At 46.7% G+C, this 72,089-nt stretch overlaps 1 long non-coding RNA gene across 1 annotated transcript; it reads right to left on the bottom strand.

Moving 5' to 3' along the window:
• Positions 1-17,567: 17,567 nt before the first annotated feature.
• Positions 17,568-17,880, bottom strand: LOC149975657 (uncharacterized). The gene is made up of 2 exons (XR_016488212.1): positions 17,833-17,880; positions 17,568-17,730 (listed from the first exon to the last, which is right to left on the bottom strand). It is a non-coding gene; the product is annotated as an uncharacterized LOC149975657 (long non-coding RNA).
• Between the last annotated feature and the right edge of the window lie 54,209 nt (positions 17,881-72,089).

The raw sequence follows: 72,089 nt of genomic DNA, 5'->3' as shown, positions 1-72,089 counted from the left end.
TAATCTGGCTCAATGGAACGACTCAGCGTCAGTATAATCTGGCTCAATGGAACTACTCAGCGTCAATTTAATCTGACTCATTGAACAGCTCACCGTCAGTATAATCTGGCTCAATGGAACAGCTCAGCGTCAGTATAATCTGGCTCAATGGAACAGCTCAGCGTCAGTATAATCTGGCTCAATGGAACAACTCACCGTCAGTTTAATCAGGCTCAATGGAACAGCTCAGCGTCAGTATAATCTGGCTCAATGGAACAGCTCAGCGTCAGTATAATCTGGCTCAATGGAACAGCTCAGCGTCAGTTTAATCTGGCTCAATGGAACAGCTCACCGTCAGTATAATCTGGCTCAATGTAACAGCTCAGCGTCAGTATAATCTGGCTCAATGGAACAGCTCAGCGTCAGTATAATCTGGCTCAATGGAACAGCTCAGCGTCAGTATAATCTGGCTCAATGAAACAACTCAGCAACAGTATTATCTGGCTCAATGGAACAACTCAGCGTCAGTTTAATCAGGCTCAATGGAACAGCTCAGCGTCAGTATAATCTGGCTCAATGGAACAGCTCAGCGTCAGTATAATCTGGCTCAATGGAACAGCTCAGCGTCAGTTTAATCTGGCTCAATGGAACAGCTCACCGTCAGTATAATCTGGCTCAATGTAACAGCTCAGCGTCAGTATAATCTGGCTCAATGGAACAGCTCAGCGTCAGTATAATCTGGCTCAATGGAACAGCTCACCGTCAGTATAATCTGGCTCAATGGAACAGCTCAGCGTCAGTATAATCTGGCTCAATGGAACAGCTCAGCGTCAGTATAATCTGGCTCAATGGAACAACTCACCGTCAGTTTAATCAGGCTCAATGGAACAGCTCAGCGTCAGTATAATCTGGCTCAATGGAACAGCTCAGCGTCAGTATAATCTGGCTCAATGGAACAGCTCAGCGTCAGTTTAATCTGGCTCAATGGAACAGCTCACCGTCAGTATAATCTGGCTCAATGTAACAGCTCAGCGTCAGTATAATCTGGCTCAATGGAACAGCTCAGCGTCAGTATAATCTGGCTCAATGGAACAGCTCAGCGTCAGTATAATCTGGCTCAATGGAACAGGTCAGCGTCAGTATAATCTGGCTCAATGGAACAGCTCAGCGTCAGTATAATCTGGCTCAATGGAACAGCTCAGCGTCAGTATAATCTGGCTCAATGGAACAACTCAGCGTCAGTATAATCTGGCTCAATGGAACAACTCAGCATCAGTATAATCTGGCTCAATGGAACAGCTCAGCGTCAGTATAATCTGGCACAAACCGATATGGAACAACTGTACCATTCGGAAAATAAAGCTGTCCTCCAATTTCCTTTTCGTTCTCGATCTGACAGTCTTTACTCTGATTAAATTTAATGAGGGCAGCAAAATGCTGTGAAGTACTGAAAACAGAAAATGGTTGATTACATCCTTCAACGACTCCCACCTCCAGTCCCGTCCTACTATAGGTCCTTACCCGCGGCACGTTGATCTATTTCCTGGATTTCAATACGAAAATAAGAATATACATTGGTTAAAAACTAGCCTACTGAAATAAATTAGCTGAAAATCTGTACTGAGAATGAAAGTCATTACAAGGACTATTGTGGTCATGGGAGGCCAGAGTGTTTGTGAGGTATTCATGATGGACTTTGCATGGAGTTTCTATGGGGAAGGTGGGTGTAGAATCAGTTTACTACTAAATACTCAAGCAATGGACGTAAAAACTGTCTGGGGTACTGACAAACGACCAGGCAGGTGTTATAAAGCCTTACAACCGTAAGGCTCTCCAGAGGGTAGTGAGGTCTGCACAACGCATCACCGGGGGCAAACTACCTGCCCTCCAGGACACCTACACCACCCGATGTCACAGGAAGGCCATAAAGATCATCAAGGACATCAACCACCCGAGCCACTGCCTGTTCACCCCGCTATCATCCAGAAGGCGAGGTCAGTACAGGTGCATCAAAGCTGGGACCGAGAGACTGAAAAACAGCTTCTATCTCAAGGCCATCAGACTGTTAAACAGCCACCACTAACACTGAGTGGCTGCTGCCAACACACTGACACTGACTCAACTCCAGCCACTTTAATAATGGGAATTGATGGGAAATTATGTAAATATATCACTAGCCACTTTAAACAATGCTACCTTATATAAATGTTACTTACCCTACATTATTCATCTCATATGCATACGTATATACTGTACTCTATATCATCGACGGTATCCTTATGTAATACATGTATCACTAGCCACTTTATACTATACTATGCCACTTTGTTTACATACTCATCTCATTTGTACATACTGTACCCGATACCATCTACTGTATCTTGCCTATGCTGCTCGGTACCATCACTCATTCATATATCCTTATGTACATATTCTTTATCCCCTTACACTGTGTACAAGACAGTAGTTTTGGAATTGTTAGTTAGATTACTTGTTATTACTGCATTGTCGGAACTAGAAGCACAAGCATTTCGCTACACTCGCATTAACATCTGCTAACCATGTGTATGTGACAAATAAAATTTGATTTGATTTGATTTGATTTGAAGGGCCCAGAAGTGTTTTTTTTGTTGGGGAACTTCCCCTTTAAGCAGGTTGCTGTAGCCCTCATGTGATTGCAGATTTTTTTTAAACAAATGGCCACTGTATTGATGCAAATAAATCCTTATCATTCTGCCAGGCTGGCGTTAGCTAGGTTGTATTTAACATTTAATTGAGGAGTTTTGGGGCCTTTGCATCTCTACCAGAAGAAGGTTACTATTAGCATCATCGCTAACGGCTACACCAAGTGTAGACATACACACAGACGGGGATGTTCCTGTGGTTTCAGAAAGTTGCATGAAAATGAGAATCACTGATGTGTTTTGTTCACGTCTTATTATTCACATGGGCAAATTAATGACTTCTCTAAGGAATTCAATACATGTAGTTGATTCAAATGTTTAAAAAAAAGTATATGTCTGAATACCCCTGTCTGGTTTCTGTGATTCAGTCTGTTCTACGCAACGCAGGTTTTGGAGGGTCCTAGACTCACTGTTGAACTAGGCCGTGTGTGTGTGTATGTAACCTCATCCTAGGGCTGGTGGTACGTGGTGGATTGTTTGCCTTGTGTGTAAATGTTTTCAGGAGAAAGTAGCTGCTGTCTTTCTGGAAAGACTGTTAGTCTGGTGTTCTTAAAGAAGGGCAGATGGTGTTATTACTAAAACACCAATTAGCAGTGAGCGGGATGCAGCCAGCTAGTGCTCTGTGTTCGCAGGCAGCCCTCTGCTCTGTGCCTGCCGCTGTGTGTGTGTGTGTGTGTGTGTGTGTGTGTGTGCTCGCCTGCCGCAGTGATATGTTATGTTAAGGAGGTGAGCTCCCAGCTTCCCACTGAACAGATTGGGACTGACATATGTCACAGGCAGGGGACTTAGCGGGGCCCGATGGAGAGGCTTCGTACTGCTGTGTGTTGTGTGCATAATCTCTGTTGCCTCTGGGTGTGACCCGACGTGTTTAGAGTTGACACCCCTCCTCCTCCATCGCTCCACCCTTCCTTCTCCTGCTCTCCATTCCGCCTCCTCCACCCCTCATCCTCTCCATCCCATCTCCTCCACCCCCTCCCCCTCCACCCTCCCCCCTCCTCCACACTCCCCCTCCCCCACCCTCCTCCACCTCAGGGAGAGAGAGGGTTTGACCTGGTCCAGCAGCCCTCAGAGAGAGAGATGGGGTTGGACCTGGTCAGCAACCCTCAGGGAGAAAGAGAGGGTTGGACCTGGTCAGCAGCCCTCAGGGAGAAAGAGAGTGTTGGCCCTGGTCAGCAGCCCTCAGGGAGAGAGAGGGTTGGACCTGGTCCAGAAGCCCTCAAGAAGAGATGGGGTTGGACCCGGTCCAGCAGCCCTCAGGAAGAGATGGGGTTGGACCCGGTCCAGAAGCCCTCAGGAAGAGATGGGGTTGGACCCGGTCCAGCAGCCCTCAGGGAGAGATGGGGTTGGACCTGGTCAGCAGCCCTCAGGGAGATATGTGGTTGGACCTGGTCAGCAGCCCTCAGGGAGAGATGGGGTTGGACCCGGTCCAGAAGCCCTCAGGGAGAGATGGGGTTGGACCCGGTCCAGAAGCCCTCAGGGAGAGATGGGGTTGGACCCGGTCCAGAAGCCCACAGGGAGAGATGGGGTTGGACCCAGTCCAGAAGCCCTCAGGGAGAGATGGGGTTGGACCCGGTCCAGAAGCCCTCAGGGAGAGATGGGGTTGGACCCGGTCCAGAAGCCCACAGGGAGAGATGGGGTTGGACCCAGTCCAGAAGCCCTCAGGGAGAGATGGGGTTGGACCCGGTCCAGAAGCCCTCAGGAAGAGATGGGGTTGGACCCGGTCCAGAAGCCCTCAGGGAGAGATGGGGTTGGACCCGGTCCAGAAGCCCTCAGGGAGAGATGGGGTTGGACCCGGTCCAGAAGCCCTCAGGGAGAGATGGGGTTGGACCCGGTCCAGAAGCCCACAGGGAGAGATGGGGTTGGACCCAGTCCAGAAGCCCTCAGGGAGAGATGGGGTTGGACCCGGTCCAGAAGCCCTCAGGGAGAGATGGGGTTGGACCCGGTCCAGAAGCCCACAGGGAGAGATGGGGTTGGACCCGGTCCAGAAGCCCTCAGGGAGAGATGGGGTTGGACCCGGTCCAGAAGCCCTCAGGGAGAGATGGGGTTGGACCCGGTCCAGAAGCCCTCAGGGAGAGATGGGGTTGGACCCGGTCCAGAAGCCCTCAGGGAGAGATGGGGTTGGACCTGGTCAGCAGCCCTCAGGGAGAGATGGGGTTGGACCCGGTCCAGAAGCCCTCAGGGAGAGATGGGGTTGGACCCGGTCCAGAAGCCCTCAGGGAGAGATGGGGTTGGACCCAGTCCAGAAGCCCTCAGGGAGAGATGGGGTTGAACAGTATCTAATTGAAGATGACTTCAGACTAATGAAACACGGACAGGCGGGAGAGTCCTTTGAACTAGGCTGTGTGTGTGTGTGCGTGTGTGTGCGTGTGTGTGTGCGCGTGTGTGTGTGTGTGTGTGCGAATGAGCTATGATAGGTCATATTTTGAAGGTGCTTCATCACAGCTTTGAAAGTAGCCCCTGTCCTATGTCAACAATATGTACATTTGACAATGGCTGAAATAGCCCACTGTGCAGTCGTGGTTCCCTGAAGTGCCTTCATTACAGACTGTTAGCATCATTGATTCCCGGAAAGAAAATAATACTTGTCAGTCACACAGGATGCATCCCAAATTAAACTCTATTCCCATTTATAGTCAACCACAGGGCCCTAGTCAAACTCTATTCCCATTTATAGTCAACCCTAGCTAACCCTAGAGCCCTAGCTAACCCTAGAGCCCTAGTCCACCCTAGAGCCCTAGTCCACCCTAGAGCCCTAGTCCACCATAGAGCCCTAGTCCACCATAGAGCCCTAGTCCACCATAGAACCCTAATCCACCCTAGAGCCCTAGCTAACCATAGAGCCCTTGTCCACCATAGAGCCCTAGCTAACCATAGAGCCCTAGTCCACCATAGAGCCCTAGTCCACCATAGAGCCCTAGTCCACCATAGAGCCCTAGTCCACCATAGAGCCCTAGCTAACCATAGAGCCCTAGTCCACCATAGAGCCCTAATCCACCATAGAGCCCTAGCTAACCATAGATCCCTAGTCCAACATAGACCCTAGTCCACCATTGAGCCCTAGTCCACCATAGAACCCTAGCCAACCATAGTCCTAGCTAATCATAGAGCCCTAGCTAATCATAGAGCTCTAGTCCACCATAGAGCCCTGGTCCACCATGGAGCCCTGGTCCACCATAGAGCTCTAGTCCACCATAGAGCCCTAGTCCACCATAGAGCCCTGGTCCACCATAGAGCCCTAGTCCACCATAGAGCCCTGGTCCACCATAGAGCCCTAGTCCACCATAGAGCCCTGGTCCACCATGGAGCCCTGGTCCACCACAGAGCCCTAGTCCACCATAGAGCCCTAGCTAACCATAGAGCCCTAGTCCACCATAGAGCCCTAGCCAACCATAGTCCTAGCTAACCATAGAGCCCTAGCCTACCATAGAGCCCTAGCCAACCATAGTCCTAGCTAACCATAGAGCTCTAGTCCACCATAGAGCCTTAGTCCACCATGGAGCCCTAGTCCACCATAGAACCCTAGTCCACCATAGAGCCTTAGTCCACCATGGAGCCCTAGTCCACCATGGAGCCCTAGTCCACCATTGAGCTCAGGTCCACCATAGAGCCCTAGTCCACCACAGAGCCCTAGTCCACCATAGAGCCCTAGTCCACCATAGAGCTCTGGTCCACCATGGAGCCCTAGTCCACCATAGAACCCTAGTCCACCATAGAACCCTAGTCCACCATAGAGCCCTAGTCCACCATAGAGCTCTGGTCCACCATGGAGCCCTAGTCCACCATAGAGCCCTAGTCCACCATAGATCCCTAGTCCACCATAGTTCTATCTGACCATGGAGCCCTAGCTAACCATAGAGCCCTAGCCTACCATAGAGCCCTAGCTAACCTTAGAACCCTAGCCTACCACGGAGCCCTCGTCCATCATGGAGCCTTAGTCAACCATAGAGCCCTAGCTCACCATGGAGCCTTAGCCAACCATAGAGCCCTAGCCAACCATAGAGCCCTAGCCAACCATAGAGCCCAAGCTAACCATAGAGCACTACTCCACCATAGAACCCTAGCTAACCATAATGCCCTAGTCCACCATAGAGCCCTAGCTAACCATAATGCCTTTGTCCACCATAGAGCCCTAGCTAACCATAGAGCCCTAGCGAACCGTAGAGCCCTACTCCACCATAGAGCACTACATTGGGAATAGGTTCCCATTTTGGAAGCAGCCATATTCTCCTGCCCTGTAGTGCTCTGGGGAGTCTATCATAAATCATTAAACCAATGTAGTAGCCAGTAGCCTTGAACGTAGCAGTCCCCTGAGATGCTGTAGTGTTCTACGGTGTGCAACAATAATACTGTCACGGATGTTGAAATCATCGATGACCCCCACCTACCGCTCATCTATTCAAATCAAATAAAATGTTATTTGTCACATGCGCCGAATACAACAGGCGTAGACCTTAAAGTGAACTGCTTACTTACAAGCCCTTTTAACCAACAATGATTTAAGTTTTCAGAAAAATAAGTGTTAAGTAAAAAATTGAAAATAACAAATAATTAAACAGCAGCAGTAAAATAACAATAGCGAGGTGATATACAGGGGGTACCAGTACAGAGTCAATGTGGAGACTATATACAGGGGTACCAGCACAGAGTCAATGTGGAGACTATATACAGGGGGTACCAGTACAGAGTCAATGTGGAGGCTCTATACAGGGGGTACCGGTACAGAGTCAATGTGGAGGCTATATACAGGGGGTACCGGTACAGAGTCAATGTGGAGGCTCTATACAGGTGGTACCAGTACAGAGTCAATGTGGAGACTATATACAGGGGGTACCGGTACAGAGTCAATGTGGAGGCTCTATACAGGGGGTACCGGTACAGAGTCAATGTGGAGGCTATATACAGGGGGTACCGGTACAGAGTCAATGTGGAGGCTCTATACAGGGGGTACCAGTACAGAGTCAATGTGGAGACTATATACAGGGGGTACCGGTACAGAGTCAATGTGGAGGCGCTATACAGGGGGTACCGGTACAGAGTCAATGTGGAGACTATTTACAGGGGGTACCGATACAGAGTCAATATGGAGACTATTTACAGGGGGTACCGGTACAGAGTCAATGTGGAGGCTATATACAGGGGGTACTGGTGAATGTGGTGGACAGCCTGTGAATGTTGACCTGTTTAAAGTTCTTACTCACATCGGCTACGGAGAGCGTGATCCCACAGTCGTCTGGAAGCTGCAGCTCTCATGCATGTTTCAGTGTTACTTGCCTCGAAGCGAGCATAAAAGTTATATAGCTTGTCTGTTAGGCTCGTGTCACTGGGCAGCTCTCGGCTGTGTTTCCCTTTGTAGTCTGTAATAGTTTGCAATTCCTGCCACATCCGACAAGTGTCAGAGCCGGTGTTGTAGAATACAATCTTAGTCCTGTATTGAAGTTTTGCCTGTTTGAAGGTTCGTCGGAGGGAATAGGGATTTCTTATAAGTTTCCGGGTTAAAGTCCTGCTCCTTGAAAGTGGCAGCTCTACCCTTTAGCTCAGTGTGGATGTTGCCTATAATCCATGGCTTCTGGTTGGGGTATGTACGTACAATCACTGTGGGGAGGACGTCATCGATGCACTTATTGATGAAGCCAGTGACTGATGTAGTGTACTCCTCAATGCCATCGGAAGAATCCTGGAACATATTCCAGTCTGTGATAGCAACACAGTCCTGTAGCTTAGCATCTGCTGCATCTGACCAATTTGTTATTTTTCCGAGTCACTGGTACTTCCTGCTTTAGTTTTTGATTGTAAGCAGGAATCAGCAGGATATCATTAGTCAGATTTGCCAAATGGAGGGGGAGGGAGAGCTTTGTACGCATCTCTGGGTGTGCAGTAAAGGTGGTCCAGAGTTTCCCCCTCTAGTTGCACATTTAACCTGCTGATAGAAATTATTTAAAATGGATTAGAGTTTCCCTGCATTAAAGTCCCCGGCCAGAAGGCACGCCGCCTTTGGGTGAGCGTTTTCCTGTTTGCTTATGGCAGAATACAGCTCACTCAATGCAGTCTTAGTGCCAGCCTCGGTTTGTGGTGGTAAATAGACAGCTATGAATAATATCGATGAAAACTCTCTAGGTAGATAGTGTGGTCTACAGTTTATCATGAGATACTCTATCTATACCTTGAGACTTACTTAGATTTTGTGCACCACTTGTTTACAAATATACGTAGACCGCCACCCCTTGTCCTACCAGAAATGAATTAACAGTAAAACTTACACTCACAAAAGTTAGAAAATAATTTGGAAATGTCAGATGTTATATTATTGCATATTTACAGTGTTGTAACAATGTGTAAATAGTTATAGTACAAAAGGGAAAATTGGATTTACAAATAAATCAACATAAATATGTGTTGTATTTACAATGGTGTTTGTTCTTCACTGGTTGCCCCTTTCTTGTGGCAACAGGTCACACATCTTGCTGTTGTGATGGCACACTGGTATTTAACCTAATAGATATAGATATAACAGATAGATATAATTGGATTAATTTCGTGTCAGACACATGGATTCTGCCACTGTGTTTAGGACCAAATAGCATTCTAGTTTGCTCAGTTTTTTTTTTGTTAATTCTTTCCAATGTGTCAAGTAATGACTATTTTCTCATGATTTGGTTTGGTCTAATTGTGTTAATGCCCTGGGGCTCTGTGGGTTCTGTTTGTGTTTGTGAACAGAGTCCCCGTACCAGCTGGCTGGTTTGAGAATCACTTAATGTTAGGTGGTTGTCAAATTGAATTGCTCTTTTCTGGATTGTCCTAATTCTGCTCTGCACATATTATTTGGTGCTTTATGTTGTACACAGATTACGTTTTATGTTGTACACAGATTACGTTTTATGTTGTACACAGATTACGTTTTATGTTGTACACAGATTACGTTTTTGCAGAGTCTCAATTTTTTGTGAATTCTTGATTGGTGAGCGGACCTCAGACCATCACAACCATAAATGCCAATGAGTTCTAGAACTGATTCAAGTATGTGGCTGCTTTGCGTGATCTATTGTTGTCTCTACCTTCTTGCCCTTTGTGCTGCTACCATGGTGTGTTGCTACCATGTTGTGTTGCTACCATGTTGTGTTGCTACCATGTTGTGCTGCTACCATGTTGTGTTGCTACCATGTTGTGTTGCTACCATGTTGTGCTGCTACCATGTTGTGTTGCTACCATGTTGCGTTGCTACCATGTTGTTGTCATGTTGTGTTGTTACCATGCTGTGTTGTCATGTGTTGCTGCAGTGCTATGTTGTTGTCTTAGGTCTCTCTTTATGCAGTGGCGTGGTGTCTCTCTTGTTGTGATGTGTGTATTGTCCTATATTTTTATTTGATTTTTAATTTTTAATACCAGCCCCCGTCCCCGCAGAAGGCCTTTTACCTTTTGGTAGGCCGCAATTGTAAATAAGAATTTGTTCTTTAACTGACTTGCCTAATTAAATAAAGGTTAAATAAAATAGAATATATATAATTTTTACCAGATTCTGATTGGTATGTCAAATGTTATATTCCTTTTGATAGCATAGAAGGCGTCTTAGGCGTCTTCTTGTCTTATCTCTCAGCTCATTCACAGCTTTGTGGACGTTACCTATGGCGCTGATGTTTAGACAGAGTTAGGTATAGTTTTTTGTGTGCTCTAGGGCAACAGTGTCTATATGGAATTTGTTTTTATGGGAAATTGACTTTTTTAGAACATCATTATTTTTGTCTAACTGAGATGTACTGTCAGGGTCCAGGTCTGTCGGGGCCCAGGTCTGTCAGGGTCCAGGTCTGTCGGGGTCCAGGTCTGTCGGGGCCCAGGTCTGTCGGGGCCCAGGTCTGTCGGGGCCCAGGTCTGTCGGCGCCCAGGTCTGTCGGGGCCCAGGTCTGTCGGGGCCCAGGTCTGTCGGGGCCCAGGTCTGTCGGGGCCCAGGTCTGTCGGGGCCCAGGTCTGTCGGGGCCCAGGTCTGTCGGGACCCAGGTCTGACAGAATCTGTGCAGAAGATCTAGGTGCTGCTGTCGGCCCTCCTTGGTTGGGGACAGAAGCACCAGGTCATCAGCAAATAGTAGACATTTGATTTAAAATTAAAGTAGGGTGAGGCTGCTGTGCTGTGCTGTAGACTGTTCTAGTGCCCTTGCCCAATTTGTTAACATAAGTTGAAAATGGTGGGGTTTAAGCTGCATCCCTGTCTCACCCCACGGCCCTGTGGAAAGAAATGTGTGTTTTTTGTCAATTTTAACCCCACACTTGTTGTTGATGTACATAGATTTTATAATGTTGTATGTTTTCCCCCAGCACCACTTTCCATCAATTTGTATAGCATACCCACCCTCATGCCAAATTGAGTCAAAAGCTTTTTTGAAATCAACAAAGCATGAGAAGGTTTTGCCTTTGTTTTGGTTTATTTCTTTGTCGATTAGGGTGTGCAGGGTGAATGTGTGGTCTGTTGTACGGTAATTTGGTAAAAAGGCCAATTTGACATTGATCAGTACATTGTTTTCACTGAGGAAATGCACAAGTCTGCTGTAAATGATAATGCAGAGGATTTTCCCATGGTTGCTGTTGACGCATATCCCACGGTAGTTATTGGGTTAAAATTTGTCTCCACTTTAGTGGATTGGGGTGATCAGTCCTTGGTTCCAAATAATTGGGAAGATGCCAGAGCTAAGTATGATGTTAAAGAGTTTAAGTATAGCCAATTGGAGTTTGTGGTCTGTATATTTTATCATTTTATTTAGGATACCATCAACACCTGTCAAGTGTGCGCCCTCTCCGTCCTCTAGGTCACCAGGCTGCTCGTTATGGCTCACACCTGTCACCATAATTACTTGCACCTGCGCATCATCAGACTCATCATCTCCCTGGACTCCATCATCTCCCTGATTCCCATCCCTATATTTGTCACTCCCTTTGGTTCCTTCCCCAGGCGTTATTGGTTCTGTTCCTGTGTTATTGGGTTTATCCATACATCTCCGTGTTGGATAGATAATTCTTCGTGTTGTTTATGTTTTCCAATTTTCCAAGAAGTGGTTAGTCTATGGATTCTTCAATGACATTGAGCTCATTTCTGACGTGTTGTTCCTTCTTTTTCTGTAGTGTATTTCTGTATTGTTTTAGTGATTTGGCATAGGCTCAGATTTCCCGGGACTCTATATTTTTGGTTGGATAGGTTTCTCAATTTCTGTCTTAGGTTTTTGCATTCTTCATCAAACCATTTGTTGTTGTTGATAGTTTTCTGCTTGAAATGTTTGGATTTGATAGGGAAGCTGAGAGATCAAATATACTGTTTAGGTTTTCTACTGCCAAGTTTACACCTTTAAGCCTTAACCCTTACCTTAACCCAAACCTTAACCCAAACCTTAACCCAAACCTTAACCTTAACCCAAACCTTAACCTAAACCTTAACCCAAACCTTAACCCTTACCTTAACCCAAACCTTAACCCAAACCTTAACCTTAACCCAAACCTTAACCTAAACCTTAACCCGAACCTTAACCCTTACCTTAACCCAAACCTTAACCTTAACCCAAACCTTAACCTAAACCTTAACCCAAACCTTAACCCTTACCTTAACCCAAACCTAAACCTTAACCCTTACCTTAACCCTTACCTTACCTTAACCCAAACCTTAACCTAAACCTTAACCCAAACTTTAACCCTTACCTTAACCTAAACCTTAACCCAAACCTTAACCCTTACCTTAACCCTTACCTTAACCCTTACCTTAACCCAAACCTTAACCCAAACCTTAACCCAAACCTTAACCCTAACCCTTACCTTAACCCTTACCTTAACCCAAACCTTAACCCAAACCTAAACCTTAACCCTTACCTTAACCCTTACCTTACCTTAACCCAAACCTTAACCTAAACCTTAACCCAAACCTTAACCCAAACCTTAACCCTTACCTTAACCCAAACCTTAACCCTTACCTTAACCTAAACCTTAACCCAAACCTTAACCCAAACCTTAACCGAAACCTTAACCCAAACCTTAACCCTTACCTTAACCCAACCCTTAACCCAACCCTTAACCCAAACCGTAACCCAAACCTTAACCCTTACCTTAACCCAAACCTTAACCCAAACCTTAACCCAAACCTTAACCCAAACCTTAACCCAAACCTTAACAAACTTTATTTGACTCTATGTAAGCTGGAAACCACATATCCTGAGGCTGCATTCATTGTAGCTGGGGATTTTAACAAGGCTAATCTAAAAACAAGACTCCCTAAATTCTATCAGCATATCGATTGCGCAACCAGGGCTGGTAAAACCCTGGATCAATGTTATTCTAACTTCTGCGGCGCATATAAGGCCCTCCCCCTCCCCCTTCGGAAAAGCTGATCACGACTCCATTTTGTTGCTTCCAGCCAACAGACAGAGACTAAAACAAGAAGCTCCCATGCTCAGGTCTGTTCAACGCTGGTCCGACCGATCTGACTCCACGCTTCAAGACTGCTTCGATCACGTGGATTGAGATATGTTCCGCATTGCGTCCAACAACAACATTGACGAATATACTGATTCGGTGAGCGAATTCATTAGAAAGTGCATTGACGATGTTATACCCACAGCAACGATTAAAACATTCCCAAACCAGAAACCGTGGATTGAGGGCAGCATTCGTGCGAAACTGAAAGCGCGAAACACTGCTTTTAACCAGGGCAAGGTGACCAGAAACATGACCGAATACCAACAGTGTAGCTATTCCCTCCGCAAGGCAATCAAACAAGCTAAGCGTCAGTAGAGAGACAAAGTAGAGTCGCAATTCAACGGCTCAGACACAAGGTATGTGGCAGGGTCTACAGTCAATCATGGATTACAAAAAGAAAACCAGCCCCGTCGCGGACCAGGATGTCTTGCTCCCAGACAGACTAACTAACTTTTTTGTCCGCTTTGAGGACAATACAGTGCCACTGACACGGCCCGCTACCAAAACATGCGGACTCTCCTTCACTGCAGCCGACGTGAGTAAAACATTTAAATGTGTTAACCCTCGCAAGGCTGCAGGCCCAGACGGCATCCCCAGCCGCGCCCTCAGAGCATGCGAAGACCAGCTGGCTGGTGTGTTTACGGACATATTCAATCAATCCTTATCCCAGTCTGCTGTTCCCACATGCTTCAAGAGGGCCACCATTGTTCCTGTTCCCAAGAAAGCTAAGGTAACTGAGCTAAACGACTACCGGCCTGTAGCACTCACTTCCGTCATCATGAAGTGCATTGAGAGACTAGTCAAGGACCATATCACCTCCACCCTACCTGACACCCTAGACCCACTCCAATTTGCTTACCGCCCAATTAGGTCCAAAGACGATGCAATTTCAACCACACTGCACACTGCCCTAACCCATCTGGACAAGAGGAATACCTATGTGAGAATGCTGTTCATCGAATACAGCTCAGCATTTAACACCATAGTACCCTCCAAACTCGTCATCAAACTCGAGACCCTGGGTCTCGACCCTGCCCTGTGCAACTGGGTACTGGACTTCCTGACGGGCCGCCCCCAGGTGGTGAGGGTAGGTAACAACATCTCCACGCCGCTGATCCTCAACACTGGGGCCCCACAAGGGTGCGTTCTGAGCCCTCTCCTGTACTCCCTGTTCACCCACGACTGCGTGGCCACGCACGCCTCCAACTCAATCATAAAGTTTGCGGACGACACATCAGTGGTAGGCTTGATTACCAACAATGACGAGATGGCCTACAGGGAGGAGGTGAGGGCCCTCGGAGTGTGGTGTCAGGAAAATAACCTCACACACCTCAACAAAACAAAGGAGATGATTGTGAACTTCAGGAAACAGCACAGGGAGCACCCCCCTATCCACATCGACGGTACAGTAGTGGAGAGGGTAGTAAGTTTTAAGTTCCTCGGCGAAACATCATGGACAAACTGAATTGGTCCAACCACACAGACAGCATTGTGTAGAAGGCGCAGCAGTGCCTCTTCAACCTCAGGAGGCTGAAGAAATTTGGCTAGTCACCAAAAGCACTCACAAACTTCTACAGATGCACAATCGAGAGCATCCTGTCGGGCTGTATCACCGCCTGGTACGCTAACTGCTCAACCATAAGGCTCTCCAGAGGGTAGTGAGGTCTGCACAACGCATCACCGGGGGCAAACTACCTGCCCTCCAGGACACCTACACTACCCGATGTCACAGGAAGGCCATAAAGATCATCAAGGACAACAACCACCCGAGCCACTGCCTGTTCACCCCGCTATCATCCAGAAGGCGACGTCAGTACAGTTGCATCATAGCAGGGACAGAGAGACTGAAAACCAGCTTCTATCTCAAGGCCATCAGACTGTTAAACAGCCACCACTAACATTGAGTGGCTGCTGCCAACTCCAGCCACTTTAATAATGGAAATTGATGGGAATTAATGTAAAAATGTATCACTAGCCACTTTAAACAATGCCACTTAATATAATGTTTATTAAACCCTACATTACTCATCTCATATATATATGTATATACTGTACTCTATATCATCTACTGCATCTCTATGTAATACATGTATCACTAGCCACTTTAAACTATGCCACTATGTTTACATACCCTACATTACTCATCTCATATGTATATACTGTACTCTATATCATCTACTGCATCTTTATGTAATACATGTATCACTAGCCACTTTAAACTATGCCACTTTGTTTACATAGTCATCTCGTATGTATATACTGTACTCGAAACCATCTACTGCATCTTGCCTATGCCGCTCTGTACCATCACTTATTCATATATCTTTATGTACATATTCTTTATCCCTTTACGCTTGTGTGTATAAGGTAGTTGTTGTGAAAGTGTTAGGTTAGATTACTTGTTGGTTATTACTGCATTGTCGGAACTAGAAGCACATGCATTTCACTACACTCGCATTAACATCTGCTTACCATGTGTACGTGTGACAAATAACATTTGATTTTATTTTGATTTGGTAGTAGAATTAAGCAGTAAAATATACAGGCCAAATGTTGATTTATTTTGTTCCACCATCTTGAGTGAATGTGCGGTTAGACACTGTCTGTAGAGGTGCTGTCTTTATTAGCATCATAACATCCAAACTGAAGTGTTATCAGAAACGTGTCGTTTTCATTTTGCTACTTCGTTACAACTGATGTCATGTGGACATGATGCACGGGAGACATTTTCTTTTTGCTCCATGAATTAATCAGACTTTTACTGATATCAATTAGATGGCATGAATGCTTCAAATGACTTATGACATTCTGGTGAACAAGGGTTGATTTAGTCTTCTATGGCAACATATAATGACAAGAAGCGGCATGTACCTGGAGCCAGTGGGTCTGGCAACGAATATGTATAAAATTATAAAATTGAAAGCAGGAACATATCTCAATCAGTCAAAAATCCTGCACCCCTGTCAAAAAATTGGTACGCGGCCTGTAGCTTACAGTGCATTTGATATTAGAGGGTTAGGGTTGGGTGCAGGCCACAGATTTTCAATAGCACATAACCAGGCGGTTGGTTATTACCCACACACCACTAGTATACATCACCCTGTCCATGTGTTAAGTGCTCCTTGAGATGCAACCACTAGGTGAGTGTTCTTCTGGTTTGGTTAGACAGGTTACACCTTCCCTATTCATCAGACCCACAGTAGGGAAGAGGGGAAGATATCGGAGTTAAACATGGAAACGGGGCCTAGTGTGGTAGTCAACGGGGTGAATTTGGTGGGTAGCCCTGACAGGGGCTTGAAGTCAAAACAGTACCCTTAGGCATTATGCAAAGAGAGCCTGTCGAAAAGCCGGGACACATTGTCTTTTAAAAACAACTATAGTTACATTTTTTATATTTTTTATATTGATGTAATATTTAATCGGGTTCAATCAGAGCTAAATGTTTCCTGGAGTTCCAACCTACACGTGTGATATGCACCTACCACAAGATGGTACTAGCACTCCCCATTTAACACCCCAGAAACCCTCTTCCATCTCCAACTGATATACAGAGAGCCTCAGCCATATCATTCAACATCTCTCACTCCTGCAGCCAATTAAGTCATTAGGCCTATTTTAGACAAATGGACATTTATTTCTTAAAACCGATGCAATGGAATTCCGTCAGCCTTTTTCAAAACACAGTTCACAGTTCAGCTGGGAACAACTATTAGAGTACTTCTGTATACTGCAGACTGTAGTAATGCGAGTCCAAAATGGAGTCGAGGAATTCCTTATGGGTCAACGGTGCACTAGATAGGGTGCCATTTCAGACACAACCTATTCCCTATCTATAATAGAATCCTGAGGGTCATAAACCAGGAAGAGGAATCATGCTACTGTATCTGCTCAGCTGGAATGAAGCCTCTCTCTCTTCACTGCAAAATGAAAGGCTGTTAATAAAAAGCAGTACTAAATCAGGAGGTGATACATGTAATGGGATTGGATGGATGGCTGTTAATACTCTGGGCCTGAATGATCATGTTCATTTAATTCCCCTACTCAAATGAACCAGAAGGCCCAATAAAGGTCAATTAACCAACACGCCTCCAATCTCCATTTTGTGTTTATTTTTATTTTTACGGCTTCATCTAAATCACAGTTTCATATACTGTAGGAAGTGTAATGGCCTCAGGGCCGGCCCGTCGGGGAAAACCCTCATTTCACAGATGCGCAATTGAGAGCATTCTGTCGGGGTGTATTGCCTGGCAGCCTGGTATGGCAACTGCCCCGCCCGCAACTGCAGGCCTCTCCAGAGGCTGGTGCGGTTTACCCAACGCATCACCGGGGGCAAACTACCTGCCCTCCAGGACACCTACAGCACCCGATGTCACAGGAAGGCCAAAAAGATCATCAAGGACAACAACCACCCTGTCACGATTCTTCAAAGTCGAACCCAGAAGCAGACCAGGACAAGGAGAGTAGGAAAAAGGTGAGTATTTATTTACAAGTGAATGGGTAGATATATCCAGGTGGTGTAGCGGGTAGCGGTGATGAGTTGATGGGAGTAAATAGGTGGATCCAATGGGGAAGCGGAATCTTCTGACGACCAGGCGGGAATGGGGTAAATGATCCGGGTGAGTAACTGAAGACAGAACAAACAGAGGTAAGTTCAAGGCAAGCAATACGTAACAAACAACAAAACAACTTCTATCCAACTTGAGGCTGATACTCTGGCACAACATACTGTTCATGGCTAACGATCCGGCAGGGAATGGATGTCAGGTCCGGGCTTATAAAGAGGAGAGATGATCAGGACCAGGTGTGCAGATAGCTGATGGGATACAGGTGCGGGTAATCAGAAACCCCAACTGGCTACATTGCCCGGCAACCAGACAGGGTGCGTTCCAGGACGCCGGAAAAACTCTCCAGGACAGAACATAGGCAAAAAACAGACTCAGGAAACGGGATTCGTGACAGTACCCCCCCTCCGACGAACGCCACCGGGCGGACTACCCGGAGCGCCAGGGTGGAGGCGGTAAAAGTCACGAAGCAGGTCATCGTCAAGGATCTGACGCCGAGGAATCCAACTCCTCTCCTCAGGACCATATCCTTCCCAATCCACTAAATACTGGAATCCTCGACCCCGCCGTCTGGAGTCCATGATGCGGCGCACCGTGTAGACAGGACCACCTCCGATCATCCGAGGAGGAGGAGGAGGGGGCAACAGAGGACTGAGGTGAACCGGCTTGAGGCAGGAGACATGAAAGGTGGGGTGTACTCGAAGCGTTGCCGGCAATTTTAGTCGGACCACAGCAGGGTTAATGATTCTCTCCACCACGAACGGACCAATGAACTTTGGTGACAGTTTCCTCGACTCAGTCCGTAGAGGAAGATCCCGTGTAGCCAACCACACCTTATCTCCGATGGTATAAGCGGGAGCAGGAATACGGCGACGATTCGCCTGGATCTGATACCGGTCAGAAACTCTAAGGAGAACCTTCCTGGTCCGATGCCAGGTCCGGTGGCAACGACGAATGTGGGCCTGGACAGAAGGGACCGAAAGATCCCTCTCCTGAGAAGGAAACAAGGGAGGTTGGTATCCGTACAGGCATTGGAAGGGGGACATCCCAGTGGCAGATGAAGGAAGGGTATTATGGGCATACTCGACCCAGGGTAATTGAGATGACCAAGAGGTGGGATCAGAGGAGACAAGACAACGCAGCATGGACTCCATCTTCTGGTTGGCTCTCTCCGCCTGACCATTAGATTGGGGGTGAAATCCAGATGTGAGACTGACTGTAGCGCCAATGGCCAAACAGAAGGATTTCCAGACAGCAGAGGTAAACTGAGGACCACGGTCAGAAACAATGTCACAGGGCAACCCGTGGACCCTGAACACCTCCCTAACCAGTATCTCGGACGTCTCAGTGGCAGAAGGCAGCTTGGAGAGGGGAACAAAGTGGGCAAACTTGCTGAATCTATCCACAATGGTCAGAACAACCGTGTTACCAACAGAAGAGGGCAACCCCGTGACAAAATCCAGGGCCAGATGCGACCAAGGTCGTCGGGGAATAGGTAGGGGGTGAAGAAGCCCAGAGCTGGCCCGATTGGTACTCTTATTCTGCGCACAAACAGGACAAGCGGCAACAAACCTCCGGGTATCTTCTCCCATGGCAGGCCACCAAAATCGTCTGCGCAGTAGCGCCATAGTCCGAGCAACACCAGGGTGACAAGCTATCTTGCTGGCGTGGGACCACTGAAGGACAGCAGAACGAACCGACTCAGGCACGAACAACCGACCGGGTGGACCGTTACCGGGCCCGGGCTGTGTCCGAAGAGCCGCCATCACCTCCTCCTCAATCCTCCATGTAACGGCTCCCACGACAACGTTCTGGGGAAGAATCGTCTCAGTCTTGGCCTCACTCTCCTCCATCTTGGAGAACATCCGGGACAGGGCGTCCGCCTTCCCGTTCTTCGACCCAGGTCGGAACGTCAGGGAAAAATTGAAGCGTCCAAAAAACAAAGCCCACCGGGCCTGACGAGAGTTGAGACGTTTAGCCGATTGCACGTAAGCCAGATTCTTGTGGTCAGTCCAGACCACAAACGGTTGCTCGGCTCCCTCCAACCAGTGACGCCACTCCTCCAAGGCAAGCTTCACAGCGAGAAGCTCCCGGTTACCCGCATCGTAGTTTCTTTCAGCTGGAGAAAGACGACAAGAGTAGAAGGCGCAGGGATGGAGTTTACCGTCAGTGGAGCTACGCTGGGACAGGATGGCGCCCACCCCCACATCAGACGCATCCACCTCCACAACGAACTGACGGGAAGTGTCAGGTTGAGAGAGAATCGGGGCGTTGGTGAATCGGCTCTTCAAATCTAGAAATGCTCGGTCTGCCTCAGGAGACCAACAGAATTTTCTGGTGCAAGACGTCAGTACAGTTAAAGGGGCGGCCACCCGGCTGTAATCACGGATAAACCTCCGATAAAAATTTGCAAACCCCAGGAATCTCTGGAGCTGCAATCTCGAACCGGGCTGGACCCAATCCCGAACCGCCCGAACCTTCTCTTGGTCCATCTTGAGCTCTCCCCTGGAGATGATGTAACCGAGGAAGGACGTCGTGTGGGCGTGAAAATCACACTTCTCAGCCTTCACGAACAGACGGTTCTCCAATAACCGCTGCAGGACCTGCTTGACATGCTGAACGTGGCTAGAAAGCTCCTTCGAGAAGATGAGGATATCATCCAGGTAAACAAACACAAAAATACCAATCATATCTCTCAGAACGTCATTCACCATACTTTGGAACACAGCAGGAGCGTTGGTCAGTCCAAACGGCATCACCTGGTACTCGAAATGTCCCATCGGAGTATTGAACCCAGTCAACCACTCGTCTCCCTCCTTGATCCGAACCAAATGATAAGCATTACGTAAATCAAGCTTCGTAAAAACCGTAGCACCCTGTAAAGAATCGAAAGCCGAGCTCATCAAGGGCAGGGGATACTTGTTCTTGACCGTAATATCATTCAAACCCCGATAATCAATACACGGTCAAAGAGAGCCATCCTTCTTGCTCACAAAAAAAAATCCTGCTCCCAGAGGTGATGACGAGGGCCGAATGAGACCTGCAGCTAGAGACTCCTTGATGTAGGTCTCCAAGGCCTCACGTTCAGGTCGAGAGATACTGTATAACCGTCCCTTGGGTAAGGAAGCTCCAGGAAACAGATTAATCGCACAGTCATAAGGTCGGTGGGGAGGAAGGGACTGAGCCTTCTGTTTACTGAATACTTCACCCAACTCGTGATATGTTTCTGGAACCAGGGACAAATCAGGAGGAACAGAGTCACTGATCTGACTGGAAATGGCAGGAGAACAGGCAGTCCTAAGACAGTTAGCATGACAATCAATGCTCCAACTAGTTACCTTACCCGTCACCCAATCAAACGAGGGATTGTGTTCCTTCAGCCAGGGGTAACCAATAACCAGAGGAACATGGGGTGAGGACAGAATGAAGAAGGAGATAAACTCTGAATGATTCCCCGACAACAACATCTTAACCGGTTCAGTCCTCATAGTGATCCGTGCCAGACTACTGCCGTTCAGAGTGGTTGCTTCAATGGCTTCCGGCAATTGCTCCTTAGAAAGCCCCAGCTGTTCCGCCAAGTCGGCATCAATAAAGCTGCCATCGGCACCTGAATCGATAAAAGCGTTAATCTCTAAGCTCTGATCCTTATTCATAAGGGTCGCAGGAAAACGGGGTCTGACAGGATTCTGGAGAGGTTGAATCTGGCTCGCTAAAATTCCTCCCAAAACTAGCGAGCCGGGCAGTTTAACGAGCGCTGTGGACAAGTGGAGATGTAATGTCCTGAGCTACCACAGTAGAAACAGCTGTTGGTCTCACGTCTACGTTGGCGCTCCTCCTTAGTTAGCCCGTGTCGCCCCACTTGCATTGGTTCAGGATCTGGTGGCAAGACCCCTCCACTAATCCCGTGTGGGGAATAACGATCAATACGTTCTGGTTGACTTCCTGAACCGAATGGTAACCGAGTTGCTGATTGATTGGATGGGCCCCACTGCTTCTCCCTCCTTCTCTCTCGGACTCTATTATCTACCCGAATAGATAAAGTGACCAAGCTGTCTAGATCACTAGGCTCTGGATAGGATATCAGCTCGTCCTTGAGTTGCTCCGACAACCCCTGGTAAAAAGCCGCTTGTAGTGACTCCTCATTCCAACCACTCTCCACAGACAATGTCCTGAACTCGATCATAAAGTCTGCCACACTGCGAGCTCCTTGGCGAAGAGTGAACAAACGTTTAGCTGCGTCCTTACCTCGGACTGGATGATCAAAAAGCCTTCTCAGCTCTCCCGTGAATTCCTGGTATGAAGACATGCAGGTCCCCTGTCGTTCCCAAACGGCTGAAGCCCATTCCAGAGCTCTTCCACGCAGCAGTTCAATAACAAAGGCTATCCTAGCCTTGTCAGTGGCGTAAGAATGGGGCTGCAGATCAAACACTAGCCCACACTGCATAAGAAACGAACGGCATCTTCCCAAATCCTCTTCATATTTATCAGGCGTCGGTACCTTGGGTTCACGGAAGGAAAACGCATCAGGCACGGCAGGTAAGATGGGTGAAATAGGTGGTGAATGAATCGCCAGCAAACTGAGCTGATCCTGGATCTGTGTCAAGCTAGCAGATAATTTCTGGATTGCAACCGCTATCTCCTGTAGCTCCGTCTTGTGTTGTCCCAATGTCCTCCCCTGCTGGGTAATGGCATGGCAAACGGAATCCAGGTCCGCTGGGTTCATTCTTGGCCGGATCGTTCTGTCACGATTCTTCAAAGTCGAACCCAGAAGCAGACCAGGACAAGGAGAGTAGGAAAAAGGTGAGTATTTATTTACAAGTGAATGGGTAGATATATCCAGGTGGTGTAGCGGGTAGCGGTGATGAGTTGATGGGAGTAAATAGGTGGATCCAATGGGGAAGCGGAATCTTCTGACGACCAGGCGGTAATGGGGTAAATGATCCGGGTGAGTAACTGAAGACAGAACAAACAGAGGTAAGTTCAAGGCAAGCAATACGTAACAAACAACAAAACAACTTCTATCCAACTTGAGGCTGATACTCTGGCACAACATACTGTTCATGGCTAACGATCCGGCAGGGAATGGATGTCAGGTCCGGGCTTATAAAGAGGAGAGATGATGATCAGGACCAGGTGTGCAGATAGCTGATGGGATACAGGTGCGGGTAATCAGAAACCCCAACTGGCTACATTGCCCGGCAACCAGACAGGGTGCGTTCCAGGACGCCGGAAAAACTCTCCAGGACAGAACATAGGCAAAAAACAGACTCAGGAAACGGGATTCGTGACACACCCGAGCCACTTCCTGTTCACCCTGCTATCATCCAGAAGGATCTTCAAGGACAACAACCACCTGAGCCACTGCCTGTTCACCCTGCTATCATCCAGAAGGATCATCAAGGACAACAACCACCTGAGCCACTGCCTGTTCACCCTGCTATTATCCAGAAGGATCATCAAGGACAACAACCACCCGAGCCACTGCCTGTTCACCCTGCTATCATCCAGAAGGATCATCAAGGACATCAACCACCTGAGCCACTGCCTGTTCACCCCGCTATCATCCAGAAGGATCATCAAGGACAACAACCACCCGAGCCACTGCCTGTTCACCCTGCTACCACCCAGAAAGTTTCAACATGTAAACCAACAGGCATATTACAACACAAAGTAGAACTCTCCAAAATGACAATGAAATGAATCAACGTTCACAAACATACTAAACCACCACTTTAGGTAAGTAAATAAAGAGTTAGATACCAAGAATGCTTCAGAAGGTATAATATGCTGGCAGATTGAAGAGGATTACATTGAGTAATAGCAGACAGAGAGTGAGAGGAGCTCTGCACACCACGACGTTCTGATTAGCCACTTCAGGTCTCTTGGCCTTGCCACCCCTATGGGAGGGCAGCTCCCGCTCAGCCCAGTCCAAGCTCTTCTATGTCCTCCCACCCCTACGGGAGGGCAGCTCCCGCTCAGCCCAGTCCAAGCTCTTCTCTTGGCCCTCCCACCCCTACGGGAGGGCAGCTCCCGCTCAGCCTAATCCAAGCTCTTCTCTTGGCCCTCCCACCCCTACGGGAGGGCAGCTCCCGCTCAGCCCAGTCCAAGCTCTTCTCTTGGCCCTCCCACCCCTACGGGAGGGCAGCTCCCGCTCAGCCCAGTCCAAGCTCTTCTCTTGGCCCTCCCACCCCTAAGGGAGGGCAGCTCCCGCTCAGCCCAGTCCAAGCTCTTCTCTTGGCCTTGACACCCCTACGGGAGGGCAGCTCCCGCTCAGCCCAGTCCAAGCTCTTCTCTGTCCTCCCACCCCTACGGGAGGGCAACTCCCGCTCAGCCCAGTCCAAGCTCTTCTCTGTCCTCCCACCCCTACGGGAGGGCAGCTCCCGCTCAGCCCAATCCAAGCTCTTCTCTGTCCTCCCACCCCTACGGGAGGGCAGCTCCCGCTCAGCCCAATCCAAGCTCTTCTCTGTCCTCCCACCCCTACGGGAGGGCAGCTCCCGCTCAGCCCAGTCCAAGCTCTTCTATGTCCTGGCACCCCAATGGTGGAAACAGCTTCCCCCTGAAGCGAGGACAGCAGAGTACCTGCCCATCTTCTGAAAATATGTGAAACCCTACCTCTTCAAACAGTATCTTAAATAAAATCCTCCTCCTCCTCTCGACCCCCCCCCCCCCTTCAATTTTTTTTACCAGCACTTGCACATGACCCCCCCCTCTAGCTCTGACTCTACTGTGAGCTATGTTATTGTGGGAAAATGTACTTTATATGCCTGTGATATGTGGTTGTTCCAACTACATATCGTAAGGAGGCGGCACTAACAGTCATTTTGGATAACGGTGTCTGCTAAATGACTAAAATGTCAATGGGAACATGAACTGAGCATAATGCAAACGGCAGGGGGAGACACGCATCTGAAAGGTTGAGAATCGATATCCTTGGAACAGAACTCTACTTGAGCTTGTTTTACCCTGCTTATGTAGAATTTTTAAACCTCTTGAATTAACAGAGTAAGGCCATCTCTCCCTATTCATCTTTTTAAGTCTGTTATCTTGGAGTTACTCTGTTTACAGTTACCTGTTTACATTGATCACCTCATCACCAGTAAAATTTCTATTTTAAACGGCCCTATTAAATACCCAGTTCAAATACATGACCCTTCAATATCGAACTGTACTAATGTTGATTAGTGTTAGGAAGAGATGCTTGGTAAGTCACATACAGTATTGATGTTGACTAGTGTTAGGAGGAGATGTTAGGTAAGTCACATACAGTATTGATGTTTACTAGCGTTAGGAGGAGATGCTTGGCGTGTCATTTACAGTATTGTTGACTAGAGTTAGGAGGAGATGTTAGGTATGTCATTTACAGTATTGTTGACTAGAGATAGGAGGAGATGTTAGGTATGCCATTTACAGTATTGATGTTGATTAGTATTAGGAGGAGATGTTAGGTATGTCATTTACAGTATTGATGTTTACTAGCGTTAGGAGGAGATGCTTGGTATGTCATATACAGTATTGATGTTGATCAGTGTTAGGAGGAGATGTTAGGTATGTCATTTACAGTATTGATGTTGACTAGAGTTAGGAGGAGATGTTAGGTATGTCATTTACAGTATTGATGTTGACTAGCGTTAGGAGGAGATGTTTGGTATGTCATTTACAGTATTGATGTTGACTAGCGTTAGGAGGAGATGTTAGGTATGTCATTTACAGTATTGTTGACTAGAGTTAGGAGGAGATGCTTGGTATGTCATTTACAGTATTGTTGACTAGAGTTAGGAGGAGATGTTAGGTATGTCACATACAGTATTGATGTTGACTAGCGTTAGGAGGAGATGTTAGGTATGTCATTTACAGTATTGTTGACTAGAGTTAGGAGGAGATGTTAGGTATGTCATTTACAGTATTGATGTTGACTAGAGTTAGGAGATGTTAGGTATGTCACATACAGTATTGATGTTGACTAGAGTTAGGAGATGTTAGGTATGTCATTTACAGTCATTTAATATTTTTTTGATCTGGTATCAGTTACCAGAATATCTATTGATCAGGTCTCAGTTACCAGAATATATATTGATCTGGTATCTGTAAACATAATATCTATTAATCTCATATCAGTTACCAGATGTAAAACAAATCTAGTATCAGTTAGCTGAATATGTATTGATCTGGTATCAGTTAGCAGAATATCTATTGATCTGTTATTGGCCCCTTCACTTTACAGAATTATGCAAATCTATACTCCTATACATGAATCATACTGCACTAGATAAGCCAAGTGGTCAGACAACTAAATGTGTGGTGCCACCCTTAGTCTAGAAGTAAATAAAACAATTAAGGATATTTCACATCACTCATGAGAAATCCTCACAACCTCTGTATCCTCCCTGCTTATCCATGAACCCTACAAATTGTATTTGTCACATGCGCCGAATACAACCGGTGTAGACCGTACAGTGAAATGCTTACTTAACCAACAAATCAGTTTGAAGAAAATACAAAAAAAGTCAAGAGATAAGAATAACAAATAAGTAAAGAGCAGCAGTAAATAACAAGGGGCTGTAAACAGGGGGTACCGGTACAGAGTCAACATGTCAATGTGCGGCAGCACCGGTGTCGAGGTATTTGAGATAACTATGACCATGTAGGTAGAGTTCTTAAAGTGGTTATGCATAGATAATAACAGAGAATAGCAGCAGCGTAGGGAGGGGGGGGGGGGGGGGGGCTGCAAAAGTCTTGGCCCCGATGATGTACTGGGCCGTACGCACTACCCTCTGTAGTGCCTTGCATTCGGATGCCGAGCAGTTGCCATACCAGGCAGTGATGCTACCCATCAGGATGCTCTCGATGGTGCAGCTGTAAAACCTTATGAGGATCTGAGGACCCATGCCAAATCTTTTCTGTCTCCTGAGGTGGAATTGGTTTTGTTGTGCCCTCTTCACAACTGTCTTGATGTTTGGACCATGGTCGTTTGTTGGTGATGTGGACTCCAAGGAACTTGAAGCTCTCAACCTGCTCCACTACAGCCTCATTGATGAGAATGGGTACGTGCTCGGTCCTCCTTTTCCTGAAGTCCACAATCGTATCCTTTGTCTTTATCACGTTGAGGGAGAGGTTGTTGTCCTGGCACCACATGGTCAGGTCTCTGACATCCTCCATATAGGCTGTCTCGTCCTTGTCGGTGATTAGGCCTAGTATTGTTGTATCATTGGCAAACTTAATGATGGTGATGGTGTCATGCCTGGCCATGCAGTCTTGAGTGAACAGGGAGTACAGGAGGGGACTGAGCAAGCACCCCTGAGGGGCCCCCGTGTTGAGGATCAGCGTGGTGGATGTGTTGTTACCTACCCTTACTACCTGGGAGTGGCCAGTTCGGGATCCAGTTGCAGAGGAAGGTGTTTAGTCCCAGGGTCTTTAACTTAGTGATGAGCTTTGAGGGCACTATGGTGTTGAACACTGAGCTGTAGTCAATGAACAGCATTCCCACATAGGTGTTCCTTTAGTCCACGTGTGAAAGGGCAGTGTGGAGTACAATAGAGATTGCATCATCTGTGGATCTGTTGGTGCGGTATGCAAATTGAACTGGTCTAGGGTTTCTGGGATAATGGTGTTGATGTGAGCCATGACCAGCCTTTCAAAGTATTTCATGGCTACATACATGAGTGCTACGGGTCGGTAGTCATTTAGGCATGTTACCTTAGTGTTCTTGGGCACAGGCACTGTGGTGGTCTGCTTGAAACATGCAGGATTGGTCAGTGAAGACATTTGGCTGTTGGTCAGCGCAGAACACCTCCTGGTAATCCGTTTGGCCTAGCGGCCTTGTGAATGTTGACCTGTTGAAAGGACTTACTCACATCGCCTCCGGAGAGCGTGACCACACAGTCGTCCGCAACAGCTGGTGCTCTCGTGCATGTTTCAGTGATACTTGCCTCTAAGCGAGCATAGAAGTTATTTCATCTGCTAGGCTCGTGTCACTGGGCAGCTCTCGGCTGTGCTTCCCTTTGTAGTCTGTAATAGTTAGCAAGACCTGACACATCCAACAATTATCGGAGCTGGTTTAGTACGATTCGATCTTAGTCCTGTATTGATGCTTTGCCTGTTTGATGGTTCGTCGCAGAGCATTGTGGGATTTCTTATATGCTTCCGGGTTAAAGTGGCAGCTCTACCCTTTATCCCAGTACGAATGTTGCCTGTAATCCATGGCTTCTGGTTCGGGTATGAACGTACAGTCACTGTGGGGATGACGTTCTCAATGCAGTTATCGATAAAGCCAGTGACTGATGTGGTGTACTCCTCAATGCCATCGGAAGAATCCCGGAACATGTTGCAGTCTGTGCTAGCAAAACAGTCCTGTAGTTTAGCATCTGCTTCATCTGATCACCTTTTGATAGACCGAGTCGCTGGTGCTTCCAGCTTTAGTTTTTGCTTATAAGAAGGAATCATGGAGGATAGAGTTATGGTTTGCCAAATGAAGGGCGAGGGAGAGCTTTGTACGCATCTCTGTGTTTGGAGTAAAGGTGGTCTATAATTATATATAACTATTTACCCCCATGTTGTGTAGTTTACTTGGTTTTTACCCCCCTGTTGGGTAGTTTACTTGGTTTTTACCCCCCTGTTGGGTAGTTTACTTGGTTTTTACCTCCCTGTTGGGTAGTTTACTTGGTTTTTACCCCCCTGTTGTGTAGTTTACTTGGTTTTTACCCCCCTGTTGGGTAGTTTACTTGGTTTTTACCCCCCTGTTGGGGAGTTTACTTGGTTTTTACCCCCCTGTTGGGTAGTTTACTTGGTTTTTACCCCCCTGTTGGGTAGTTTACTTGGTTTTTACCCCCCTGTTGGGTAGTTTACTTGGTTTTTACCCCCCTGTTGGGTAGTTTACTTGGTTTTTACCCCCCTGTTGGGTAGTTTACTTGGTTTTTACCCCCCTGTTGTGTAGTTTGCTTGGTTTTTACCCCCCTATTGGGTAGTTTACTTGGTTTTTACCTCCCTGTTGGGTAGTTTTCTTGGTTTTTACCTCCCTGTTGGGTAGTTTTCTTGGTTTTTACCCCCATGTTGGGTAGTTTACTTGGTTTTTACCCCCCTATTGGGTAGTTTGCTTGGTCTTTACATCCCTGATAATACATTTTTATGCCAAACTACTATGATGCTCTCTTTACGTTTTGAGTGCCTCCTTTCACAACCCCGTTAGCAATAGCATGACACTATAGAGCTACTCAAATCACACTTGGTCAAACCCAGGTCATCCGATTGGACTGTAGACGCTTATCCTATTGGCTACAGGACTGTCCATCTTTCGTTTTACCCTCCTCCCCAGTCTCATGCTATAACCACAGGTCCAAAGATAAACATGAAAAAAAAAGTTTTTGTGGGCAAAGATGTAGTCAGTAGGGGGACATTTTACGTTCTAATTCTGCCGTATATTATTTGGGCTTGGGCTACTTGTGTTTGGTAACAACCTAATGATTCATATTGCTCAAACACATACCACATGGAAGCTTATATTGTTTTAGAAAAAACAAATTCTAAAATGAACTTGTTGACTCTCTGGGCTCATAGTGGTAGGTCACAGGCTGACAAATAACAAATCAAATTGTGTTGGTGACATACACATATGTAGCATATCCTTATCATCTGTGGAGTCTTTTAACCACATATCAACATTGTTTAACCAAATATCAACGTTGTTTAACCACATATCAACGTTGTTTAACCACATATCAATGTTGTTTAACCACATATCGACGTTGTTTAACCACATATCGACGTTGTTTAACCACATATCAACGTTGTTTAACCACATATCAACATTGTTTAATCACATATCGACGTTGTTTAACCACATATCGACGTTGTTTAACCACATATCAACGTTGTTTAACCAAATATCAACGTTGTTTAACCAAATATCAACGTTGTTTAACCACATATCAACGTTGTTTAACCACATATCAACATTGTTTAACCACATATCAACATTGTTTAACCACATATCGACGTTGTTTAACCACATATCGACGTTGTTTAACCACATATCAACGTTGTTTAACCACATATCAACGTTGTTTAACCACATATCAACGTTGTTTAACCACATATCAACATTGTTTAACCACATATCGACGTTGTTTAACCACATATCAACATTGTTTAACCACATATCAACATTGTTTAACCACATATCAACATTGTTTAACCACATATCAACGTTGTTTAACCACATATCGACGTTGTTTAACCACATATCAACGTTGTTTAACCACATATCAACATTGTTTAACCACATATCAACGTTGTTTAACCACATATCGACGTTGTTTAACCACATATCGACGTTGTTTAACCACATATCAACGTTGTTTAACCAAATATCAACGTTGTTTAACCACATATCAACGTTGTTTAACCACATATCAACATTGTTTAACCACATATCGACGTTGTTTAACCACATATCGACGTTGTTTAACCACATATCGACGTTGTTTAACCACATATCGACGTTGTTTAACCACATATCAACGTTGTTTAACCACATATCAACGTTGTTTAACCACATATCAACATTGTTTAACCACATATCAACGTTGTTTAACCACATATCAACGTTGTTTAACCACATATCAATGTTGTTTAACCACATCTACACATCCACATCCACATCCAGCCATCTTGAAATGGTCTTGTGGGTATGGCCTGCCCTTATATGACCGCATGCCCATATATGGTACTAAGTCGCAACAAAGATTGTATGATACGGCTGGAAAGCCAAGATCTCCAGCTTTCAGGAGACACCTTGTACTCACGGTTAGGTTCTACAGTTCTCTTTTTAGACAACATTGAATAAAACATGTACTAAATGTCCCCTATTTCAGGGACTCTATATGTAAGTGGTTAAGCGATGTTGCATATACTTTTATTGATTAAGGAGGGCCGGGGAGAGGAGAGGGAAGGGAAGGGAGGGAAGAGGAGAGGAGAGAGAAGGGAAGAGGAGAGGGAAGGGGAGGGGGAGGGAAGGAGAGGAGAGGGGAGGGAAGGAGGAGAGGAGAGGTTTCTATGCAGCAGCAGCAGTATGGTCATCAAGTCTTCCTTTCCAGCGTAACTATGTATCTATGATCATCAAAGACAACACCAGGAGCAGAGACCTAGACAGACAGCCTTTGTTATTCCTCAACAGAACTACCAGGCTGAGTCCCAAATGGCATCCTATGGGTCCTGGTCAACAGCAGTACTCTATGGGTCCTGGTCAACAGTGGTACCCTATGGGTCCTGGTCAACAGTGGTACTCTATGGGTCCTGGTCAACAGTGGTACACTATGTGTCCTGGTTATGACTGGTTCAGTTAGCCAATCATACAGAGGTTTTAAATGATGACTTATTCAGTTAGCCAATCATACAGAAGCTTTTATTTTGTTCTTGGAGATGATGGAGTAACACAATATCATTCAGATAGAAACAGGTAAGACATTCTGCATAAACACCAGGTTGGTCCCTTTGTCCTTGTTTCTCTGTGTTTCTGATTGAGCAGAAGTGTTACCTCTGGCCAGGACAGTTTAAACTGACCTTGATATAGCTGCGTTGTACCTAGAGAGGGAGGGTGAGAGAGACAGAGTGAAAAGACTGATAGAGAGAGGGGGGAAAGAAGACACAGAGAGAGAGGGCAGAGAGAGAGAGAGAGAGAGGAAGAGTGAGGGTGCATGGAGAGGGAAAGAGAGGACTGAGAGGGGAAGTGGGGGAGAGGCACTGAGAGGGAGTAGGGGTGGTTTGGGGGGCGAGAAAGAGAATATAACGGGGGAGGGAGGGAGGACAGAGGGAGGGAGGGAGAGAGATCTGAGACAGGAGTGGGGGGGAGAGAGAGAGAGAGAGAGGAAGAGTGAGGGTGCATGGAGAGGGAGAGAGAGGATTGAGAGGGGAAGTGGGGGAGAGGCACTGAGAGGGAGTAGGGGTGGTTTGGGGGGCGAGAAAGAGAATATAACTGGGGGAGGGAGGGAGGACAGAGGGAGGGAAGGAGAGAGATCTGAGACAGGAGTGGGGGGGAGAGAGAGAGAGAGGCAGTACACAGAGTGTGGGAGATAGGGGGAGACAGAAATGGAAGAGACCCATCTGTTTGTGTGATGACGGTGCTATTTGGAGGCAGGAGATGTTTGTCTGGAGCAGCTGCTATCTTTCTCCCTGACCTTTTAGCATTCCTCCTCTTGCCATCTGACAGATGTGACAACTCCATTATAAAGGCCTTGAATAAATAACCGGCCGTGGGCACGGATAACCCAAAGCATCAACAAAATGGAGGCTTCATACACTCAAATACTCATGCGGCTGGCGTAGCCCCCAGCTGACGGAGAGAAGATGGAGTCTGGTTCAGAGCTAAATGACTGACTGAGTAATTGGAGGACTGTGAGAAGGCCACAGCAATCAGACCTGCTCTGATACTGGTTGATTTCTCCTCTATAGATCAGACCTGCTCTGATACTGGTTGATGTCTCCTCTATAGATCAGACCTGCTCTGATACTAGTTGATGTCTCCTCTATAGATCAGACCTGCTCTGATACTGGTTGATGTCTCCTCTATAGACCAGACCTGCTCTGATACTGGTTGATGTCTCCTCTATAGGTCATTCCTGCTCTGAAGCAAGTTGATGTCTCCTCTATAGATCAGACCTGCTCTGATACTGGTTGATGTCTCCTCTATAGATCAGACCTGCTCTGAAGCAGGTTGATGTCTCCTCTATAGATCAGACCTGCTCTGATACTGGTTGATGTCTCCTCTATAGATCAGACCTGCTCTAATACTGGTTGATGTCTCCTCTATAGATCAGACCTGCTCTGAAGCAGGTTGATGCCTCCTCTATAGATCAGACCTGCTAGCTAAAATCCACAACACTGATGAAGGGGTTAGTTACCAGTATCGTTCTGCTTGAGATATCTTGATGGCTTTAAGGCATGACATATTTAAATCAAGATTATAAGACTATACCATTAGTGTATGTGACATAAAGCCTTAAGTAATAGAGCCCCACATACCCATAAAACCTAGCGGTCAAACACGGAAGTGGTTCCAATTGTCACGTTGCCATGAATGATTCGGGAGCCAGGCACAGGAATGATTCGGGAGCCAGGCACAGGAATGATTCGGGAGCCAGGCACAGGAATGATTCGGGAGCCAGGCACAGGAATGATTCGGGAGCCAGGCACAGGAATGATTCGGGAGCCAGGCTCAGGAATGATTCGGGAGCCAGGCACAGGAATGATTCGGGAGCCAGGCACATGAATGATTCGGGAGCCAGGCACATGAATGATTCGGGAGCCAGGCACAGGAATGATTCGGGAGCCAGGCACAGGAATGATTCGGGAGCCAGGCACAGGAATGATTCGGGAGCCAGGCACAGGAATGATTCGGGAGCCAGGCACAGGAATGATTCGGGAGCCAGGCACAGGAATGATTCGGGAGCCAGGCACAGGAATGATTCGGGAGCCAGGCACAGGAATGATTCGGGAGCCAGGCACAGGAATGATTCGGGAGTCAGGCACATGAATGATTCGGGAGCCAGGCACAGGAATGATTCGGGAGCCAGGCACAGGAATGATTCGGGAGCCAGGCACAGGAATGATTCGGGAGTCAGGCACAGGAATGATTCGGGAGCCAGGCAAAGGAATGATTCGGGAGCCAGGCACAGGAATGATTCGGGAGCCAGGCACAGGAATGATTCGGGAGCCAGGCACATGAATGATTCGGGAGTCAGGCACATGAATGATTCGGGAGTCAGGCACATGAATGATTCGGGAGTCAGGCACAGGAATGATTCGGGAGTCAGGCACAGGAATGATTCGGGAGTCAGGCACAGGAATGATTCGGGAGTCAGGCACAGGAATGATTCGGGAGTCAGGCACAGGAATGATTCGGGAGTCAGGCACAGGAATGATTCGGGAGTCAGGCACAGGAATGATTTGGGAGTCAGGCACAGGAATGGGTTTTATGACGTTTTGAGACCCGTATAATTCTCTCTCAGACAACATGAGTCTTAACAATATATTCACCTCAATTTACTCTAAAACCATTTTGAAACGCTAATTAGCAAATCCTAACGGGCTCTGGTTTAAAGCAAAACAAATCCTAACGGGCTCTGGTGAAAAGCAAAACAAATCCTACAGGCTCTGGTGAAAAGCAAAACAAATCCTACAGGCTCTGGTGAAAAGTAGTACTCTCTGCTAGGGTTGGGTCATAACATCATACCATTTCTGTACCATCCCGGGGTATGCAGTATTAACGAATGTGAACACAAGGGGCATTTCTTTTTTTACGCACTTAATAATTTAGGCAACAGGGATCTTGATCCAGGACGGGATGTAATGTCTCCGCTGTAACCAATAAGCTTTCTCTTGACATCTAGTCTCTTAGCTAGCAAGTTAGCAAACCAAATGCACAGCTGGAGTCCTGAGCTGCATATCATTTATTTGACACATCTTAGATTTCTTATAGTTATAACTAGTGCTGTTGTTCATTTAGATTTGTTTATGGTGTTGAAAATCATAACATCTGTTTTTCGAAAACCCATGGTATAATGTATGAACGGTATATCACCCAAGCCAACTCTATACAGCGAATAGGGCAAAGTCTACTATTTTTTATTTTATAAAAAAATAAAAATCACCTTTATTTAACCAGGTAGGCCAGCTGAGAACAAGTTCTCATTTACAACTGCGATCTGGCCAAGATAAAGCAAAGCAGTGCGACACAAACAACACAGAGTTACACATGGAATTAACAAACGTACAATCAATAACACAATAGAAAAGTCTATATACAGCGTGTGCAAATTAAGTAAGATTAGGGAGGCAAGGCAATAAATAGGCCATAGTGACAAAATAATTAACTCCTGGCAATTAAACACTGGAGTGATAGATGTGCAGAAGATGAATGTGCATGTGAACTGGGGTGAAAAAGAGCAAAAAAACAAGTAACAATATGGGGATGAGGTAGTTGGGTGGGCTATTTACAGACGGGCTGTGAACAGGTGCTCAGTAAACTGCTCTGACAGTTGATGCTTAACTTCTTAGGGCTGCAATCCCGTTAACGGGATCGATATGACAACAGCCAGTTGAAGTGCAGGGTGCCAAATTCAAAACAACAGAAATCTTAAAAATCATCAAACATACAAGTTAAAGTTCATCAAACATACAAGTATTTTATACCATTTTAAATGTAATCGTGTTGTTAATCCCACCACAGTGTCTGATGTCAAATAGGCCTTACAGCGAAAGCACCACAAACGATTATGTTAGGTCAGAGCCGTATCACAAAAACACACACAGACATTTTTCCAGCCAAAGAGTGGAGTCACAAAAATCCAAAATAGAGATAGATTTAATCACTAACCTTTGATGATCTTCATCAGAATGCACTCCCAGGATTCCCAGTTACACAATACATGTTTGATTTGTTCGATAATGTCCATCATTTATGTCCAAATACCTCCTTTTGTTAGCGTGTTTGGTAAACAAATCAAAACTCACTAGTTGCGTTCACTAGGAGCAGACAAAATGTCAAAAAGTTCCGTTACAGTCTGTAGAACACACTGGGGCCCCACAAGGGTGCGTACTGAGCCCTCTCCTGTACTCCCTGTTCACCAATGACTGCGTGGTCATGCACATTTCCAACTCAATCATCAAGTTTGTGGACGACACTACAGTGGTAGGCTTGATTACCAACAACGACGAGACGGCCTACAAGGAGGAGGTGAGGGCCCTCGGAGGGTGGTGTCAGGAAAATAACCTCACACTCAACGTCAACAAAACAAAGGAGATGATTGTGGACTTCAGGAAACAGCAGAGGGAGCACCCCCCTATCCACATTGACGGGACAGTAGTGGAGAGGGTAGTAAGTTTCAAGTTCCTCGGCGTACACATCACGGACAAACTGAATTGGTCCACCCACACAAACAGCATTGTGAAGAAGGCGCAGCAGCGCCTCTTCAACCTCAGGAGGCTGAAGAAATTCGGCTTGTCACCTAAAGCACTCACAAACTTTTACAGATGCACAATCGAGAGCATCCTGTCGGGCTGTATCCCCGCCTGGTACGGCAACTGCTCCGCCCACAACCGTAAGGCTCTCCAGAGGGTAGTGAGGTCTGCACAACGCATCACCGGGGGCAAACTACCTGCCCTCCAGGACACCTACACCACCCGATGTCACAGGAAGGCCATAAAGATCATCAAGGACAACAACCACTCGAGCCACTGTCTGTTCACCACGCTATCATTCAGAAGGCGAGGTCAGTACAGGTGCATCAAAGCAGGAACCGAGAGACTGAAAAACAGCTTCTATCTCAAGGCCATCAGACTGCAAAACAGCCACCACTAACATTGAGTGGCTGCTGCCAACATATGGACTCAACTGTATTTTATTTATTTTTTTATTTTACCTTTATTTAACCAGGTAGGCAAGTTGAGAACAAGTTCTCATTTACAATTGCGACCTGGCCAAGATAAAGCAAAGCAGTTCGACAGATACAACAACACAGAGTTACACATGGAGTAAAACAAACATACAGTCAATAATAAAGTATAAACAAGTCTATATACAATGTGAGCAAATGAGGTGAGAAGGGAGGTAAAGGCAAAAAAAGGCCTTGGTGGCAAGGTAAATACAATATAGCAAGTAAAACACTGGAATGGTAGTTTTGCAATGGAAGAATGTGCAAAGTAGAAATAAAAATAATGGGGTGCAAAGGAGCAAAATAAATAAATAAATTAAATACAGTTGGGAAAGAGGTAGTTGATAGGGCTAAATTATATGTGGGCTATGTACAGGTGCAGTAATCTGTGAGCTGCTCTGACAGTTGGTGCTTAAAGCTAGTGAGGGAGATAAGAGTTTCCAGTTTCAGAGATTTTTGTAGTTCGTTCCAGTCATTGGCAGCAGAGAACTGGAAAGAGAGGCGGCCAAAGAAAGAATTGGTTTTGGGGGTGACTAGAGAGATATACCTGCTGGAGCGTGTGCTACAGGTGGGAGATGCTATGGTGACCAGCGAGCTGAGATAAGGGGGGACTTTACCTAGCAGGGTCTTGTAGATGACATGGAGCCAGTGGGTTTGGCGACGAGTATGAAGCGAGGGCCAGCCAACGAGAGCGTACAGGTCGCAATGGTGGGTAGTGTATGGGCCTTTGGTGACAAAACGGATTGCACTGTGATAGACTGCATCCAGTTTGTTGAGTAGGGTATTGGAGGCTATTTTGTAAATTACATCGCCAAAGTCGAGGATTGGTAGGATGGTCAGTTTTACAAGGGTATGTTTGGCAGCATGAGTGAAGGATGCTTTGTTGCGAAATAGGAAGCCAATTCTAGATTTAACTTTGGATTGGAGATGTTTGATATGGGTCTGGAAGGAGAGTTTACAGTCTAACCAGACACCTAAGTATTTGTAGTTGTCCACGTATTCTAAGTCAGAGCCGTCCAGAGTAGTGACGTTGGACAGGCGGGTAGGTGCAGGTAGTGATCGGTTGAAGAGCATGCATTTAGTTTTACTTGTATTTAAGAGCAGTTGGAGGCCACGGAAGGAGAGTTGTATGGCATTGAAGCTTGCCTGGAGGGTTGTTAACACAGTGTCCAAAGAAGGGCCGGAAGTATACAGAATGGTGTCGTCTGCGTAGAGGTGGATCAGAGACTCACCAGCAGCAAGAGCGACCTCATTGATGTATACAGAGAAGAGAGTCGGTCCAAGAATTGAACCCTGTGGCACCCCCATAGAGACTGCCAGAGGTCCGGACAACAGACCCTCAGATTTGACACACTGAACTCTATCAGAGAAGTAGTTGGTGAACCAGGCGAGGCAATCATTTGAGAAACCAAGGCTGTTGAGTCTGCCGATGAGGATGTGGTGATTGACAGAGTCGAAAGCCTTGGCCAGATCAATGAATACGGCTGCACAGTAATGTTTCTTATCGATGGCGGTTAAGATATCGTTTAGGACCTTGAGCGTGGCTGAGGTGCACCCATGACCAGCTCTGAAACCAGATTGCATAGCAGAGAAGGTATGGTGAGATTCAAAATGGTCGGTAATCTGTTTGTTGACTTGGCTTTCGAAGACCTTAGAAAGGCATGGTAGGATAGATATAGGTCTGTAGCAGTTTGGGTCAAGAGTGTCCCCCCCTTTGAAGAGGGGGATGACCGCAGCTGCTTTCCAATCTTTGGGAATCTCAGACGACACGAAAGAGAGGTTGAACAGGCTAGTAATAGGGGTGGCAACAATTTCGGCAGATAATTTTAGAAAGAAAGGGTCCAGATTGTCTAGCCCGGCTGATTTGTAGGGGTCCAGATTTTGCAGCTCTTTCAGAACATCAGCTGAATGGATTTGGGAGAAGGAGAAATGGGGAAGGCTTGGGCGAGTTGCTGTTGGGGGTGCAGTGCTGTTGACAGGGGTAGGAGTAGCCAGGTGGAAAGCATGGCCAGCAGTAGAAAAATGCTTATTGAAATTTTCAATTATGGTGGATTTATCAGTGGTGACAGTGTTTCCTATCTTCAGTGCAGTGGGCAGCTGGGAGGAGGTGTTCTTATTCTCCATGGACTTTACAGTGTCCCAGAACTTTTTTGAGTTAGTGTTGCAAGAAGCAAATTTCTGCTTGAAAAAGCTAGCTGTATGACTAGCCACTTTAAACAATGCCACTTAATATAATGTTTACATACCCTACATTACTCATCTCATATGTATATGTATATACTGTACTCTATATCATCTACTGCATCTTGCTATCTTTATGTAATACATGTATCACTAGCCACTTTAAACTATGCCACTTGTGTTTATATACCCTACATTACTCATCTCATATGTATATATTGTACTCTATACCATCTACTGCATCTTGGTCTGTCACAGCGTTATGTGCTTTGGTCTGTCACAGCGTTATGTGCTGCCTGAGGTCTGTCACAGTGTTATATGCTGCCTGTGGTCTGTCACAGTGTTATGTGCTGCCTGTGGTCTGTCACAGTGTTATGTGCTGCCTGTGGTCTGTCACAGTGTTATGTGCTGCCTGTGGTCTGTCACATTGTTCTGTGCTGCGGTCTGTCACAGTGTTATGTGCTGCCTGTGGTCTGTCACAGTGTTATGTGCTGCCTGTGGTCTGTCACAGTGTTAAGTGCTGCATGTGGTCTGTTACAGTGTTATGTGCTGCCTGCGGTCTGTCACAGTGTTATGTGCTGTGGTCTGTCACAGTGTTATGTGCTGCGTTCTGTCACAGTGTTATGTGCTGCGTTCTGTCACAGTGTTATGTGCTGCGTTCTGTCACAGTGTTATGTGTTGTGGTCTGTCACAGCGTTATGTGCTGCCTGTGGTCTGTCACAGTGTTATGTGCTGTGGTCTGTCACAGTGTTATGTGCTGTGGTCTGTCACAGTGTTATGTGCTGTGGTCTGTCACAGTGTTATGTGCTGCCTATGGTCTGTCACAGTGTTATGTGCTGCCTATGGTCTGTCACAGTGTTATGTGCTGTGGTCTGTCACAGTGTTATGTGCTGCGTTCTGTCACAGCGTTATGTGCTGCGGTCTGTCACAGTGTTATGTGCTGCGGTCTGTCACAGTGTTATGTGCTGCCTGTGGTCTGTCACAGTGTTATGTGCTGCCTGTGGTCTGTCACAGTGTTATGTGCTGCATTCTGTCACAGCGTTATGTGCTGCCTGTGGTCTGTCACAGTGTTATGTGCTGCCTGCTGTCTGTCACAGTGTTATGTGCTGCCTGCTGTCTGTCACAGTGTTATGTGCTGCCTGCTGTCTGTCACAGTGTTATGTGCTGCGTTCTGTCACAGTGTTATGTGCTGCGTTCTGTCACAGTGTTATGTGCTGCGTTCTGTCACAGCGTTATGTGCTGCCTGTGGTCTGTCACAGTGTTATGTGCTGCCTGTGGTCTGTCACAGTGTTATGTGCTGTGGTCTGTCACAGTGTTATATGCTGCGTTCTGTCACAGTGTTATGTGCTGCGTTCTGTCACAGCGTTATGTGCTGCCTGTGGTCTGTCACAGTGTTATGTGCTGCCTGCTGTCTGTCACAGTGTTATGTGCTGCCTGCTGTCTGTCACAGTGTTATGTGCTGCCTGCTGTCTGTCACAGTGTTATGTGCTGCGTTCTGTCACAGTGTTATGTGCTGCGTTCTGTCACAGTGTTATGTGCTGCGTTCTGTCACAGCGTTATGTGCTGCCTGTGGTCTGTCACAGTGTTATGTGCTGCCTGCTGTCTGTCACAGTGTTATGTGCTGCCTGTGGTCTGTCACAGTGTTATGTGCTGCCTGCTGTCTGTCACAGTGTTATGTGCTGCGTTCTGTCACAGTGTTATGTGCTGCCTGTGGTCTGTCACAGTGTTATGTGCTGTGGTCTGTCAAAGTGTTATGTGCTGCCTGTGGTCTGTCACAGTGTTATGTGCTGCCTGTGGTCTGTCACAGTGTTATGTGCTGTGGTCTGTCAAAGTGTTATGTGCTGCCTGTGGTCTGTCACAGTGTTATGTGCTGTGGTCTGTCACAGTGTTATGTGCTGCCTGTGGTCTGTCAGTGTTATGTGCTGCGGTCTGACACAGTGTTATGTGCTGCCTGTGGTCTGTCACAGTGTTATGTGCTGTGGTCTGTCACAGTGTTATGTGCTGCCTGTGGTCTGTCACAGTGTTATGTGCTGTGGTCTGTCACAGTGTTATGTGCTGTGGTCTGTCACAATGTTATGTGCTGTGGTCTGTCACAGTGTTATGTGCGGTGGTATGTCACAGTTTTGTCCCTCTTCCTTACCTCCTGCTAACAGATCCCCTCTCTGTAAATACACAAAGTCAATATGTATGTAGATCCCCCACAGCCCTCCCTCACTCTATCCCCCTGTCCTCTCTCTTTATATGACTTTACATTTCTCCCTCACTCCATCCCCCTGTCCTATCTCCCAAATGACTTTACATTCCTCCCTCACTCCATCCCCCTGTCCTCTCTCTCTATATTACTTTACATTCCTCCCTCACTCCATCCCCCTGTCCTATCTCCCAAATGACTTTACATTCCTCCCTCACTCTATCCCCATTTCCTCTCTCTCTATATGACTTTACATTCCTCCCTCACTCCATCCCCCTGTCCTATCTCCCAAATGACTTTACATTCCTCCCTCACTCTATCCCCATTTCCTCTCTCTCTATTTAACGTTATATCCCTCCCTCACTCCATCCCCCTTTCCTATCTCGCTATTTGACTTTCCAACCCTCCCTCTCCTCTTTTGCCCTGTCACCCTCTCCCCTCGCCATTTTCCCCTCCTCTCTTCTCTCGCCAGGGCGCTGCCTGTCACTAATCTGTGCTCTAATAGCATGTGACAGTTCCACATAACTTCTTGACGTTAGCTTTTAGCAATCTGATCTCTCTGGCTGGCGGCAGCAGCAACAAGGGCCTGGGTTGGTCTGGTGGCTGAGGGAGCTTTCATCATCGGGTGGCTGAGGGAGCTGTCATCCTCTGGTCAGTGAGGGAGCTGTCATCATCGAGTGGCTGAGGGAGCTGTCATCATTGGGTGGCTGAGGGAGCTGTCATCATTGGGTGGCTGAGGGAGCTGTCATCATTGGGTGGCTGAGGCAGCTGTCATCATTGGGTGGCTGAGGCAGCTGTCATCATCGGCTGGCTGATGGAGCTGTCATCATCGGCTGGCTGAGGGAGCTGTCATCTGGTCGGTGAGGGAGCTGTCTTCATCTGGTCGGTGAGGGAGCTGTCATCATCTGGTCGGTGAGGGAGCTGTCATCATCTGGTCGGTGAGGGAGCTGTCATCATCTGGTCGGTGAGGGAGCTGTCATCTGGTCAGTGAGGGAGCTGTCATCTGGTCAGTGAGGGAGCTGTCATCTGGTCAGTGAGGGAGCTGTCATCTGGTCGGTGAGGGAGCTGTCATCATCTGGTCGGTGAGGGAGCTGTCATCTGGTCGGTGAGGGAGCTGTCATCTGGTCGGTGAGGGAGCTGTCATCTGGTCGGTGAGGGAGCTGTCATCTGGTCAGTGAGGGAGCTGTCATCTGGTCAGTGAGGGAGCTGTCATCTGGTCAGTGAGGGAGCTGTCATCTGGTCAGTGAGGGAGCTGTCATCATCTGGTCGGTGAGGGAGCTGTCATCATCTGGTCGGTGAGGGAGCTGTCATCATCTGGTCGGTGAGGGAGCTGTCATCTGGTCGGTGAGGGAGCTGTCATCATCTGGTCGGTGAGGGAGCTGTCATCATCTGGTCGGTGAGGGAGCTGTCATCATCTGGTCGGTGAGGGAGCTGTCATCTGGTCGGTGAGGGAGCTGTCATCTGGTCAGTGAGGGAGCTGTCATCTGGTCAGTGAGGGAGCTGTCATCTGGTCAGTGAGGGAGCTGTCATCTGGTCAGTGAGGGAGCTGTCATCTGGTCGGTGAGGGAGCTGTCATCATCTGGTCGGTGAGGGAGCTGTCATCATCTGGTCGGTGAGGGAGCTGTCAAAGTCTGGTGGCTGAGGGAGCTGTCATCATCTGGTCAGTGAGGGAGCTGACATCTGGTCAGTGAGGGAGCTGTCATCTGGTCAATGAGGGAGCTGTCATCTGGTCGGTGAGGGAGCTGTCATCTGGTCGGTGAGGGAGCTGTCATCATCTGGTCGGTGAGGGAGCATTCAAAGTCTGGTGGCTGAGGGAGCTGTCATCATCTGGTCGGTGAGGGAGCTGTCATCTGGTCGGTGAGGGAGCTGTCATCTGGTCGGTGAGGGAGCTGTCATCTGGTCGGTGAGGGAGCTGTCATCATCTGGTCGGTGAGGGAGCTGTCATCATCTGGTCAGTGAGGGAGCTGTCATCATCTGGTCGGTGAGGGAGCTGTCATCATCTGTTCGGTGAGGGAGCTGTCATCATCTGGTCGGTGAAGGAGCTGTCATCATCTGGTCGGTGAGGGAGCTGTCATCTGGTCGGTGAGGGAGCTGTCATCATCTGGTCGGTGAGGGAGCTGTCATCATCTGGTCGGTGAGGGAGCTGTCATCATCTGGTCGGTGAGGGGGCTGTCATCATCTGGTCGGTGAGGGAGCTGTCATCATCTGGTCAGTGAGGGAGCTGTCATCATCTGGTCGGTGAGGGAGTTGTCATCTGGTCGGTGAGGAAGCTGTCATCATTGGGTGGCTGAGGGAGCTGTCATCATTGGGTGGCTGAGGGAGCTGTCATCTGGTCAGTGAGGGAGCTGTCATCTGGTCAGTGAGGGAGCTGTCATCATTGGATGGCTGAGGGAGCTGTCATCTGGTCGGTGAGGGAGCTGTCATCATCTGGTCGGTGAGGGAGCTGTCATCATCTGGTCGGTGAGGGAGCTGTCATCATTGGGTGGCTGAGGGAGCTGTCATCTGGTTGGTGAGGGAGCTGTCATCATTGGGTGGCTGAGGGAGCTGTCATCTGGTCGCTGAGGGAGCTGTCATCATCTGGTCGGTGAGGGAGCTGTCATCATCTGGTCAGTGAGGGAGCTGTCATCATCTGGTCAGTGAGGGAGCTGTCATCATCTGGTCAGTGAGGGAGCTGTCATCATCTGGTCAGTGAGGGAGCTGTCATCATCTGGTCAGTGAGGGAGCTGTCATCATTGGGTGGCTGAAGGAGCTGTCATCTGGTCGGTGAGGGAGCTGTCATCATCTGGTCGGTGAGGGAGCTGTCATCATTGGGTGGCTGAAGGAGCTGTCATCTGGTCGGTGAGGGAGCTGTCATCATCTGGTCAGTGAGGGAGCTGTCAAAGTCTGGTGGCTGAGGGAGCTGTCATCATCTGGTCAGTGAGGGAGCTGTCATCTGGTCGGTGAGGGAGCTGTCATCATCTGGTCGGTGAGGGAGCTGTCATCATCTGGTCGGTGAGGGAGCTGTCATCTGGTCGGTGAGGGAGCTGTCATCATTGGGTGGCTGAGGGAGCTGTCATCTGGTTGGTGAGGGAGGGAGCTGTCATCATCTGGTCGGTGAGGGAGCTGTCATCTGGTCGGTGAGGGAGCTGTCATCATCTGGTCGGTGAGGGAGCTGTCATCTGGTCGGTGAGGGAGCTGTCATCATTGGGTGGCTAAGGGAGCTGTCATCATCTGGTCGGTGAGGGAGCTGTCATCATCTGGTCAGTGAGGGAGCTGTCATCTGGTCAGTGAGGGAGCTGTCATCTGGTCAGTGAGGGAGCTGTCATCATCTGGTCGGTGAGGGAGCTGTCATCTGGTCGGTGAGGGAGCTGTCATCATCTGGTCGGTGAGGGAGCTGTCATCATCTGGTCGGTGAGGGAGCTGTCATCTGGTCAGTGAGGGAGCTGTCATCATCTGGTCGGTGAGGGAGCTGTCATCATCTGGTCGGTGAGGGAGCTGTCATCATCTGGTCGGTGAGGGAGCTGTCATCATCTGGTCAGTGAGGGAGCTGTCATCATCTGGTCGGTGAGGGAGCTGTCATCATCTGGTCGGTGAGGGAGCTGTCATCATCTGGTCGGTGAGGGAGCTGTCATCATCTGGTCGTTGAGGGAGCTGTCATCTGGTCGGTGAGGGAGCTGTCATCATCTGGTCAGTGAGGGAGCTGACATCTGGTCAGTGAGGGAGCTGACATCTGGTCAGTGAGGGAGCTGTCATCTGGTCGGTGAGGGAGCTGTCATCTGGTCGGTGAGGGAGCTGTCATCTGGTCGGTGAGGGAGCTGTCATCATCTGGTCGGTGAGGGAGCATTCAAAGTCTGGTGGCTGAGGGAGCTGTCATCATCTGGTCGGTGAGGGAGCTGTCATCTGGTCGGTGAGGGAGCTGTCATCTGGTCGGTGAGGGAGCTGTCATCTGGTCGGTGAGGGAGCTGTCATCATCTGGTCGGTGAGGGAGCTGTCATCATCTGGTCGGTGAGGGAACTGTCATCATCTGGTCGGTGAGGGAGCTGTCATCATCTGGTCGGTGAGGGAGCTGTCATCATCTGGTCGGTGAGGGAGCTTTCATCTGGTCGGTGAGGGAGCTGTCATCATCTGGTCGGTGAGGGAGCTGTCATCTGGTCGGTGAGGGAGCTGTCATCTGGTCGGTGAGGGAGCTGTCATCATTGGGTGGCTGAGGGAGCTGTCATCTGGTCGGTGAGGGAGCTGTCATCATCTGGTTGGTGAGGGAGCTGTCATCTTGTCGGTGAGGGAGCTGTCATCTGGTCGGTGAGGGAGCTGTCATCATCTGGTCGGTGAGGGAGCTGTCAAAGTCTGGTGGCTGAGGGAGCTGTCATCATCTGGTCAGTGAGGGAGCTGACATCTGGTCAGTGAGGGAGCTGTCATCTGGTCAGTGAGGGAGCTGTCATCTGGTCGGTGAGGGAGCTGTCATCTGGTCGGTGAGGGAGCTGTCATCATCTGGTCGGTGAGGGACCATTCAAAGTCTGGTGGCTGAGGGAGCTGTCATCATCTGGTCGGTGAGGGAGCTGTCATCTGGTCGGTGAGGGAGCTGTCATCTGGTCGGTGAGGGAGCTGTCATCTGGTCGGTGAGGGAGCTGTCATCATCTGGTCGGTGAGGGAGCTGTCATCATCTGGTCGGTGAGGGAGCTGTCATCATCTGGTCGGTGAGGGAGCTGTCATCATCTGGTCGGTGAGGGAACTGTCATCATCTGGTCGGTGAGGGAGCTGTCATCATCTGGTCGGTGAGGGAGCTGTCATCATCTGGTCAGTGAGGGAGCTGTCATCATCTGGTCAGTGAGGGAGCTGTCATCATCTGGTCGGTGAGGGAGCTGTCATCTGGTCGGTGAGGGAGCTGTCATCATCTGGTCGGTGAGGGAGCTGTCATCATCTGGTCGGTGAGGTAGCTGTCAGCATCTGGTCGGTGAGGGAGCTGTCATCATCTGGCCGGTAAGGGAGCTGTCATCATCTGGTCGGTGAGGGAGCTGTCATCTGGTCGGTGAGGGAGCTGTCATCATTGGGTGGCTGAGGGAGCTGTCATCATTGGGTGGCTGAGGGAGCTGTCATCTGGTCAGTGAGGGAGCTGTCATCATTGGGTGGCTGAGGGAGCTGTCATCTGGTCGGTGAGGGAGCTGTCATCATCTGGTCGGTGAGGGAGCTGTCATCATCTGGTCGGTGAGGGAGCTGTCATCATCTGGTCGGTGAGGGAGCTGTCATCATCTGGTCGGTGAGGGAGCTGTCATCATCTGGTCGGTGAGGGAGCTGTCATCATCTGGTCGGTGAGGGAGCTTTCATCTGGTCGGTGAGGGAGCTGTCATCTGGTCGGTGAGGGAGCTGTCATCTGGTCAGTGAGGGAGCTGACAAAGTCTGGTGGCTGAGGGAGCTGTCATCATCTGGTCAGTGAGGGAGCAGTCATCATCTGGTCGGTGAGGGAGCTGTCCTCATCTGGTCGGTGAGGGAGCTGTCCTCATCTGGTCGGTGAGGGAGTTGTCCTCATCTGGTCGGTGAGGGAGCTGTCATCATCTGGTCGGTGAGGGAGCTGTCCTCATCTGGTCGGTGAGGGAGTTGTCCTCATCTGGTCGGTGAGGGAGCTGTCATCATCTGGTCGGTGAGGGAGCTGTCCTCATCTGGTCGGTGAGGGAGTTGTCCTCATCTGGTCGGTGAGGGAGTTGTCCTCATCTGGTCGGTGAGGGAGCTGTCATCTGGTCGGTGAGGGAGCTGTCATCTGGTCGGTGAGGGAGCTGTCATCATCTGGTCGGTGAGGGAGCTGTCATCATCTGGTCGGTGAGGGAGCTGTCATCATCTGGTCAGTGAGGGAGCTGTCATCATCTGGTCGGTGAGGGAGCTGTCATCTGGTCGGTGAGGGAGCTGTCATCATCTGGTCGGTGAGGGAGCTGTCATCATCTGGTCGGTGAGGGAGCTGTCATCATCTGGTCGGTGAGGGAACTGTCATCATCTGGTCGGTGAGGGAGCTGTCATCATCTGGTCGGTGAGGGAGCTGTCATCATCTGGTATGTGAGGGAGCTTTCATCTGGTCGGTGAGGGAGCTGTCATCATCTGGTCGGTGAGGGAGCTGTCATCTGGTCGGTGAGGGAGCTGTCAAAGTCTGGTGGCTGAGGGAGCTGTCATCATCTGGTCAGTGAGGGAGCTGTCATCATCTGGTCGGTGAGGGAGCTGTCCTCATCTGGTCGGTGAGGGAGTTGTCCTCATCTGGTCGGTGAGGGAGCTGTCATCTGGTCGGTGAGGGAGCTGTCATCATTGGGTGGCTAAGGGAGCTGTTATTATATGGTGGCTGAGGGAGCTGTCCTCATCTGGTCGGTGAGGGAGTTGTCCTCATCTGGTCGGTGAGGGAGTTGTCCTCATCTGGTCGGTGAGGGAGCTGTCATCTGGTCGGTGAGGGAGCTGTCATCATTGGGTGGCTAAGGGAGCTGTTATTATCTGGTGGCTGAGGGAGCTGTCCTCATCTGGTCGGTGAGGGAGCTGTCATCATCTGGTCAGTGAGGGAGCTGTCATCATCTGGTCGATGAGGGAGCTGTCATCATCTGGTCGATGAGGGAGCTGTCATCATCTGGTCGGTGAGGGAGCTGTCAAAGTCTGGTGGCTGAGGGAGCTGTCATCATCTGGTCAGTGAGGGAGCTGTCATCATTGGGTGGCTGAGGGAAATGTCCTCATCTGGTCGGTGAGGGAGTTGTCATCATTGGGTGGCTAAGGGAGCTGTTATTATCTGGTGGCTGTGGGAGCTGTCATCATCTGGTCAGTGAGGGGGGTGTCATCGGGTCGGTGAGGGAGCTGTCATCATCGGGTTGCTGTGGGAGCTGTCATCATCTGGTGGGTGAGGGGGCTGTCATCATCGGCTGGCTGAGGGAGCTGTCATCATCTGGTGGGTGAGGGGGCTGTCATCATCGGGTGGGTGAGGGGGCTGTCATCATCGGGTGGGTGATGGGCGATAAGATTTTCTGACGGTCCCCCGAATGTCTATGTGTTTGCATCCCAAATGGCACCCTATGGGCCCTGTTCAAAAGTAGTGCATTAGATAGCAAAGAGGGTGCCATTTGGGACAAAGAAGGGTCTCTGTCCCCCATCATCCACACTTTACTACAGTTTACCAGGGTGTTTCATCACTGTCTCTTCCTCTGCCTTCTTCCTCCCTTCCTCCTCTCATTCTCTCTCTCCCTCCTCTGTCTCCCTCTCCATCCTCTGTCTCTCTCTCCCCTCTCTCTTCTGTCTCCCCCTCCCTCTCCCTCCTCTCAGTCTCTCTCTCTGTCCTCTCACTCTCTCCATCCTCTGTCTCTGTCTCCCCCTCCCTCCTCATTTTTTCTCTCTCCCCCTCCCTCCTCTGACTCTCTCCCCTCCCTTCTCAGACTCTCTCTCCCTCCTCTCTCTTCCCTCCCTCCTCTCTGTATCTCTCTCTCCCCTTCCCTCCTCTGACTCTCTCGCCCCTCCCTCCTCTCTGTCCCTGTGTAGTAGGAACAGTCCCTGTGCAGTGGGAACAGTCCCTGTGCAGTGGGAACAGTCCCTGTGCAGTGGGAACAGTCCCTGTGCAGTAGGAACAGTCCCTGTGCAGTGGGAACAGTCCCTGTGCAGTGGGAACAGTCTCTGTGCAGTAGGAACAGTCCCTGTGCAGTGGGAACAGTCCCTGTGCAGTGGGAACAGCCCCTGTGCAGTGGGAACAGTCCCTGTGCAGTAGGAACAGTCCCTGTGCATTGGGAACAGTCCCTGTGCAGTAGGAATAGTTTCTTTAAATCTAATTCAAAACAGAAATTCTCAACTATGCAACAGGGCCATGTACATATGCTAATTAGGATCATATTAATTATCTTTAAATTGGGTAATTAGGCAATCTCAATTAAAGCCTTGTTTATTACACTACATGAACAGGAAAGGTGTTTGAAGTTCCTTCCACTGTGCCTCCCGTTCAGAGTGTGTGGAAGAGGGAGGGAGGCTCGACTGGGCTCGCTGCCACATCCCAATCTCACACACACATATATATATATATACACACACACACACTTGGCGGTGTCTTTAATAATTAATCAGTCCCAGATCATATAAGGGACACACCCACAGCTTTCATCATTACACAGCATATGGTTCAGCAATGAAGCTGCTGCTGGTAAAGTATTAATGACAGAGAAGAGACAAGAGTAGACATCATCTCTCTCTCTCTCTCTCTCTCGCTCTCTCATTATTCTGTATTTTTGAAATTCACAATCTAAGTAATGTAAAGACTAAATCCCCATCAAAATCGGTCAGTTTAAGCTAGAGATATCGGTCTGTGTGGAAGGTGGCCGAGCTACAGCGGTGTTTGTCAGACCATGAGACGCCACAAAAGTCGGTCTTCTCACAACCGTCTGTTTCGTCCAAACGGCTTGGCGAATAGAAAGATGAGACTCTCACCAACACGATGCTGTCATGTTAGCTTTGTAGAACCTCTTACAATTCAGAGGTTAACCACCATTTCATTTTAATTCTCAGTCAACGGATTAACTCTGGGGCCCCAAGATAAAGAACCCTGGCTATTGATGGAAAAGAGGCGTGTCCAGACTGGGACTTGTGCTGAGAGGCATGTCCAGAGTGGGACTGGTGCTGAGAGGCATGTCCAGAGTGGGACTGGTGCTGAGAGGCATGTCAAGACTGGGACTGGTGCTGAGAGGCATGTCCAGAGTGGGACTGGTGCTGAGAGGCATGTCAAGACTGGGACTGGTACTGAGAGGTACTGAGAGGCATGTCAAGACTGGGACTGGTACTGAGGTACTGAGAGGCATGTCAAGACTGAGACTGGTACTGAGAGGTACTGAGACGCATGTCAAGACTGGGACTGGTACTGAGAGGTACTGAGACGCATGTCAAGACTGGGACTGGTACTGAGGTACTGAGAGGCATGTCCAGACTGGTACTGGGAGGTACTGAGAGGCATGTCCAGACTGGGACTGGTAATGAGAAGTGCTGAGAGGCATGTCCAGACTGGTACTGAAGGGTACTGAGAGGCATGTCCAGACTGGGACTGGTAATGAGAAGTGCTGAGAGGCCTGTCCAGACTGGTACTGAGAGGTACTGAGAGGCATGTCCAGACTGGTACTGAGAGCTACTGAGAGGCCTGTCCAGACTGGTACTGAGAGGCATGTCCAGACTGGTACTGAGAGCTACTGAAAGGCCTGTCCAGACTGGTACTGAGAGGCATGTCCAGACTGGTACTAAGAGGTACTGAGAGGCCTGTCCAGACTGGTACTGAAAGGTACTGAGAGGCATGTCCAGACTGGTACTGAGAGGTACTGAGAGGCATGTCCAGACTAGGACTGGTAATGAGAAGTGCTGAGAGGCCTGTCCAGACTGGTACTGAGAGGCATGTCCAGACTGGGACTGGTAATGAGAGGTACTGAGAGGCCTGTCCAGACTGGTACTGAGAGGTACTGAGAGGCCTGTCCAGACTGGTACTGAGAGGTACTGAGAGGCATGTCCAGACTGGGACTGGCAATGAGAGGTACTGAGAGGCCTGTCCAGACTGGTACTGAGAGGCATGTCCAGACTGGGACTGAGAGGTACTGAGAGGCATGTCCAGACTGGGACTGGTAATGAGAGGTACTGAGAGGCCTGTCCAGACTGGGACTGGTAATGAGAAGTGCTGAGAGGCCTGTCCAGACTGGTACTGAGAGGTACTGAGAGGCATGTCCAGACTGGGACTGGTAATGAGAAGTGCTGAGAGGCCTGTCCAGACTGGTACTGAGAGGTACTGAGAGGCATGTCCAGACTGGGACTGGTAATGAGAAGTGCTGAGAGGCCTGTCCAGACTGGTACTGAGAGGTACTGAGAGGCATGTCCAGACTGGGACTGGTAATGAGAAGTGCTGAGAGGCCTGTCCAGACTGGTACTGAGAGGCATGTCGATATGGTTTGCCCGGGGGAGCTTTACTTGGCTCATCGCTCTCTACCACTCCCTGTGGTGGTCCGGGCGCCTGCAGGCTGACCTCGGTCGTCAGGTGAACTGTGTTTCCCTTGACACATTGGTGCAGCTGGATTCCGGGTTAAGCAGACGGGTGTTAAGAAGCGGGTCATGTTTCGGAGGACTCATGACTCGATCTTTCGCCTCCCTTAGGTCGTCGTGGAGTTGCAGCGATGAGACAAGATCAACATTGAGGAGAAAAAGTGGGTAAAAACAAATATTATTCAAATCAACGTTTGTCTCATGTTTCCATTCAGCCGTTCTGATTCTGAAAAGCCTTTTCAGAAACCTCTGCTTAATGTTCCTATTTAGCTTTACCACAGCAGCTCTTTTAGAGGAATTGCAATTGCTCTTCAGACTTCTTTATTCATTTATCTATCCAAAGAATTTGATGCTACCAGCACAATGAAAAATGTAAGCTTTGGTTTCATGGCAATGACACGGAAGACCTGCTTTAATCTGAGCTTGAAATTTCTGCCAGCCAAGTCACATCACTGATACCTCACTTACTGCCGGGCTTTATACTTCAGAACAGCATTCATTTGTTGTTCGATGCTTCAAGGTTTTTGTTTGGACGCTGTCTCAAGAGATATTTTCCTGTTGATAATTACTAACGATCTCAAGGAGTCTGATGGCTCAGAGTGAAAGAGCGACATAGTGACAGGTCAAAAGTAGTTCACTATTTAGAGAATAGGATGCCATTTGGGACGCAGTCACGTTGTATTGCATTATTCATCAATGGGAAAGAGAAGACAGAGGAGGTTCTATTTACATTTCTGCTTAGACAAAACCAGTCATCTGTGACAATGTAATCTGATCACATACAAGACAAAAACAGTTAGTAATCTGTGACAATATATTCTGACTACATGCAAGGACAGGCAAGGTGACAATATATTCTGACTACAGGCAAGGACAGGCAAGGTCAAAATATATTCTGACTACATGCAAGGACAGGCAAGGTGACAATATATTCTGACTACATTCAAGGACAGGCAAGGTCACAATATATTCTGACTACATGCAAGGACAGGCAAGGTGACAATATATTCTGACTACATGCAAGGACAGGCAAGGTCACAATATATTCTGAATAAATGCAAGGACAGGCAAGGTCACAATATATTCTGAAGAAATGCAAGGACAGGCAAGGAGGACAATATGGTCTGAATAAATGCAAGGACAGGCAAGGAGGACAATATGGTCTGAATAAATGCAAGGACAGGCAAGGTCACAATATATTCTGAATAAATGCAAGGACAGGCAAGGAGGACAATATGGTCTGAATAAATGCAAGGACAGGCAAGGAGGACAATATGGTCTGAATAAATGCAAGGACAGGCAAGGAGGACAATATGGTCTGAATAAATGCAAGGACAGGCAAGGTCACAATATATTCTGAATAAATGCAAGGACAGGCAAGGAGGACAATATGGTCTGAATAAATGCAAGGACAGGCAAGGAGGACAATATGGTCTGAATAAATGCAAGGACAGGCAAGGAGGACAATATGGTCTGAATAAATGCAAGGACAGGCAAGGTCACAATATATTCTGAATAAATGCAAGGACAGGCAAGGTCACAATATATTCTGAATACATGCAAGGACAGGCAAGGTCACAATATATTCTGACTACATGCAAGGACAGGCAAGGTCACAATATATTCTGAATAAATGCAAGGACAGGCAAGGAGGACAATATGGTCTGAATCAATGCAAGGACAGGCAATGAGGACAATATGGTCTGAATAAATGCAAGGACAGGCAAGGTCACAATATATTCTGAATAAATGCAAGGACAGGCAAGGAGGACAATATGGTCTGAATACATGCAAGGACAGGCAAGGAGGACAATATGGTCTGAATACATGCAAGGACAGGCAAGGTCACAATATATTCTGAATAAATGCAAGGACAGGCAAGGAGGACAATATATTCTGACTACATGCAAGGACAGGCAAGGTGACAATATATTCTGACTACATGCAAGGACAGGCAAGGTGACAATATATTCTGACTACATGCAAGGACAGGCAAGGTCACAATATATTCTGAATACATGCAAGGACAGGCAAGGTCACAATATATTCTGAATAAATGCAAGGACAGGCAAGGAGGACAATATGGTCTGAATACATGCAAGGACAGGAAAGGAGGACAATATGGTCTGAATAAATGCAAGGACAGGCAAGGTCACAATATATTCTGACTACATGCAAGGACAGGCAAGGTGACAATATATTCTGACTACATGCAAGGACAGGCAAGGTGACAATATATTCTGACTACATGCAAGGACAGGCAAGGTCACAATATATTCTGAATACATGCAAGGACAGGCAAGGTCACAATATATTCTGAATAAATGCAAGGACAGGCAAGGAGGACAATATGGTCTGAATAAATGCAAGGACAGGCAAGGAGGACAATATGGTCTGAATAAATGCAAGGACAGGCAAGGTCACAATATATTCTGAATAAATGCAAGGACAGGCAAGGAGGACAATATGGTCTGAATCAATGCAAGGACAGGCAATGAGGACAATATGGTCTGAATAAATGCAAGGACAGGCAAGGTCACAATATATTCTGAATAAATGCAAGGACAGGCAAGGAGGACAATATGGTCTGAATACATGCAAGGACAGGCAAGGAGGACAATATGGTCTGAATACATGCAAGGACAGGCAAGGTCACAATATATTCTGAATAAATGCAAGGACAGGCAAGGAGGACAATATATTCTGACTACATGCAAGGACAGGCAAGGTGACAATATATTCTGACTACATGCAAGGACAGGCAAGGTGACAATATATTCTGACTACATGCAAGGACAGGCAAGGTCACAATATATTCTGAATACATGCAAGGACAGGCAAGGTCACAATATATTCTGAATAAATGCAAGGACAGGCAAGGAGGACAATATGGTCTGAATACATGCAAGGACAGGAAAGGAGGACAATATGGTCTGAATAAATGCAAGGACAGGCAAGGTCACAATATATTCTGACTACATGCAAGGACAGGCAAGGTGACAATATATTCTGACTACATGCAAGGACAGGCAAGGTGACAATATATTCTGACTACATGCAAGGACAGGCAAGGTCACAATATATTCTGAATACATGCAAGGACAGGCAAGGTCACAATATATTCTGAATAAATGCAAGGACAGGCAAGGAGGACAATATGGTCTGAATAAATGCAAGGACAGGCAAGGAGGACAATATGGTCTGAATAAATGCAAGGACAGGCAAGGTCACAATATATTCTGAATAAATGCAAGGGCAGGCAAGGAGGACAATATGGTCTGAATAAATGCAAGGACGGGCAAGGAGGACAATATGGTCTGAATAAATGCAAGGACAGGCAAGGAGGACAATATGGTCTGAATAAATGCAAGGACAGGCAAGGTCACAATATATTCTGAATAAATGCAAGGACAGGCAAGGAGGACAATATATTCTGACTACATGCAAGGACAGGCAAGGTGACAATATATTCTGACTACATGCAATACTTTTCAAATTGAAAAATCAGACAGACAGACAGACAGACAGACACACACACCCATAGTAGAATGTAATTTATCCTGTTCTCTTGTCAATAGAGATTTTATGATGACGTACCGGGAAGCGCTGCTCTGTAGAACACTGACTGACAACTAACACTTATTTCCAATGTATCAATGAAACACTTCTCAGAATCTCCTCGTTTAGTCTTTTTTGAGCAGCAATGTCTTGCACTTCATTTGCCTTTGTGAAATCAATCCAAATATCTATACCCGCTCTGTCTCTGTGATCAAATTGATGCCTCACTCCCTCTGATGATATGATCAATTACACTGCATAACAGTTTGGTATTTAGGTTGTCTTGAATGTAGAGACATTATTTCATATTCTCTATGCAACACCTAGGCACATCTGGGGCCTACACTCACAAGCATTAACATTGACTTCCAATATAAACTAACTGAGTTCGGTCTTCTAAACAACAAAAACAGGAGGCTGAAAAATTTGTTTAATAACTAGGCAAGTCAGTTAAGAACAGATTCTTATTTACAATGACAGCCTACCCTGGAACAGTGGGTTAACTGCCTTGTAAAAGAGGCACAACGACAGATTTTTACCTTGTTAGCTCGGGGATTGAATCCAGCCATCTTTCGGTTACTAGCCCAACTCTCTAACCACTAGGCTACCTGCTGGTTACTGGCCCAACGCTCTAACCACTAGGCTACCTGCTGGTTACTGCCCCAACACTCTAACCACTAGGCTACCTGCTGGTTACTGGTCCAACACTCTAACCACTAGGCTACCTGCTGGTTACTAGTCCAAAGCTCTAACCACTAGGCTACCTGCTGGTTACTGGCCCAACGCTCTAACCACTAGGCTACCTGCTGGTTACTAGTCCAACACTCTAACCACTACTCTACCTGCTGGTTACTAGTCCAACACTCTAACCACTATGCTACCTGCTGGTTACTGCCCCAACACTCTAACCACTAGGCTACCTGCTGGTTACTGGTCCAACACTCTAACCACTAGGCTACCTGCTGGTTACTGGTCCAACACTATAACCACTAAGCTACCTGCTGGTTACTGGCCCAACACTCTAACCACTAGGCTACCTGCTGGTAACTGGCCCAACACTCTAACCACTAGGCTACCTGCTGGTTACTGGCCCAACACTCTAACCACTAGGCTACCTGCTGGTTACTGGTCCAACACTCTAACCACTAGGCTACCTGCTGGTTACTGGCCCAACGCTATAACCACTAGGCTACTTTCTGGTTACTGGCCCAACACTCTAACCACTAGGCTACCTGCTGGTTACTGGTCCAACACTCTAACCACTAGGCTACCTGCTGGTTACTGGTCCAACACTCTAACCACTAGGCTACCTGCTGGTTACTGGTCCAACACTCTAACCACTAGGCTACTTTCTGGTTACTGGCCCAACACTCTAACCACTAGGCTACCTGCTGGTTACTGGTCCAACGCTCTAACCACTAGGCTACTTTCTGGTTACTGGTCCAACACTCTAACCACTAGGCTACCTTCTGGTTACTGGACCAACACTCTAACCATGATGGAAAACAGATATCCTCCAAGTACCACATTCCAGACCAAGATTTACAATGCTGAAATTCCTTACAAGCATGACCAAATCAACTGCTCACCCCTTTGACGACTGAGTAGCCCTGATGCTTATTCTTATCATCTGCAAATCAGAAATATTTTCTCTTAGTAACAAAGGAACTGAGCAAGGACAACTAGACACATAATGATGTTTCTAACTAGGGGAATCGTGATGTGAACAATACCAGTCAAAAGTTTGGATACACCTACTCATTCAAGGCTTTTTCTTTATTTTACTATTTTCTACATTGTAGAATAATAGTGAAGACATCTAAACTATGAAGTAACACATATGGAATCATGTAGTAACCAAAAAAGTGTTAAACACTAATTTTAGAATCTTCCTAGTAGCCACCCTTTGCCTTGATGACAGCTCTGCACACTCTTGGCATTCTCTCATAACTTATAATGCTGTGCTTCCCCTTCCTACTCCCAGCAGCTGGTCTAGTTGTGTAGTCAAGGACATGGGTTAGAGATAAACTTGAGGGACAGAATAGATTGTTTCCAATCCTCTTTGCTTCTGAGTAACTTGGTCAAATGGCATAAGACAAAAAAGCCTGAGTGTAACCAAAGTTCTTCAGTCCATCCTGTTCTTTTACTATCTTCCAAGGGCACAGCTGTGTGGAGATATAAGAGAACAGAGGCGAGCTTGGTAGAGAAAGGAGTCAACGAAACTGCCGTTGTCACTTGTTTGTGCGCTATGACCTTACACACCTGATACACATAGCCACAAGAAGAAAACAAGGTAGCTTATGATGCCCCGATCTGCCAGGGAGGGTTGGAACCAACCACAAGCATGTTATTGGTTTCAATGTAAATCCCTTGCATTCGCTGTTTTATTGGGCTCTCAGCGATCACCTATGGGTTAATTATTATTGCAATAATTAATCTATATTAAAGGTTGTTTGTTTGAAGTACATTTAAGTGTTTTCTCCCTTGATTAAAATTCCCACGACATTCTTGCCGACGAGGATGGGATCCCGACCTTCACCTGCTGACTACTCCTGAGGATCAGGTTTAACCTCTCCAGGATATGTGGGACGCTACCTGGCCAAAAGCCAGGGAAAACGCAGAGCGCCAAATTCAAATGAATTACTATCAAAATCAAAATCAAATTACTATCATTAAATCACACATGCAAGATAGCAAATTAAAGCTACACTTGCTGTGAATCCAGCCACCATAGCAAACGATGCTATTGCCTGAGGATAGCACCTCCGTAATCAAAGAGAGAAAAGCATATTTCAACCCTGCAAGCGCGACACAAAACGCAGAAATAGAAATATAATTCATGCCTTACCTTTGACGAGCTTCTTTGTTGGCACTCCAATATGTCCCATAAACATCACAAATGGTCCTTTTGTTCGATTAATTCCGTTGATATATCTCCAAAATGTCCATTTATTTGGCTCGTTTGATCCATAAAAACACCGGTTCCAACTTGCGCAAAGTGACTACAAAATATCTCAAAGGTTACCTGTAAACTTTGCCAAAACATTTCAAACTACTTTTGTAATACAACTTTAGGATTTTTTTTAGTAAATAATCGATAAAATTGAAGACGGGATGATCTGTGTTCAATACAGGAGGAAAACAAACTGTAGCTAGCTTTCTGGTCACGCGCCTCTATCTAACAGTGCACTTCCAGTGACCCTTGTTCAAGATAGCCGTACTTCTTCATTACACAAAGGAAAAAACCTCAACCAATTTCTAAAGACTGTTGACATCCAGTGGAAGCGGTAAGAACTGCAAGAAGGTCCCTTAGAAATCTGGATTCCCAGTGAAACCTCATTGAACAGAGAGTGACTTCAAAAAATATAAATCTGAATGGTTTGTCCTCTGGGTTTCGCCTGCTAAATTAGTTCTGTTGTTCTCATAGACATGATTCAAACAGTTTTAGAAACTTCAGAGTGTTTTCTATCCATCTACTAATAATATGCATATCTTATCTTCTGGGGATGAGTAGCAGGCAGTTGAATTTAGGCATGCATTTCATCCGGACGTGAAAATACTGCCCCCTGTCACCAAGAAGTTAACCTGTGTACAGAGGTTACACCAAAGTGACGGGTGGATACGGAATCCCGAACACAGACAGATAAAGGGTGAGACTGACATTTCTTGGTAACAATTCATTTGAATGCAGACCTAAGGGGTACTGGCAAAAGAGATGTGGGGTTCTGAAACAGGGACACCTTTGACTAGTGAAATCAGTAAGAATATGTAAATATTTTTTAGAAAAGTAATGCCCTGGGTTACTAAAGTAAGATGTAAATATATGAGTTATGTTATCTCAGGAACAAACCCTGAGATAGAAGTTCGTAAATATCCCTGTAAATAAGCCGTTATAGAAGGGCACAATCTGACCAATGGAAACAGGTAAATGAATCTACATGGGACATAATTGGTTATACGCACCAAGCAACTACAACAGTTTGCATAGGAGGAAGATATTACATCTTGAAAGTTCTAAGAAAGGAAGATGTTCCGAACCAGATGTTTTGTGTGTGTGTGTGTGTGTGTGTGTGTGTGTGTGTGTGTGTGTGTGTGTATGTATTGAAGACAGAACAGTGACAGATTAGGTGGAAATAGGAGGACAACTAAGTAAATAAATGCAATAATTATCTGTAAAATGAGATAGCTGGTGACTGACTGAAGTGTTTCTTTTCATAGAAGAAAGTACATAGGTTTTAAGTAATACGTTAAAATACTGTAGGTTTGAACAAAATGATTAAAATACAAATAATTAAATACATGTAATGATTGTAAAGGAACGTGAGAAAGAACGTCGTAGGAAGATAGACAAGAAATGACGCCGACTTCTTTGGGTTGAATAAAAATACTAAAATAACGCCTGTAAGGAAGGGGGAAGGATAACTGAACTCTTAGAATACGAAGCCTGAAGACTACTGGACTAATGAAAAATAATGACTTTGGATGGCACGTGGAAATTGGATAAAGGAGATTCTAAAATATGAAGGACTGACAAATTGCGCCTAAAAGATATCTAAACTACTGTGGGAGTGGAACGTGTGGAACTAGAAAATAATGTAGACAATATAGATTCTCCTAAGACATAATTGTTTTGGGCAATACTGTTGCGTGATGAGCGAGGAAGAGGGCTGGTTAGCCTAATTACATGGAACATCAGAAACCGCACGAGGGAAGTTTGAGAGAGATATAGACTTTGAATTATTAACGAGATAAGGACATGAGGCTGAAAGCTGAAGAGGGATATCTCATTAACTCGGCGTGTGGACTTCCATTTGCAATTACAAGATGACACAGTGAATTGGCTTGATTAAGTAAAGTTTTAGGAAATGCATAAAGCGTGTGGGCGTTGTGACCATCTTTCCTCAACTTCCTGACAGAAATACATGGCAAAGGTCTGTAGAAATGTGCATTAATAACAACTTGATGCAGTAATGACTGCGATGGGAAAATGAGTTGTGTGTTATTAAAATAGCGGGTTATATTTGTTGAAGGATGCTGTAGATAGGATTTATTTTAAGATTGTTCTGGAAGGGAAATGTGCTGCTTGAACAGCATTTACTTGTTTATACGTTTGAAGACATATGAAGACTATTACAAAAAAAATTACGTTGAAGTATATGAAATGTGTTTTGGGGGGAATTAATTTGGTATTGGAATGATTAAGAGTACTGTTGTAACTCAGTGGACTCATTTAGACCTTCATAAATATTCTACCATTTCTTTAGACTGTAGTTTGACAGAATTATAACTAAGCTACTGATTGATGGAGTAATGACCGATTTCCCACAATACCATTTTCTGTCCTGCTAGTTGTAGCAGTGTTTTAAGCCCTTCCCCTTTTACTTTCACAGCACTACAGGTGAAGATTTTAGAATCCTACGTTTTCAAAGTTAGTCTTTGAGCCTTGTGTAGAGAAGGCCTGTATACAAATATGGAAAAGGTGATCTTGATGTAACCGATTCCTGCTTTTCAAATGAGTTGACAAGTGTAGTAAGAATACCTGTACTCTCTGGAACTGAATATAAGCTGTAACAGAATGATTGTGAATGAATGATTGCATAATGATGAACTTCAGAAGAGTTACAGGGTGTGTTGTGGTAGTGGTCCGTCCTCTCAGGTCGTTGGCCTGGGGCAGGAACAGATAGGGTTAAAGTAGTGGAATAAGGTCTGTCCTCTCTAGTGGAATAAGGTATGTTCTCTCTAGTGGATTAAGGTCTGTCCTCTCTAGAGGAATACGTTCTGTCCTCTCTAGTGGATTAAGGTCTGTCCTCTCTAGTGGAATAAGGTCTGTCCTCTCTAGAGGAATAAGGTCTGTCCTCTCTAGTGGAATAAGGTCTGTCCTCTCTAGTGGAATAAGGTCTGTCCTCTCTAGTGGAATAAGGTCTGTCCTCTCTAGTGGAATAAGGTCTGTCCTCTCTAGTGGAATAAGGTATGTCCTCTCTAGAGGAATACGTTCTGTCCTCTCTAGTGGATTAAGGTCTGTCCTCTCTAGTGGAATAAGGTCTGTCCTCTCTAGTGGAATAAGGTCTGTCCTCTCTAGTGGAATAAGGTCTGTCCTCTCTAGTGGAATAAGGTATGTCCTCTCTAGAGGAATAAGTGCTGTCCTCTCTAGTGGAATAAGGTCTGTCCTCTCTAGTGGAATAAGGTCTGTCATCTCTAGTGGAATAAGGTATGTCCTCTCTAGTGGAATAAGGTATGTCCTCTCTAGTGGAATAAGGTCTGTCCTCTCTAGTGGAATAAGGTCTGCCCTCTCTAGTGGAATAAGGTATGTCCTCTCTCTGGATAGTATCACTGCTCTGGATAGTATCAATACTAGTATCACTATTCTGATAGTATCACTGCTCAGGATAGTATCACTATTCTGATAGTATCACTGCTCAGGATAGTATCACTGCTCTGGATAGTATCACTACTAGTATCACTATTCTGATAGTATCACTACTCTGATAGTATCACTGCTCTGGATAGTATCACTGCTCTGGATAGTATCACTACTCTGATTGTATCACTGCTAGTATCACTGCTCTGGATAGTATCACTACTCTGATAGTATCACTGCTCAGGATAGTATCACTATTCTGATAGTATCACTGCTCAGGATAGTATCACTGCTCTGGATAGTATCACTACTAGTATCACTATTCTGATAGTATCACTACTCTGATAGTATCACTGCTCTGGATAGTATCACTGCTCTGGATAGTATCACTGCTCTGGATAGTATCACTACTCTGATAGTATCACTATTCTGATAGTATCACTACTCTGATAGTTTCACTGCTCTGGATAGTATCACTGCTCTGGATAGTATCACTGCTCTGGATAGTATCACTGCTCTGGATAGTATCACTGCTCTGGATAGTATCACTGCTCTGGATAGTATCACTGCTCTGGGTAGTATCACTGCTAGTATCACTGATCTGGATAGTATCACTACTCTGGATAGTATCACTGCTAGTATCACTATTCTGATAGGATCACTACTAGAATCACTATTCTGATAGTATCACTATTCTGATAGTATCACTACTAGTATCACTATTCTGATAGTATCACTGCTCTGGATAGAATCACTGCTCTGGATAGAATCACTGCTCTGGATAGTATCATTACTCTGACCCAGGTGATATTTAAGAACCCTGGCCCAGGTGATGTTTAAGAACCCTGGCCCAGGTGATGTTTAAGTACCCTGGCCCAGGTGATATTTAAGAACCCTGGCCCAGGTGATGTTTAAGAACCCTGACCCAGGTGATGTTTAAGAACCCTGGCCCAGGTGATATTTAAGAATCCTGTCCCAGGTGATGTTTTAGAACCCTGACCCAGGTGATGTTTTAGAACCCTGACCCAGGTGATGTTTTAGAACCCTGACCCAGGTGGTGTTTAAGAACCCTGGCCCAGGTGATATTTAAGAACCCTGGCCCAGGTGATATTTAAGAACCCTGGCCCAGGTGATGTTTAAGAACCCTGTCTCAGTGCTTCAGTTGCTTTCAGAGATGTGGATGATTGACACCTTTAGTTGACGTGTCCTATTTGACTTCTACAAAACAGTCCTTTATCTGAACTTCCCTGTTTTTGGTTTGCCTCCTGTCTTAGAGTTTGTTGTGGGTTTTAAGTTGCCTCTTCTTGGGCAGATGGGTCGCGTGGTAGGTGTCTTTTAGGTTCCAGTTGTTGTTGCTAGTCATCTTTCAGTGCACCCCCCCCATGAGTATCTTTCAGAACCTCCCCTAGAACCCCCCCACCTGTTTTGTTTTGGTTGTTGATGACTCTTTGTTAGTTCCCCCTTCTCTTTGATTGACCATTTTTGGTTTCTTGCTGGGGAATGTAACAGATATGTGGTGTCACTAGGAATAACATCTGCATCATTGACTCCCAGGGTGTGTTCGAATGCTCACACTTACCGTACTATTTGTGGTGTAAATTGAGTATATAGTATGCTTATTAGTCATAGTTAGTATGCCAAACGTTCCTGGATGTCGTAACTACATTCGCCAAAATACAAAGTAGACAAGCAATGGACACTATTTCTGTGCTTTTAGGGCCCATAATTGAATTCTTCAGAAAACGGGTGTGGCTTCTCATCATTTTTAGATTTGAAGAAAAAAGGCGGAGAATATTCTGCCAAAGTCCAACGAGAGCGGATAGAAAATCATTGCAGCCGAAGTCCGACGAGAGCGGATAGAAAATCATTGCAGCCGAAGTCCGACGAGAGTGGATACACATTCGTTGCTTTAACTAATTATGACAAATGTTGAGCAACGTAATAAAGTAATGACTTTTCAAATAAGTTACCTTTCACGTTATGTTGACTGACAATTTGTTAGCTACAATATCCTTACGAACCACATAGCACATCATTACAGCAGTATGTACTGGGTATGTTATCTACCTATTGTATCGTTAGTTGGTTACTAATACATCGAAGTTGACAGTATATTTACCTCATGCGATCTAACTAACCGCCTAATATTTATTGACTTGATTATTCATTTCATTCATAGCTCAGCTAAGTGGTATAGATGTTCCGGTGCCTTCGTAAATTCTCTCAGGCTATCTACTCTGAGTCTTGTCTGAGTGTGCCAGAGCGCAGAACAACCGGCAGTTGAATATGGCTGAATAAACACCCATTGAATATGGCTGGTGTCAGTAAACTTCAGCAAGAACGAGTCATTAAAGTGTTGCTATTTGTCAGCGTATGCGCTACTGGTGTTGAAGTCAGGTGAAGGAGAGCAGAGAGTTGTGATCTACTGGTGTTGAAGTCAGGTCCAGGAGAGCAGAGAGTTGTGATCTACTGGTGTAGAAGTCAGGTGCTGGAGAGCAGAGAGTTGTGATCTACTGGTGTTGAAGTCAGGTCCAGGAGAGCAGAGAAATGTGATCTACTGGTGTAGAAGTCAGGTGCAGGAGAGCAGAGAGTTGTGATCTACTGGGGTAGAAGTCAGGTGCAGGAGAGCAGAGAGTTGTGATCTACTGGTGTAGAAGTCGGGTGCAGGAGAGCAGAGAGTTGTGATCTACTGGTGTAGAAGTCAGGTGCTGGAGAGCAGAGAGTTGTGATCTACTGGTGTTGAAGTCAGGTGCAGGAGAGCAGAGAGTTGTGATCTACTGGTGTAGAAGTCAGGTGCTGGAGAGCAGAGAGTTGTGATCTACTGGTGTTGAAGTCAGGTGCAGGAGAGCAGAGAGTTGTGATCTACTGGTGTAGAAGTCAGGTGCTGGAGAGCAGAGAGTTGTGATCTACTGGTGTTGAAGTCAGGTGCAGGAGAGCAGAGAGTTGTGATCTACTGGTGTAGAAGTCAGGTGCAGGAGAGCAGAGAGTTGTGATCTACTGGTGTTGAAGTCAGGTGCTGGAGAGCAGAGAGTTGTGATCTACTGGTGTAGAAGTCAGGTGCAGGAGAGCAGAGAGTTGTGATCTACTGGTGTAGAAGTCAGGTGCTGGAGAGCAGAGAGTTGTGATCTACTGGTGTTGAAGTCAGGTGCAGGAGAGCAGAGAGTTGTGATCTACTGGTGTAGAAGTCAGGTGCTGGAGAGCAGAGAGTTGTGATCTACTGGTGTAGAAGTCAGGTGCTGGAGAGCAGAGAGTTGTGATCTACTGGTGTAGAAGTCAGGTGCAGGAGAGCAGAGAGTTGTGATCTACTGGGGTAGAAGTCAGGTGCAGGAGAGCAGAGAGTTGTGATCTACTGGTGTAGATCGTATGTACTATAGTATGTACTATATACTCATTAAGTATGTAGTATACAGTATGTAGTATACTGTATGTTAATGTGGGTATTTAGTATACAGTATGTAGTGTATACTCATTAGGTATGTAGTATACAGTATGTAGTATATACTTATTAGGTATGTAGTATACAGTATGTTACTATGGGTGTGTAGTATTCAGTATGCAGTATACAGTATGTTAGTATGGGTATTTAGTATACAGTATGTAGTGTATACTCATTAGGTATGTAATATACAGTATGTTACTATGGGTGTGTAGTATTCAGTATGCAGTATACAGTATGTTAGTGTGGGTATTTAGTATACAGTATGTAGTGTATACTCATTAGGTATGTAGTGTACAGTATGTTATTGTACAGTATGTTAGTATGGGTATGTATTATACAGTATGTAGTATATAGTATGTAGTATACTGTCCGTTAGTATGGGTATGTAGTATACAGTATGTAGTATATAGTATGTAGTATACTGTACGTTAGTATGGGTATGTAGTATACAGTATGTAGTATATAGTATGTAGTATACTGTACGTTAGTATGGGTATGTAGTATACAGTATGTAGTATATAGTATGTAGTATACTGTACGTTAGTATGGGTATGTAGAATACAGTATGTAATATATGCTCTAAGTATGTTGTATACAGTATGTAGTATATATTCATTAATTGTGGAGTATACAGTATGTAGTATATAGTATACTGTATGTTAGTATGTGTATGTAGTATACAGTTTGTAGTATATGCTCATTAAGTATGTAGTATACAGTATGTAGTATACAGTATGTAGTATATAGTATGTATTATACTGTACGTTAGTATGGGTATGTAGTATACAGTTTGTAGTATATGCTCACTAAGTACGTAGTGTACAGTATGTAGTATACAGTATGTTAGTATGGGTATGTAGTATACAGTTTGTAGTATATGCTCATTAAGTATGTAGTATACAGTATGTAGTATACAGTATGTAGTATATAGTATGTATTATACTGTACGTTAGTATGGGTATGTAGTATACAGTTTGTAGTATATGCTCACTAAGTACGTAGTATACAGTATGTAGTATACAGTATGTTAGTATATGCTCATTACGTACTTAGTATACCATATGTAGTATACAGTATGAAGTATTAAGTATGTATTATACAGTATGTAGTATACATTATGTTAGTATAGGTATGTAGTATACAGTATGTAGTATACAGTATGTTAGTATGGGTATGTAGTATAATATCATTAAGTATGCAGTATACTCTATGTAGTATACAGTATACTGCATATACTCATTAGGTATGTAGTGTACAGTATGTAGTATATACTCATTAGGTATGTAGTATACAATATGTAGTTTATGTCACTGAGTATGTAGTATACAGTATGTACTATATACTCATTAAGTATGTAGTATACAGTATGTAGTATACCGTATGTTAATGTGGGTATTTAGTATACAGTATGTAGTGTATACTCATTAAGTATGTAGTTTACAGTATGTAGTATATACTCTATATGTATGTAGTACACAGTATGTAGTACATAGTATGTAGTATACAGTATGTATTATATAGTATGTAGCATACAGTATGTAGTATACAGTATGTAATATATAGTATGTAGTATACTCAATGTATATGTAGTATATAGTATGTAGAATACTGTATGTTAGTATGGGTACTCATTAGGTATGTAGTATACGGTATGTAGTATATATTGTCGTGGAAATTTCCTCTATTTACCAAATCATGAGCGCACACCACAACACAAGTCAGAGTTAGTTATCAAAGTCCATCTTTAATTATATGAGCTCTATCACAACCCTATGACTCTCAGGCAATTCAGTGTCTATCAATGAATTCTCTGAGAGCCCCCCTACATTGCAACTGAGATCCTTTAATAGCAAAGAACACACATAGTCAGACAGCATGGACTTAATACATCGTTCAGCTTTGTCTCCTTACTCAAACCCTAGAACCATAAACCAATCCTCCATATCAACAGGCATATATCAAATTGTCATTTAGATTCAACCAACTCTAAATACAACCAATCCTGGACAAGCTCACGGAGAGGATAGAATGATTCCAGACACTGCCATCCTCCTTTCCCCGATGGGAAAAGTAGGGAGTGACTGACACACAGACACAGTGGAGCAAAAGATTTGTTTACACATGATTATACCTTGACCTCTCCCCTCTCTGCGGCCCATGCAACTTAGTCTTGACATAGAACAGATACTGCAACCCTGCCACAGTATTATAGAAAAATAACATTCTTGATGAGAAGTAACTTACAAACATATGATGAATATAAAACATCTTACCCATGTTACCAACTAATTCTGATTATTCCCCAACAATATTCATTAGGTATGTTGTATATAGTATGTAGTCTGTTAGTATACAGAATGTTAGTATGGGTATGTAGTATACACTATGTAGTTTACAGTGTGTTAGTATGGGTATGTAGTACACAATATGTAGTATACAGTATGTTAGTATGAGTATGTAGTACACAGTATGTAGTACACAGTATGTTAGTTATGGTATGTAGTATACAGTATGTAGTATATAGTATGTAGTATACCGTATGTATTATACAGTATGCAGTATACAGTATGCAGTATACAGCATGTAGTATACAGTATGTAGTATATAGTATTGAATAGTTATTTTACACATCTTTGGTCTCTATCACTTTATCTCTTTTTCTGTCATTCTCATCGTCTTACTCTGTGACTGACTCTATCAGCCCTGCTCTCCTGCATCAGAGCGTTCAAACAATGACTCCTGCTATGCAAATCAGTGTGATGATTGACAGGCACTGTCTCTGTCCCCAGGCTGTCTCTGTCCCCAGGCTGTGGGAGGAAGCAGATGAACTGTGCATCTGTGGACACGACACATCGGCCCTCCCTGGTGCCTCCCGCTCTGAGCCATACCATCCTGGAGGCACAGACCACCCCCTGAGCTGCAGCTTTGCTCAAATGGCAGACTGGCATAATCAGTGGAGATGCGGGGGTAGCAGGCATCCCATGGTATCAGGAGAGATGCGGGGGTAGAAGGCACCCCATGGTATCAGGAGAGATGTGGGGATAGCAGGCATCCCATGGTATCAGGAGAGATGCGGGGGTAGAAGGCACCCCATGGTATCAGGAGAGATGCGGGGGTAGAAGGCACGCCATGGTATCAGGAGAGATGTGGGGGTAGAAGGCACCCCATGGTATCAGGAGAGGTGCGGGGGTAGAAGGCACCCCATGGTATCAGGAGAGGTGCGGGGATAGCAGGCACCCCATGGTATCAGGAGAGATGCGGGGGTATTAGGCACCCCATGGTATCAGGAGAGATGCGGGGGTAGAAGGCACCCCATGGTATCAGGAGAGATGCGGGGGTAGAAGGCATCCCATGGTATCAGGAGAGATGCGGGGGTAGAAGGCATCCCATGCTATCAGGAGAGATGCGGGGATAGCAGGCCTCCCATGGTATCAGGAGAGATGCGGGGATAGCAGGCACCCCATGGTATCAGGAGAGATGCGGGGGTAGAAGGCACCCCATGGTATCAGGAGAGATGCGGGGGTAGAAGGCACCCCATGGTATCAGGAGAGGTGCGGGGGTAGAAGGCACCCCATGGTATCAGGAGAGGTGCGGGGATAGCAGGCACCCCATGGTATCAGGAGAGATGCGGGGGTATTAGGCACCCCATGGTATCAGGAGAGATGCTGGGGTAGAAGGCACCCCATGGTATCAGGAGAGATGCGGGGGTAGAAGGCATCCCATGGTATCAGGAGAGATGCGGGGGTAGAAGGCATCCCATGCTATCAGGAGAGATGCGGGGATAGCAGGCCTCCCATGGTATCAGGAGAGATGCGGGGGTAGAAGGCACCCCATGGTATCAGGAGAGGTGCGGGGATAGCAGGCAAACTAAACACATTCTAGACAAACTAAACACCTTCCTTGCCTGCTTTGGGTGGAAAAGGTAGCCAAGTGGTTCGAGTGTTATCCCAGTAATCTTAAGGTTGCTAGATCAAATGCAAGAGCAGACAAGGTCACAATCTGTCGTTCTTTCCCTGAACAGGCAGTTAACCCACTGTTCCTAGGCCGTTATTGTAAATAAGAATTTGTTCTTAACTGACTTGCTTGGAAATTTAAAAAAACATTATAATAGTTTGAGGATAATACAGTGCCACAGACACGGCCCGCTAACAAGGACGGTAGACTCTCCTTCTCCGTGGCTGACGTGAGTAAGACATTTAAACGGCATCCCTAGCCGCATCCTCAAAGCATGCACAGACTAGCTGGCTGGCTGGTGTGTTTAAGGACATCTCTTCCTATCCCAGTCTGCTGTCCCCACATGCTTCAAGATGGCCACCATTATTCCTGTACCCAAGAAGGCAAAGGTAACTGAACAAAATGACTTTCACCATGTAGCACTCACTTCTGTCATCAAGAAGTGCTTTGAGAGACTAGTCAAGGATCATATCACCTCCACCTTACCTGTCACCCTTGACCCACTTGAATTTGCTTACCGCCCCAATAGGTCCACAGATCGCCATCACACTGCACACTGCTCTAACCCATCTGGACAAGAGGAATACCTACGTAAGAATGCTGTTCATTGACTACAGCTCAGCATTCAACACCATAGTACCCTCCGAACTCATCATTAAGCTGGAGTCCCTGGGTCTGAACCCCCCCTGTGCAACTGGGTCCTGGACTTCCTGACGGGCCGCCCCCAGGTGGTGAAGGTAGGAAACAACATCTCCACTTCGCTGATCCTCAATACTGGGGCCCCACAAGGGTGTGTTCACCCATGACTGCGTGGCCATGCACGCCTCTAACTCAAACACAACAGTAGTGGGGCATGATTACCAACAACGACGAGACAGCCTACAGAGTAGATGAGGATTCTCATAGTGTGGTGTCAGGAAACATCATCTCACTCAACGTCAACAAAACAAAGGAGACGATCGTGGACTTCAGGAAACAGCAGAGGCAGCAGCCCCTATCCACATTGACGGGACAGTAGTGGAGAAGGTGGAAAGTTTTAAGTTCCTGGGCGTACACATCACGGACAAACTGACCCTGTCCCCCTCACCCCACCACCAGGTGAGACCCTGTCCCCCTCACCCCACCACCAGGTGAGACCCTGTCCCCCTCACCCCACCACCAGGTGAGACCCAGTCCCCCTCACCCCAACACCAGGATACTCCATCCTATTAATAGAGGAGGGGTAGAGTTATAGAGGGTGGGGTGCATGGTGGTGGTGGGGTACATGGTGCCGTGGCAGAATCAGAATCCTTTAAGTAACATTTATAAATAAGATGTTTTATTAATTTTCATAAGCATGCTTATGTGGGTAAAGTTACTTGGGCCCAGAGAGGGGAGAGGTCGGGTTAGTCTTATCTGTGAATGTGTCTGTAAACTATTCCTAAACCATGTGAAGGGATGGTGTGATTAATGGGGAACCAGTTAGGTGGCTCCACAATGTCTGTGTGCCAGTCACATCTCTCTGTAAGCTTGTCCAGGAGGGGGTGTATTTGATATATGCCATTGGATGAGATAATGTTTTTGGTTCTAAGTGGTGGTTTTTGGTTCTAAGTACCAATAATGAGATAAGAGCTTTGGTTTAGGAGACCAAACTGAACGATAATGTATAGCTAATGCTATAAATTATGGGATACTCTTTTTTTTCTGGTAAAAGGTTCTTTGTATAATGTTCCTAAGATCTGTTATTCGTCATGTGAGTTTTGATGGGTGTGTCTTTGCTATAAATGATACTAAGGACTGTTTTGTAAGCACTCTCAGATAATTAATTTATGGACACTGAATTGATCTGAGAGTCACAGGGCTATGGTGAAGCTCATATAATTAAAGATGAACTTTATGATAACTCTGACTTGTGTGTGGTTTGCTCTCTCATGGATTTTGGTAATACAGGAAATTTCCACAACAATGGGGTGGGCAGGAGGGGCATAGGTCTGATCTGAGGGGGCCTAAATGGGGTGTGGGTATGGTTGACATGGGGGGTGTTGATTGGTTGGGGTTGGGGTGTGGATGTGGCTGGGGGTGCTGTGGTCTGGATGTAATTCCTCTTGGCGTGGGTCCTCTATGTGTAGGTCCAGGAGGGGGGATCCCGCAGGTCTGGGAGGGTGTCTCGCTGGTCTGGGTGGGGTGTCTATTGATCTGTTGCTCCTGTATGTAGTGTTGGGGATACGTTTGAGAGCGATGTCCTTTAGAGTCCGGGCAAAGGTGGGCACTGCTGCCTTGTAGAGGTGGACCTGGTCATAGAGGCTGTTCAAGTCCAGGGTGGAGTGGTGGGCCAGGAAAACATTTGGTTTTGAGGCACAGTCACGGGAAATACTTGCGTTTACCCGCTGTATTGTGGCAGGGTGGACGTCTTTTCGTGATAGCAGGGTAGAGATAACCACTTGTGCGTTGGGGAAAGTAGAAGAAGCTTTTCAATCACTCCCTTCAGTGCTGTGGCCACCCTTTCCTGCTGTGTTCTCAGGTATTTTGTGCCTATGTGTATTATTATGTGGCTAGGTGAGCCTAGTTGGTCCTCAGATAGAAGGTCTACGGCGCGCTGGGTGTTTGGACACCAGAGTTTAGACACACTGTGTTTGGGGAAAACATTTTTTTCTGTATTTCCCATTTAAGTCCATAGCGAGAACAATCTGTGCCTTGAGTATGTCCTCAGTGGGTGTGGGGGGGTTGTCAGGAGGGCTATCAGGGTGGCTGACGGGGGGTGCTCAGAGGGGGTGAGCCGCTGGGCTTGGGGTCTTTCTTTTGTCTGTTCTGCTGTGGTGTCGACTCTATGGTCAGGGTCTGGTGTGGACTGTTCTGCTGTGGTGTCGAGACTTTTGTCGGGTGCTGAGGTGGGCTGTTCTGCTGGCTTCTCTGTGGGGTTGGCTACCTCTCTAGTGGGTTGTTCTCTGTCACACGCCATCCCCCTCACCCTCTCCTCCATCCCCCTCACCCTCTCCACCAGCAGTCTGATCCTCTCCTCTAGTGTTCTGTTCTTCTCCTGCTCCTGCTCTTTCTCCTGTTGAAGTTGTCTCACCACTGTCCAGAGTACAGATATGTCTCTCTCCACCTCTGGTTAAGGGGGTGTTGTTGTGCTGGACTGTTGTCTGGGTCTGTGCTGACTGGAGTGTAATCACCTGCTGTTCCAGCTCCACCTGCCTTACCTCTGCTGGGTGAATGTATCCTTCATTTCAATGAGAGGGTAGTACTCTGTGCTGGAAGATTGACCTTCCGCTGGGGGTTGCTCGTCTGTGGGGTTATATAATGAAGAGGTCTGGTCTGACCCGCTCGGGGTGGGGGTGTCTTTCTCAAGGGAGAGCTTCTCCTGCTGGGCTAATTCTTTGATTAGGTGAAAGTCCAGCTGAGACTGTTTGGGGGTTGCCCTCTACCATTACTGTTCCAGACTTATATAGATTTATATTAGCTGACTCAGAGTCCTCGTTGTCAAGTATCCTGAGTTTCCACCCCTCGTTTAACCCCCCCCCCCCTCTCTTAACAAAGGGGTAGTGTGCTAATATAGCACTGTGCCATGCCAGGGGATGGTTTGTGTGGAAGATAAGGTTGCTGATGCTCCCATTTTTGTAATAGCCTCTAGAGTCCTCTAGAGGTCATGACATCTAGCCTCTCTCTCTCTCTCTAGCCTCCTCTCTCTCTCTCTAACCTATCTCGCTCTCTATCTCTCTCTCTCACTCTCTGTGGGTTACAGACAGTTATACCTCCTCTCTCTCTGTCTCTCTCTGTCTGTCTATGTCTCTCTCTGTCTCTCTCTCTCTTTAATATGGTCATACATTTGACAGGAGGTTCAGAACAAGTGGACACAAGGCTGTCCATGGCTCCGGACAAGTGGACACAAGGCTGTCCATGGCTCAGGACAAGTGGACACAAGGCTGTCCATGGCTCAGGACAAGTGGACTCAAGGCTCTTTGGCTCAGGACAGGTGGACACAAGGCTGTCCATGGCTCAGGACAAGTGGACACAAGGCTCTTTGGCTCAGGACAAGTGGACACAGGGCTCTTTGGCTCAGGAAAAGTGGACACAAGGCTCTTTGGCTCAGGACAAGTGGACACAAGGCTCTTTGGCTCAGGACAAGTGGACACAAGGCTCTGTGGCTCAGGACAAGTGGACACAAGGCTGTCCATGGCTCAGGACAAGTGGACACAAGGCTCTGTGGCTCAGGACAAGTGGACACAAGGCTCTTTGGCTCAGGACAAGTGGACACAAGGCTCTTTGGCTCAGGAAAAGTGGACACAAGGCTCTTTGGCTCAGGACAAGTGGACACAAGGCTCTTTGGCTCAGGACAAGTGGACACAAGGCTC

The sequence above is a fragment of the Oncorhynchus mykiss genome, chromosome 18, assembly GCF_057628025.1.
Source record: "Oncorhynchus mykiss isolate SJ-2025 chromosome 18, ASM5762802v1, whole genome shotgun sequence".
Taxonomy (NCBI): Eukaryota; Metazoa; Chordata; class Actinopteri; order Salmoniformes; family Salmonidae; genus Oncorhynchus; species Oncorhynchus mykiss.
Note: the sequence above shows the minus strand (reverse complement) of the source record. Positions and strands in the feature narration are given on the sequence as shown.